Source organism: Semicossyphus pulcher, unplaced genomic scaffold, assembly GCF_022749685.1.
Source record: "Semicossyphus pulcher isolate SPU_LCO1_2020_fin unplaced genomic scaffold, fSemPul1.0.p SCAF_18, whole genome shotgun sequence".
Lineage (NCBI taxonomy): Eukaryota > Metazoa > Chordata > Actinopteri > Labriformes > Labridae > Semicossyphus > Semicossyphus pulcher.
Window position 1 is genome coordinate 18,546,407 of NW_027211691.1, and position 70,859 is coordinate 18,617,265.

Below are 70,859 nucleotides of genomic sequence, written 5' to 3' on the forward strand. Positions count from 1 at the left end.
CTGCCACCCAGAAGCCTCCTGCTCCTTTTTGTCATAAACAAACTGCCGAAAATAAAAAGGGAAAATGCCGATGGTGTGAGCTGTGAATTACCTTCTGTGCTGTGGGCGCTCGCGATGATTCAACCAGGCAGCTCTCCGGGTGGCAGAATAAAGGATTACAGGGAGAGAGATCGAGGCTGCCTTCGCCTCCAGCGTGGAGGAAAAGTACACTATGGTGCCCTGTCAGGCCCAAACTCAGGAACTACACGTCCTTAAAACTGAGCTAACACTGGAATTTAACTTCACATATTTGAATATATTTCAGTCAGACAACTCACGTTTGTAATAGTTTGAAATGTTTATTCCAGCAGCAGAACATAGCTTGTGTTGGGTGTCTAGGCTCCGACCTCAACGCTCCCCAAAATGCCATTTACATGCAGAAATTTGAGGAGTAATAAGATAATATCTTAAACCCTCTAGTCGGAGCCTGCAGGTGGATGCTGGGGCTGAAAGTAAGAGCGCAGTACTGGTGCAGGGCAGTGGTGACAATGACAGAGCAGAGGGAGAGACCGGAAATCTTGCAGCTTAAATAGATCGTGAAACCACCTAGAGCTTAATGCTCTAAAGGCAGTGGTGATGGTTGTAGATTGTAGGAGGAACGCAGCCACACCCGCGCCCATCACCACTAGTGACTCCACTGTTTCCAGAGTCTTTCCGCTCCCTTCATCAGCCAGGACCTCAAGTGGGAGCTGAACATCGGCTCCCTCATCAAAAGGGACAGCAGAGGATGTACTTCCTGCGGCAGCTGAAGAAGTTCAACCTGCCAAAGACAGTGATGTAGCACTTCTACACCGCCATCGTTGAGTCCATCCTCACCTGCTCCATCACCGTCTGGTTCCACTGCTGCCACTGCCAAAGACAGGGGCAGGCTGCAGCGTATCATCCGCTCTGCAGAGAGGGTGATTGGTTGCAATCTGCCATCTCTCCACGACCTGTACACCTCCAGGACCCTGAGGCGTGCAGGTGAGATTGCTGCCGACCCCTCTGGGCACAGTCTCCTTGAGACTCTCGCCTCTGGCATGAGGCCGCGAAAACTGCTAACACCTATGAACTATCAAACAGGCTGTTAAAAAAGTCAAACAAATAAAAAGATCTTTTGAACGTAGATATTTCATTTATGTGTTGTATTTTTTGGGGGGTAAATTATCAGCATAAAGGCATAAAATGAAGGCATGAAAGCTTTGAAATCTATAACACAGTTTTCCCTCCAAACCTTTTTTCTGTCACCCGTTTTACAGGTTATATTAAAGCTGGGGAAATAACACGTGCAGCTCCTGATTGCATAAGAGGCTGTTTCACATCCACTACATCTCTCCCCACTAACGAACAAACAAGATGGATCCTTGACTCATCCTAAAATATGACACCAACTGGCGTGAAGGAGGTGGAAGGAGAGGCGCCTCCTCTTTTTTTTTACCGCCTCTGAGCAGCAGTATATCAGCAAGCCATCGCAGCCTTAGTCCAATTATGTAAGAGGAACATGTTTAATTTCTCCCAACCTTCACTTTATTCCTTGGAGATGTCTAATTAGTAGCTGTATTTTCCACGTTGCTGTCCGCAGGAGACGAGGTACGCCTTGGAATTGAGTAATGGCCGTTAAAAAATTAAACCTTCCGCACACATTAAAGGCAGAACCTACCTGAGAGGCTGCTGAGAACCTAGAGATATTTAGTGTACACAGATGGATGTAAGCCTTTAGTTCATAACGACAGCAGGGGGAAACCAGAGGCGGTCCACTAAATGGTTTCAGTTTCCGAGGTGAAGAGAAAACCATAAAAAATGTAGCACTGAGACCAGTTTTCTTGTTCTGATGTTGTTGTTTACTTGCTTGGACACTGTTGCTGTCTGGAGGTGAATGAGGCGTGAATATGAAGCTCCTTCATCCTCGTCCCTCCATTACCTGCTCTCTGTGCTTCTCATTACAGCCTCTTCCCCTGGGAGTGCAGGGCCATTGTACTGGATTACATTATGCTAATGTCAGGTGTCCCTGTGTCTGTTTACCTCCGAGTGTGCACACAAGCAAATAGATCTACTTTATTTTATTTTTCAGGCCTTTATTGGACATTAAAGCTGTGAAGAGAAAGAAATCAGATTTGGTTGCTAAATAAAAAGCTTGACAAATACTTCCTTTTTATTCTATTCAGTGCCACACTGCTACATCAGCCTACACGGGTCTCACCTTTTCCCTCTAAGACGAAACTTTATTAGAGTTTGCCATAAATCCAGGCTGTGTGTTGGACTTACTACTTGTTGCATCACCTTTGTTTTAAATGTGTCATCCGGATGCTGGGTTTTAGCTAGCTAGTTAGCTAAAGTTAGCCCCGAAATTCACGCTCAAGAGTGTCAGAAAAAAAAAGATTTTTAATGTTAAATTGTTTTATTCTCTTTTCTTTGTATCAGTTTTGAAGAGGAGGAGCACTTTCGGATAAAACACTTTCAGGTATAAACCTCTAGAATGACACTGAAGGAGTCCTAACCCTAAAACAAACTGATCATCTAAGCTAGTGGCTAGCTTAGCTTGCAGCCCCCTTAGTCCCACTCTAGAGGAGTGAAGAAACACTGATCCTTTTACCTGGAACTGCTTTATACAGTGTTTTTATCAGTCTGTTTTGGACAAGAGATCTTTGGGATAAAAATATCCAGGTTAAAAACTCTAGAACGATGAACACTAAAGGAGTGCTAAGCTAAAAACAAGCTGCGCATCTAAGCTAGTGGCAGTTTAGCTCACAGCTCCTTAAGTCCCACTCTAGAGCAGTGAAGAAACACAGATTTTTTTTCCTTTAAGCTGCTTTACTCAGTGTTTTGTTTTGGAGAGGAGGAGATCTTTGGATAATAATTCCTCTGTAAAACCTCTGGAACGATGAACACTGAAGGAGTGCTAATCTAAAAACAAGCTGAGCACCTACAAAGAAGCTAGCTGCAGCTTAGCTCGCAGCCCCCTAAAGTCCCACTCTAGGGCAGTGAAGAAACTCTGTAACTTGAAGCTGCTTTGTTCAGTGTTTTGAATAGTCTGTTTCTCTTGGACAAGAAATCTTTGGGATAATAATCTCCAGGTTAAACCTCTAGAACGACGGACACTGAAGAGAGAGAGGTAACCCGAAGAGACGCTAAGCACAGAAGCTAGAAGCTAGCGTTATGTATGCTCTTGTATTTATTTTTAGTATATTGTACTTTTATTGTTTTAATGTTAAAGCTGCGAGTACAATTTAATTTCTAAAAATAAAGTATTCTAACTATCTATCTATCTAGAAAGAAGCTACAAAGAAGCTAGCTGTAGCTCTGCTCACGGCCCCTCCTGACTTACTGTCCTCTGATATGTTTGTCATTGTTTGGTTTACATGCTTGGTTCAAATGAAGGGAAATCTTAATGCTACAGCTTACAAAGATATTCCAGACCAAGGTTTTCCCACCTCTCTTGGCTTGTGAGCCCTTAAAATAAATCAATGTCTACTCATGACCGCTAAAAATTTACTTCTTTCTTCCCAATTTGTTTCATTACCCAGAGAGGGTAAATTGGCCAGAATATCACCAACACAAATATAAAAGAGAAGCAAAAACATACAACTTTAACTTATTTCAATGCTTTGATGCATCTTGTGAAAATCTTCCACAGCGTGTGAACTCTTGATTTAGACACCAGTGTGTTTTTAACGATGTGAGAACAGTATGTTGAACGCACGTTCCTTTTCTTTCTGTTTTCCTGGCTCTGCAGAGGGCCATGACCTTAACCCCATCCAACACCTTTGGGATGAACTGGAGCGTGACTGCTCTTCACACCTAACACCAGTGATCGACCTACTTGATGCCGTTACTGCTAAACAGGAGCTAATTCCTGCGAGCAGGTTCTGATATGTGGTGGATGGCTTCCCCAGGAGAGAGGAGAATCCGATTGCAGCAAGTGAATGACAATGGGTTTGGGTATGACTTGTTCAACAAGCACATAAGGGTGTAATGTTTGGATGTCCATGTATGTTATTAATTCACAGAGACATACACTATGCATGTAGAAATACAGTACCACATTCAGGGATCCAGTAGGACCGGGAGATTTATTTATCGTGCATGCAGTGAGAGAATACATAGTGTCGACATTTTTGATTGTAAAAAATAAAAGTTTAATGTCAGAATAATATTCATCATTGTGATTCCACCTCCGTGCTGCAAAGAATATTATAGATGAGGTTCACTGTCTTAAAAATTGATGGCTGCAACCAAAACCTTACACATCTCCAGGGGGAAATAAATAATGTAATTTCTGAAGTCCTCAATATATCAAGTAAAAAGTGACTCAAGTTAAATCATGACACCGCTCTGCTGAGCTGTATGCAATCAGAGAGATCCTCTGCTCCTGTCTGTGTCTTTCTCTTATTCCCTCCTGCAGGAAGATGACAAACCATATAGTCGCTCACGGCTGGTTGAAATCATGGCAAACCAATTTCCTTCAGTACAAAAGCTCTGCTCCCAGTTAAATTGGAAACCAGCTGCTATTCACTGACGGCGGCTGAAATTGAACGGAAAAGTTCCTATATGTGCATTAAAGTCGAAATGGGAAAAAAATGGCCAACCGCTGATCAATACACGATAATGATAAACTCATTTGTTATATCATTTCATGTAAGGCTCGACCGGACTTTTAATTTGAAAGGGTTAATTTAGAGAGCAGATGTGAAGTGCTGCATTGACAGTAACTCTTAAAGGTATAATAAGTAGGCCCCTCCTCCTGGGAAGTACGTCACCAGAAGCTCACTCTCACTCTCGTGCGAGAACACGCTAACACCGACAGCATCACGGTTACCTTTGCGCTAGCATGCTTACCGCCGGTTAGCTTGTCCTACCCGGTTTGAGGCGCCTACCTGTCCAACAGAAAGAAGGCCATCGCTCTTTCGCCGTGTTCGCCGGTCTGAATGGGGCCAAGTTGCTCATTTGAACCACTCCCACACTCACCTGTACGCTGTGATTGGTCGGTGATTGGTTCAGGGAACCACGACAGCGCCCCTCCTGAAAACGTCCTGTACAAAGTAAAACAACAGAATAGACGCAGAGGGAAGGGTCTCACAAGGGTCTGCTTATTATACCTTACTTATTATACCTGTAACTTTAACGTCTCTATATAGTGTCGTGTATAAAACACTTGAAATACTGAAAACAGGGGCGCTGTTTAGCTCAGTTGGTAGAGCAGGCGCCCCATGTACAGAGGCCACAGTCCTCGTCGCACTGATCGCAGGCTCGACTCCCGGTCTGCCAATCATTTGTGCATGTCATCCCCCACTCTCTACTCCCAACATTTCCTGTCTATCTTCAGCTGTCCTATAAATAAAGCCAAAAAGGCCAAAAAAAATAATCTTAAAAAAAAAAAAGAAATACTGAAAACAATGTGTTACTTAAAAGCTTGTAGATTTTAACCTGTACAGAGTTATCACCTGAATCTGCAGCAGCCCTCAGGTTAATGGCTTTCAACTCTTTTTTTCATACTGATATCAGGCCTGCATATTTATTCACGCAAATTCAACCAATCGCCCAAACTTTTTCTCGACCTTGCAATTTTGGCCAATTGCCGCGACTTCACCACTTTTGACAAATCATCCTATTTCCCTGTGCAAGTAATTTATGTCCCCAAACTCACGTCTTTGATAATCAAAATATTGATCCTCTGAGGTCTGCGATGTCTCTTTAATATGTTTGGAACGCTGCCTGCTAGAGATGTACTTTTTTTTGCCGTGAAGCAGACAGCTGATTTGTGATCGTCTCATTTTCATGAGCTACCCATTGAACTACAGAATCTTTAATGGGACTCTACACAGTGATTGCATAATAATAAATCCTCTTGTGATTTCTTTATCCACGTCTCTGTGCTGAAAACTATTAGCCGTCCACTCAGCCACTTCCTGATGCCCTGCGTTGAGTCTAATGCCCAATCAGAGGCTGTGTTCCTGACCTTCCACAAACCAGAGGGTGTTACTGGTGTTTGTGTCAGTGCTGATAATGTACTCACCCTGTCTCAACTGTTTTATACTGCTGCAGCACCTGAAGAGAACAGCAGTGTAAATGTATAAATCACGTGTATATTCTCCTTTGCACAGATAGCATTGTAACGTGCACATGCAGTTCAAAATGAGCATTTTATGTATTTTGACTTCAGCGTCATTCAGTTTTTACACATTTTATTTGGATTCCTAACATGGAAATTGACAATCGCCAAACTTAGTAAATAGATGCCTTTTTTAAAATGAGTTGCTCACAGAGGATGTGTAATGTGTTAAACAAAAAGGAATAACATAGCAACTTTTTAAGAAAGCTGTCGTGAGATCAAGCATTTCTGGCTGCAAAGATCACAAGAATGCTCCTGAGGGAGTGTGTCTGAACTCACTTTCACGGCTCATAGCCTCTTTTTTTGGGCTGAGGGTAGATGCAAAAAAAAAAAAAAAAACTATGTACACTAACAAATAATGTGGCAGTTATGGATGATAAGCTTAAGATCCAAATATTTCCCTCAAGGGTTTGTTTCAGCCAAAAAAAAAGCTCTATATTTCTTTAATGCGTAAAGATACAATCTCGAATATTTATAGTTCTTGTGCTCTTGAGCGCCGCTCATTGGCGATAATCGGTAATTGCAGGAGCACACGTCTAACGTTTAACCAGACGTCCATGGCTGGCTCGCTTTGTCATGGTTCTAGCTCTTGATTTTCCTTGCTGACAGTCGCTTTCCGTTTGCTTCATCTGAGCGTCAAATTTGTTTCTTTTTCTCTGGATTTTTTGTTGTTGTTGTTGTATCTGTAGTCATCGATCTTTTTTTTGTTTGTTCAGCCATAGTAGATTACTGTTTACTCGCAACACTTGCAGAGACCTGAAAAGCAGACGCTTAGCTCCGCCTACCCTCTTTGGCAGACCAACCACTGCTGACGCGTCACTAACTAGGCGCCGCTTGTGACTTTTTTTCTGCAAATGTCGCCACAGACACCAAGGCCATGAAAATACTATACACTGTAAATGCAAAGGCTTTCATCAGTGGGCCATAGGCTCAATCACCATTGTGTTACCTCATTCAGCGATAGACAGTGACTTAACAGACGTTTATTTAACTGAAAAAGTTCGAGATTTTTACTTTAAACTAGGATACCATTTATGAAACTCCAACTAACAAATGAATAATACATTTGCTCCATAAGAGCTAGATATGTAAATGAGCAGCTGTTTGCAATTAATATTTCAATGTTTTACATCATGTCTCTGCCCCCGAGAACAAACTGAAGTATAATTATAAGCCATTTGTCATTTAGTGGATTTTGTTAGCTTTGGACAGAACCAGGGTAGCTGTTTCCACCTGCTTCCCGTCTTTATGCTAAGCTAAAACAGTGTCTTCGATTACCAAGTACTCTGTTTGCAACTAATTCTGAATGTGGAAAGTTCAGTATTGACGCTGGGAATAATGAAATTCTCACCATGGCTGCAACTTTTTGTCCTTCTTTCTCCTCACTTGCTTAATGATCTGCTTCTGCTGAGTCAGGTTGCTAAAATCGGTTTGGAACAAAACTCTAAAGTGTCAAACAGTGGATGCGATTTACCGCGGGACTCGTCTCCTCAATTTCCAAACCTGGTGTTGTGCAGCAGAGCCCTGCGGCGACCTACGGGCCTGTTCCGTCTTTGCCCTCTCACTCAGATATGCAGCGAGTCCAACACGGCCGACCAAGTTATGGAGCAGTGTGAGAATGGCATTAAATCAGAGCGTTGAATAAAAAACGAGGAGTCGTTGCAGGAGAAGCCTCTGTGGCGCCGAGATAAACTGTGGCGGATGGGACGCGGGGTTAAATAAGGAGAAAAAGTGAGTGACAAACAATGATTCGTCGGCCTGAACCTGGTAAAAAATGCATTCACTGCAGCAGCAGGAATAATGGCTTGCAATGAATCGAGCTGCAGACTTGTAAAATGAGGAACATAATAACCAGAGTGAATGTAACTGCACATTTCTGCTCCGCTGTAAACGGCCCCTGCAGACAGCCGAGCTGATTTACTGGATGTGCTTTGGAAGGCTGGATCTTTCTCGCACGAGGATGCGCGCTCTGAAATTGCTATTGAATTGAATTGAAAAAAAAATGATGCATATACAGTGGCGCTTGATTTGCTGACAGTTTAAAGGTGGTTACACCCTTGTGGAAAGATTCACACGTGTGCTTATATGTTCCAGCTGTAGATCACACTTATCTCACGGGAGAGCGGGCTCGGGGGCAATTCCTCTTAAAGATTACTCCGGGTGCAAGAATTTATTATACGGCTCAGAGAGGGAGACTTACGTATATTGAATTTGTTTTATAGCTGTATCACACATACAAAGTGGAATAGGACACATATTCCTCCCGTGCTGCAGCACCGGTTAGCATATTTCCAATGTTAGCATATTTCTTCAGCTGCGGTGGATTATCTCATTCCACAAGATGTGCTGCGCATTGAAATTCAAGGCCATGAATAAGAAACTGTATTTGATTTGTTTAGTTTTCCTCGTCTGTGTGTCTGGAAGATAGTGCGTGTGACTGAACTACAGTGAGATTTATATAGTTTTAATACGTCCAGGGCAGAAAATTTAACAGGCTCATTCATGAAAGGAAAGCTGCTGTCAGTTACCTCAAGCTAACAGCAACTGAACTCCGCGTGGTGGACGGACCAAGCAGGGTGAAATGCTGGAGTCAGCTCTGGGAATTTAGTAGATTTAATGGTTTTTATAATGAGTGGGTTGTCTTGCAATTAAAGAAAATAAAGGACATATAATTTCTGTGTCAGAAGAAGATGCTTTATGGCTACGATCTCTGCATTACATAGTGGTATTACGTGCGTCACCTAGGTTGAAAGCACTGCGTCCAATCCGACCTCCTCCAAATGCAGACTTTGTAGCTCTTTACGTCACTTTGCTTCCGTCCACTTTCCAGGTAGCTCAGCCCGCAGGGACTTGGCCTCGGAGCCGGAAGGTGGCTGGTTCAGGTCCCTGTACGGACCGAGCATGGAAATTGGGGGCTGGTAGCTGGAGAGGTGCCAGTTCATTTCCTGGGCAACTGCTCGGGGCGCATGTCCATACGCTGCCCCCTCGCTCTCCATTAATGCATGTTCATAAAGTCCTGTTTGTGCATGTGTGTATTTCAGGCCTATGTGTGTGCGGCATGAAAAACAGCATCTCTGGGATTGTTAAGGTATGTCTTCTTCTTCTTGGAAAGTTGTTGACTTTCACTGAAAATAAATAAATAAATAGTGTCCATTTGAGTCGCACAAGTCTTTAGATGACCTTCTATGATGACTATTTCACAAACTGTGACGATCCTTGGCTGTAAAAACTCACAGAAACATCAAATGTTTCAAGGTTTTTGATGGAGTTAAAAGTGAGGAAAGTTGGAATGGCTGGTTTAACCTTTTACAATCTATTATGTATTTAAACATCTCTTTAAAATATATGTTTTTATATTTATTGTCTTGTTTTTTGTGCAAAATGAGTCTCGACAGTAAGACAATAACCGCTGAAATGTAGTGAAGCAGACGTTTAAAGAAGCATAAAATGACTTAATTTATCAGCCTTTCAACTCTTGTAAAGAAAGTTAATTTAACACTTGTCAGCCTTTTTTTCTCGACACCCTCTTCATCGACTTTTAGTCCTCTTCATCTCCCGTTTCCGGACTCCTTTGGAGTCCCAGCGAAGTTCAGACGTGTTTAAATGGATCGCTTCTGCCCTCTGGTGGACACAGGCGGTACTGTGCCTCCTGTGAGCGTCAGGTGGGGTGAAGCTGCAGATGCTGGGATTTGGTTTTCCAGATGTTTGATTGAATTATTAACAACCCTGGCGCCCAAAAAAAGTCTTTCCGTGTATCCATGCCTCCCAGTTTTAAAGCGATGTATTTCAAACTGAGAGCTTCACAGCCAGGAAACACACATGTAACTTGTAATAATATGTATGTATTTCTACATTTTTATGTAGCTTTATGAATGATCTGATTTTGGATCCAAGTGAGCTGGGGGAAAAAAGGAATATTTCTTTACAATTTACTTTATAATAAATCCTATCATCAGAATTATTATTGACAACACATCAGCAGGAGTTTATCCCCAAACGGTTACAGATCATTAATCAATATTATTAAAACTGTGCATATATGTCGGCTAGTCATCTGGCAGCCTCAGTGTGTCCTGAAGAAGCCCTCTCTGTAACAGACAGCGCACATTGTGTTCTGGTCGTTAACGCACGGGCGCAGAAAAATCTTTTTAACACTTGCAGGATGCGCATGCGCACCGGGGACGCCAACTGGTTTGTGTCAAGTCGAGGCAGACGGATGTGATCGAGCCCCAAATCACCTGTATTCTGGCATTCATGGTGACACAGTGAGTACATATTTATAATCGACTCTTGAACAGCTTTTAAATCAGCGTGTTTCCTCGCGTTTGTGCGGCTTTTAGAGAAAAAAAAGGCGGATGAAATTACAGGATGCATACAGGCTGCTGGAGCATCTTTTCATGGATGTTCCAGCAGGCAGAAACAGGAGGATTCATCTTCAGTCCGTGCAAAAATTCTGCACAAAAATGTCGATAAAGAAAAGAATGTGAATGTTGCCAGATGTGCTTCGTTTTGCCTTGAAGGAAAAAAACTGGAGATACCAGCTTTTCTGATCAAATAATTCAATCATGTTTCTATAAATGGCTGCATACTGCTTGCTTCAGGGTGATTGCTTGTCTTGAATCGACCATCGTGTGTGTGTTAGTGTGTATTGTGTGTATCCTCCCGAGGATGCGACTGATGGATGCGATCGCTGCGGTCCAGGAGTAACGCCTTGTCGCTATCATTACCGCTCATCCCTCACAGACAGAGAGCAGGAGGAGGAGGTGGAGAGGAAGGCGGTTGCTGCTCATCATAATTTTTGTCACATTGATCCTAAAAACTGCTTGAACATTCGCCATTGGCTGCTCGAGCTGTTTGCACGGCGACATATGCACGTAAACGCACCACACGCCTTGTTTCATGTAAAAAAAAAAAAAAGATTTTTAGTCGATTTTTAAGGTGGACAGAAGTTGACCCCACGCGACACGATCGTGAAGTGCTCGTGCATTCCACAGGACACGTTTTTCCTCTAGCTCAGACACTGCTGCTTAAAAATGGCAGATGTGATCCCTGATAGGATAAAACTGATCGTGTGTGATTGATTTATTGATCAGGGTTGATTCATCCCTCCATTCTTGGAAGCCAGATCTTTAATCTCTTGTGATTTCTTGGATTGTGTCTCTGTGTGTTTGAGATGCTCCAGCTTAATGCAGCAATGATCTCCCACTAAACTGCTCCCTCTCTGTCTCCCCTCACAGTCCATGGGCTCAGAGCGGGTGGAGATGCGCAAGAGACAGATGCAGGTTCACCAGGAAGCAGCTGCCAGTGTCCTCCAAGCGCGCCACAGAATGGGAAACACCCCCACCAACGCCTCAAACGCCTGCTGCTTCTGCTGGTGCTGCTGCTGTAGCTGCTCCTGGTAATGACACTCCTCAGCTTCCCTCTCAGCAGGCTGCGGACAGGAGACGTGTGGTCCAAGTCACGGGGGGGTGGGGGGTTAAGGGACTACTTACAGAGAGATAACTGGATATTAGTGGAAATGATGGTTTGGGTGATCATCATTTCCTGTCATGCATCCGTTACCAGCTAGATCTTTAATTGCTTTAAATGTTAGTTAGAAACCTCCTCAGAAAGAACAAATACTTCCTTTTCTGATTAGATCATGCAATTTGGTGACGCAGCAGAAAAGACACTGAAAGGAGTATACTCCACTGGCAATGGGAAAAGAGACAATCGGCATCTATAAGCTGGTCTTCCTGGGTCTGAAAAAACTGCGTCAACGCGCTTATTTCGGTGGGAAAGAGGTATTACTTAGCATCACCAATTCTACGCAAATTAGTCTAGAACAACGCTTAGTTAGTTTTCATTTTTCCAAGCGGTGTTACAACCAGAACAACAAAACCTACGAGCCATCAGTGAAATGTTTTTTAACATGTAATACGTTCCTCACCAGCAGCAGCTATTTTGGTTCACGCAAAGGCCTCAACTGCCTACAGTCATTTTATAAACCCCGCCCCATATTAAAGTTATAATCTTGAAGATCTCAGTTCAGTTCTCTTTGGCGGCACCTGTGGCGATAAACAGTAATTGCGGGAGCACACTTCCCAGATATCCAGACAGTGTCGCATGTGTGACGTCCACGGTTGGCTCCGGGTGTAGCTCTTGATTTTCCTCGCTGACGGTCGCGTTCTCTTTTCAGACTGTTTGCTTCATCTGAGCGTTGAGTTTGTTTCTTTTTCTTTGGATTTTCACTTATTGTTGAAGTTGTATCTGTAGTCATCGATCTTTGCTTTGTTTGTTCAGCCATAGTAGATTACTGTTTACTCGCAACACTTGCAGAGAGCAGAAAAGCAGCCGCTTAGCTCCGCCTACCCTCTCTGGCAGACCAACCACTGCTGGGTGATGGAAAACGCGTCACTAACTGGGCGCCGCTTGTGATTTTTTCCACGAAAGTCGCCACAGACACCCAGTCTGTTATACTGCAAATGCAAAGGCTTTCATCAGCGGGCCATAGGCTCAATCACCATTGTGTTACCTCCTCATTTACCTTCCTAAATGAGCAGTTGTGATTTGCCCGACCTGTATCAGGTCAGATGGAAATCTGTCTGAACCAGTAAAGTTCTTCATGCAAGAAGCTACTTAATTAAATTGTTTACATTGTCATTATTATCCATGTGTGATTTTCCTCAAGTATATTAAAGCTCTTTAACTCCACTGGTTTGTGAACGCAGTGCAGCAAAGTCTTTCGTTCACACTATAGAAAAAGCATTTGAAAATTAGAGGAAGTTTATTGGCAAAGATTTCCTCTACACAGATTTGTAACCGATCTGCACAGCTTTTTTTATTTGTAAGGCGACTGGAAAATCCTGCAATTTCGATGTACCACATGTTGAAAGACAGTGCAGCAATCTGCGGCATTTGAAAATATAAAGATATCTCTCTCGGCCTCGTTTGGTGGTAGCAGCTCAGTAGTGAACACAACTTACTTTCTGCCTCCATCCTCCCACACGTTCAACAACACCACAGCCCACGCTACAGCCCAGAAAAACAGAAACACAGTGGTCCTGTGACCCACGCTCAATCTCATTGGACGGCGGCCTCGGGGGCTTTTAATCTGTTTTGGAATCATCCGACGTTTACTCGCTCTTCCTCTGAGAACAGCCGACCTGTTGTGTGCAGAACACGGCCATGTTAATTCACTCCACCAGGGATGGGTAATACATTATGTCTCTACATCTATTATCATTCCTTCTATTTGTTGCACGGCTACGAAAGCCTCATTCCCAGATGGGACGGCTCACGTTGGACTCTCACCTGAACCAATTAATCTTCAGCCAGCTGCTACATGGGCTGTTTTAATTACGCGCGGGACATCCCCACAGGACGGAGCGGCCGGTTGACACAATTATCTATTTACGCAAACGTTCCCAGTAGATCGTCCCGAAGCTGCTGGAGGTGTTCTGTTATGTCAGTGTGGAACAAACAACCTGCAGTGTCTCTGATATGCTTTAATAGGCCAATTAGAGGACTGATTGTTCCTTGATAGGAAACATTATGTAAGAAGGGTCTCTTTTTCATAGTTTGGGCCTCAGTTAAAGGAATAGTTTGATATATTTTACCAGTTAAATATAACATGACGTTGACTTTTTAGCTTCAGAGGAGCTGTTTCACGTCTTTTATTGCCTTCACATAGAGCTAGGCTAGCTGTTTCCCTGTTTCCAGTCTTTGTGCTAAGCTACGCTAATCAATCTGTTAACTCTTTCACTATACAGACAGTTTTTTTCACTCTGTAAGTATACGTTTTATCCCTCTGTTTCACTGTCAGACGGCTGTCCACCGCTGAGTCTGGTTCTGCTCGAGGTTTCTGCCTCTTAAAAGGAAGTAGGGCTGCACGGTGGTGAAGTCTTGCTTGACTAAAGCATGTTGCATTACAGCTAGAAGGTTCCTGGTTCGAATCCCGGCTTGGACGTTTCTGTGTGGAGTTTGCATGTTCTCCCCGTGCATGCATGTGCTCCCTCTGGGTACTCCAGCTTCCTCCCACAGTCCAAAGACATGCTCGATAGGTTCATTGGTGACTCTAGAATTGCCCGTAGGCGTGACTGTGAGCATGACTGGTTGTCTGTCTCTCTCTATTACCCCTTAAACACCGAAATTAGTATGTTGGTGCAGGTTTTTCAGACCTGCAAAGACCCGCTTATATAGTAGTATACTCCTGTCAGTCTCTTTTCTGCTGCGTGACCGTCTGACATCACAAACGTGCCGGAAGTTAGTACACAGTGAAGATCTTGATTTGCAGTGAAGAAGAAGACAGTGAAGATTTTGCGCCGACGAATTTGGAACGATGTTCGAGCGTTGCTCGGACAGAGGCAGACGGAATTTGTAGCTGAGATGACAAGGAGTCACAGAAGTTACAGGAGGAGCATAACATCGCGCCGGAAAGGGGGCGGGGATTAGCGTGTTGACACGGGTTTTGTGTTTCCATCAATGCCGATCGGAGCCAAGGCGATAATTACCCGGGTCTACTGCCAATTGTAGCCTTTCCCATTAAGCAAAAAAGCCGTGTGTTAGCAGGTTTTTTGTCCAGTGGGAAAGCGGCTTATGTGTCAGCCCGGTCATTGACTGGTGATCAGTCCAGGGTGTGTACCCCGCCTCTCTCCCATTTACAGCTGGGATAGGCTCCAGCCCCCCGGCGACCCTGAACAGGATAAGCGGTATAGATGTTGTCATGGTGGATAATACTGGGTCTTTCTAAATGATATAACAAAGAGTACAGTCAAGCCTATGTGTAAAGCTTCTTTTTTCAATACTGTAGACAATGAAAGCCGTTCCTGTTTCGGCCTGATAATAACCCTTTAAGCAAAGTGATCCATATAAGCAAAGTTTTTGGGTTTGGATCAGAAGAACTTGACAGGCCTCTGCAGAACTCTGACCCCATTGAACATCTTTTTTTCATTAACTGGAAGAGCGTCTGTGAATCAGGCTTTATCATCAAACATTTTTATATTCAAACGGCAAATAAAACCTGGATGACGGGCTATTCATGGGCTGTCTTTTTCTTCCAGTTTGACTGTTCGGAGTGAAGATGAGACCGTGCAGAGATCAACTTTTGAGCGCAGAACAGAGGGAACTACAAACTGTGAAGAAAGGTAACTATCATCCAGAAACACGATAACATGAGCACCATTCGTCATATGATGTGCCGCGACTTAAAGAACAAAACACAGTAAACAGTGTATCCACTTATCTTTCATCTGTAAGCCTGAAGCCCACTCTGGAAGACGCCCGCTCCTGGCCGACGTCCTTTGAAAAGGTGATGAAGAGTGCGGCGGGTCGCGGCTGCTTCAGGCAGTTCCTGCGGACGGAGTTCAGCGAGGAGAACATGATGTTCTGGCTCGCCTGCGAGGATCTCAAGAAGGAGACCAACAAGACTGTGGTGGAGGAGAAGGTCCGACAGATATACGAGGACTTCATCTCGATCCTTTCCCCTAAAGAGGTGAGACCGCAAGGCAAGAAGCGTCCTGCAGAGGACTGTGTGATGTTAGTTTATTGATGGCTACAATAATTAAACTGCTATGAAAAAAGTTGAATCATCAACTAATTAAATTATTAAATTCTTTATGATTAAGTCCTAAAGAAATGCCAAACTTTTTCTTATTTTGGTACTCAAATACGGAAGCCCAAAGCGGACATGCATCCATACATTTTATTTAATTTCCGGTTGTTGTCTCGAGTTTTCAAATTATTTATCTCGTTATCTCGAGACAACAACGCCGGTTTTCCCTTGATGACGAGATCATTTCAGTTGTTTTGTCAAGATCTTGACTTATTTTTCTCGTTATCTCGAGACAACAAAGATGGTTACTCATTATAATTAATTATCTTATTATCTTGAGATAACAAAGTAAATTTCAGTTGTTTTCTCGAGATCTCTACTTATTTATCTCATTATCTATAGATAAAGTTTTTGTCATGATAACAAGATCATTTTCTGGAGATCTAGGCCATGTCCACACTTACACAGGTATTTTTCAATTGTAGCTTTTTCTCAGCGTTTCGGCCTTCCATCCACACAAACGCCGTTTTAGGCCACTGAAAATTGATCTTTTGTGAAACTCCTGCCAGAGTATTTGGCTTGTTACGTCAGGCTGTGCGCCGTTATCTCCTTTGTGAGGCGTCACAAAAGAGGCGACATTCCTTGCAAAATGACGGACGTGACATAAACAGTGATGCTGAACAGGACTTTTTACATAACACATATATGTACAGTTACTCGTCTACCACATTGAGGAACAAAGGCGTAGGGATAGATTTTTTTCAGACTTTTGACTGGCCACGATTCTTCTTCTTTGCATGACCGGGTTATATCGCCGCCTGTTGGTGTGGCATTCTCATGACAGCGTTTCTGTTGTGTTTTCGTTCGGACGGGGATATTTTGGAAACGAAGGAGGAAAAAACTTTTCGATAATACCCGTGTACGTGGAGACATGGCCATGGAAAACAAAACAACATGCTGGTCACTGTGGTGTTACAGACCACAATATGCCACGCTGCCATTGCCCACACTAATGACATGAATCTGTTCTGAAGCTCTGAGGACACGAGTTATGAACTGAGATGAACTCATTATCACGGGAAAACCAGCGTTGTTATCTCGAGATAACGAGATCTTGAAAACAACGAGAAATGACTCGCATTCACGGGAAAACGGAGTAAATAAAAAGTATGGATGCATGTCCGCTTCGGGCTTCCGTACTCAAATGAGAAACTGCTTTTCTTTGTTTTATTTGATTGTACCTTGAAAAGATTTTGGTTTTGGACTGTTGGTTTTATGAAATGCCTAAGTAAATTTTAGTAAGATAAATGGATGTAAAAAAAAACCCTACCTTTCAGGGCTTTAGGGTGGCTGTCTCTACGATCAATCTGTAGATTAGTGGGTCAAAAGTCCAAACACAGCTACTCAAGATGACATCTTCAAAATGATTAATTGTCTGAACAACAGACATTGGACTGTACACCAAGTCACATACATTTTAATGCCATGTTACGTTCAAACTGGTGCTTTTCAATTGAGCCCCACAACAGAATGAGATAATAGCAAAGATTAGTCCCCTAACTAGCTAGCTAAAAGTGACTCTATGAAAGTGACAGCTCTTTGGTTGAAATGTAAACGAATCTTGCACCAATTTTTCGAGGCCGTTTCAAGCCATAAGCACTTAAAATGTAAAAAAAAGTATGTATTAGCTAAATACGAGGTTGGAGGAATTTCTTTGGCCCTTAAATTCAAACATGTTTTCACCAGAGTAGCTGACTTTAATGTTCTGCCTTTCTACATTGAACCGCTTTTATCTCCTCATCTCCTCCAGGTCAGTTTGGATTCACGTGTCCGCGAGGTGATTAACCGCAACATGCTGGAGCCGACCTCGTGCACGTTCGACGACGCTCAGCAGCAGATCTACACGCTGATGCAGAGAGACTCTTACCCCCGCTACATAAACTCTACCGCATACACGGATCTGCTGAAGAGCCTGGAGGAGCCTCCCCCCGAGCCGTAGACCCTGCACTGCCACACACTTAGCTTTTCAAAATGGCGCATGCGTCCCACCCGAAGGAGTTCTCTGTGCGTTTCTCCTGTTGGAGCTATTTAAAGAAAGACAGACAGGAAAATGAACACTACGTAAAACCGGTCTTTATCCAGCTGTAACTGCTGTTTATTTACCCATGATTAGCTTACCAAAACACGTGGAGCAAACAAGAACAAATGCTACATCCAGCACCAGTTACATGTTGGAAAGCATATCTATATTTTTATATATTCCCAAGCGCTTGACATTGCACTTTTCTACCTTGTTTAATGAGGGAAAGCATGCATCTGTGAGCACTGCATTTGTATTTAGGTACATTGTGAGCCTTGATGCACATCCAGTTCTTGTAGAAACCGGTCGGATTTATTTAACAGTAACTTAAGAAGAAGGAAAGTGCCTTGGAATAAGATCTTCTACACTCGCACCTTTGGTCTAACGTGAATGGTGCGACAATGACTTCACATGTTGGTGCTTTCAGCTCTTCTCAAAGAAAACCTTTTTACAATGAGCTGATACCCGGGAATAGATCTTGTCTGTGTGTTTCAATACTGTGATATTAGTCATAATATATTTAATTTAAACTCAACAGGGAAGAAAAAGATACTGAAGACATGACCATGACCACTGATATATTTGTGTATTTAAAAAGGAGTTTGTGTGAAATAGCTATTTGAATTCTCACAGATCAAATAAAGCACAATCGTATGTTGTTTTTGCTCGTTTCATCCGACTTTAAAGACTACTCTTTTATATTTTCATGAATATCATTAGAAATGCTTTATATGTTTATTGCATATTAAGCTGCTTTAGAATTATGTCATTTTTGCACTTGTGCTAAATGTCTAAAAATGCTTTAAGTCAAGATTTCTACACATTGGAGCTGCATTAATATTTTTGCATTCAATATTCAACACATTCTTTCCGCTATAAGATGTCAGAAATACTGAAAAACACCATCACATGCTACAAAAGACACGGCTGACGCCTTTAAGTTGGTTGTTTTTGTGCGACAACAAATGCAAACCCGACAATACTTTTAAAAATGATTTAACACAGAGAAAAACTACTAAATTTAAAAAGTTAAAAGCAATTAAAGTTTGTAGTTTTTTTTGCTTGAAAAAAATTACAAATAATAATTGTATCGACCAGACTGTATAAAAAGATGGACGACATGACAGCTCCCTAAAAGTGAAGCCAAACCCTCTCTATCGCCCCCTGCTGACTAGCTGCAGTATAGGTCATTAAGCCCGCCTCCTCCATGTTAACAGATGGGACATGAGTCAAACTATAAAATCAAATTACACACCAAATAATTGTTTCTCAAACATGGTTTCTGTCATTATAGTTAGTTCTTATCATGCTGATTTACGTCCAAGTGTTCATTTTTCTGACAAGTTTAGTTTTAATTAGTTATTAGATGCTGTAAAAAGGTTGATTGACAGCTCTGTTGACAAATACAGCTCCTGCAGCCGATCTGTTCCTGATTAGCAGAGTGGAGGACGAACGGTGAGAGGAAACGAAAACAATCACTACAGTCATTGAAGTTTACATATCTGTGAAGGTCTGCTTCAGACTAGGGATAGACCGATTATCTGCGCCGATATTCGGCATTATGACGCATATCGGCATCGGCCTTTTTAAAATTTATTTATTTATTCATTTTTTTAATCCGACGGCCGATAAGAGATCAATTTAAAACTGGGTTATTTTGGCTCTGATGCATATGCTTAAAGGCATTTAAACAAAGTTAAGTGTTGGAGTTTGTATTATTCAAAATTTTGACGCCAATATTTTCACTTTTACTGTAAATGAATATCGGCTTCAAATATCGGTTATCGGCCTCCTTGACTACTAATAATCAGTATCGGTATCGGCCCTGAAAAAACCATATCGGTCTATCTCTACTTCAGACCAACACAAGAAGCTGTACTGCTGTTAAACACGCCGACATGCGGGATCTTTGCTGTTTGTTTTCCGGTTTCCCGCCGATCTCTACTGCGCATGTCTGGCTCTTTGTGACGCCACCATTGCAAGATGGCAGCACCCGCCACGGGGGCTATTTTGGCTTCAATTTCATACAATGAGAGCAGATGGAGACGCGTCGCCCATCTATATATACAGTCATTGTTATCGACTAATAAACCTGTCTTAGCGCTTATACAAACTACAATAATAAAAACATTTAACAACAGGCCATTTATTGTGAGATAGCAGGTATTAGAAACAAAGTATAGCCCTAATTATTCCAGTACATACGTCTCCTGCAGGAAATGGCTCGTCTCAACGGCAAACAGCTTTACAATCAAGCAACTACAGTTACTCTACTGTAACACTGAGGACTGTGAGTGGATCCAGGCCAGGATGCAGCATCGTCTCAGTCAGGCGTCTCCCCCGGCTAACACGTAGCCGCAGTCCTGCCCGGCTCTATCGTTAGCAGCGTGGTATTGTCAAGTAAGTCAGTGATTCCTCGAGTCCAGAGTCTTACAGGACTCTGAAGATGCTGTGCGGGGTGTGGAGCTCCTGAGTTCACTCGTCACTGATGGGAGGAAGCTGCTTCTCTATGAATCGTTTCACATCCACCATTTCCTGCACAGACACAAAATATGAGTAAATATATAATACAGAACACAACCCCGGTTTTAAGAGCCTAACGTGACCTTTATTTCCCCGCACTGACCTCTGGACAGGCGCTGTGAGGTAGACCCCGGTACGACTTAAAGGTGATGTTGCCCGGATTGATGAGGCTTTTCATCTTCTCTGCTGTCTGGCTGCCGAACATAAAGGGAACCAGGGGATCGGCATCCCCGTGGCACTGTAGGACATGCATGTCCTTGTTTGAACTGCTGGCAGAAGCCTGAGAATAGAGGAGATTAGGATTATTCTAATTATGTGATTATGACAGATTAAAGCCCCTTTCGAACATGTATTGCACTCTTAAACTTGTCCAGACATCACCCAGAGGGGCTGCAGGGGAGAACGCAAATGTGTGAGTAAGCAGACTTAAACCTGGTTTAGGAGTAGTTCATGATAAAATGGACAACGAGCATATAAAGATGTCTGGAACGACATAAACTCCAACCATCATGTCCAAGTGAAGAATCAGAACTTTGAGTTAAACAACTCTTAAAGCAGCTGCTTCAGTTTTACTGAATTACTTCTAAAAACTCTATAAAGCGCAGGTGTTAACGGGTGTACGTCTTGTTTTTTCTACCTGAGGGAAGGACTTGCGAAGAGGGAGCCAGCAGCTCAGAGCGACCACTCCAGCGAGCTTCTGCTGAGTTGTCAGAGCCGTGTAGAGAGACAGAGCTCCACCCTGGAAGAAACAAAACAAACACTTGTCACAATTATCAACCTCAGTCCTGTCATGGAATTATGGGGAGCTAATGCAGTTTGGCTCTGTGCCTTTGAAGGACGCTATCCTGTTCTCCAATGGGCCCTGGAAAACCTCCACCAGACTACGTAAAACGCGTCATCTGGCGGAGGCCAGGGAGCTCGCTAAACTACACTTCCTCAATCTAGGACGCCCGCCTCTGATGTCATGTCTCGTTCAAAATTGTCAGGTTTGAAATGTAGACTGCAGACCTGAAGATGTTTTAGACGATACACCAGTATATTCTCGGCGTGTTTCAGATTCTGTACCGCTCTGAGCCGTTGCCTCCAGCGTCTCTCGCTGGGCCGTTCCTTTCAGAGGGAGGGGCGCAAAGCATGCTGGGTGTTGTAGGAATGTAGAATGGGCGAAACCACAAGCTGTTTGTACAACTTTCTCCACAGCTATGGCGCCAATGTCAAATATTACTACTTCTATCGATTACAGAGAACACCAGCTTTGACTGACAGGGGCTTTTTATAGGGGCAGATTGCTCCTTTAAAGAATCTGCATCATAACTGGGAAGATGATTTAAACATCTAAAACATGATAATTTGTCCATTTGTAATTAAATACAAAAAACATTCTGACTGTTGCTGATATTCAAGAAATGCACAAAGCAATACTAACTGATTGGTCTGTACTCAAAGGAGTAGTTCAGGGTGTTTTGTGCGTGACTGACTATTACTTGGTCAGGCACACAATCTTCCTGGAGCTTTTGCCGGTTGCCTAGCAACTGTTTAGAGCCAAGAAATAGTCGTGCACATAGCCCAACACTACATGAGGACTTGTCGTTTTTTTGCTTCAATTTGGAAAGAGATATACGTAGCTTGTTAACGTGTTAACTAGTACGCTTTAGATGCTGGTTAGTGGATGCTATGGACAGATCAAGCCGGGGGCCCTTTAATCTTCGATTCTTACTCTCCACCACAGAAGCAAATAAGTGCATTTCTTGTATTTCCAATGTTATGCTTGAACGCTATTCTGCCACATCTTGTTCTTAGCCTTATTAAACTGTGTTTGACTCATGTGCTTAACTTTACATTATTTAAGAGACTTGTGCTGAATATAGTGGGAGTGGTTCCTCTTTTCTTCATCTGCCCGCAACACAATTCCTCCTGATGTTTGAGCTTACCATTAACTGAAGGCAAGTTTTGTAATACATTTTATTATTACAGTATCCTTATGAATAGAATACAATTTTTATTTGCTTTCACCACTCCAAAATAGCAGAATGAAATAATGACAATCTGTGTTGTGGAGCATTTAACTTGCTGTTAAAGTCCTGTTTTTCAAAAGTGTGCATATATATTAGAACACTCTGTCCTTTGATGCTTCTATATATGCGTGTGTGTATGTCTTTTAGGTTTGGTTATTAGAACACATTATGTACACAAGCAGTGAATCACTCTAAAAACAGTGTTATGTAACGCATCATCTGCGTGCATGCCACACTTACTTGTGAAAATCCACCAAGAATAATTCTGTGTGAAGGTATTCCATTCTTCACTTCTTGGTCTATCAAGGCTTTAACTGTGGAGAAATTAAAGTAAACACTTGTAACCAAATCTGACTCATGTGTAAACAAGCTTTCTTTGCAACAAAATTAAAAAGGCAGCACTTAAACATTCAAACACATTTACAGCAAATACAAAGACGTACTGTTCTCTGACGCTCTTTTAATGCCACTCTCATCTTCTTCTGCATCTGGGTTCAACCCGTAGATATCAAACCTGTACATGAGAACAAAAGTGAGGCTCATTGTGTATGTGGCGAGCACATTGTCTATAGGCTCTAATACTGAGACACTTACCAGGAAGGCATGGACATTCTCATGTTCAAGGAAACAGGCATAGTTGGACTGCAATCATTGGAGAAAAGCAGAATAAGAAATTTGACTGCAATACTACTGTAACTATGAATGCTGAAAGAGTATGTTAACTTATTCTCTTCTTATTAAATAACCTCTTGTCCTCTTGACTCTTTGTCAAGAACTATGACACGTCTATCAACAACCCTGTGTTCTCTGTTAACCTTGGAATCAGTTATTTCCAACACAGTCCGTGGGATTTTAATTTCTCTTTTGTTCTTCCTGGACCCTGGAGTCCCAGACTCCTACTGTTACAATATTTAAACACCTTTTAAGCACGTGTAGACACTCCCTATCTTACAGCTGTTGTGAATACTTACGCATGTGGGCAGATGTATTTCACATGTGGTATCCTGATGCCTGCAAAAGCTTCAGCCCAGCCATGACTGTTAGATAGGACACAATTAAACCAGTTTAATAACAACAGTATTATCTCTGTGAGATACAGACACTAATATTGTTATACCAAATAATTGTAAAGAGTGTCTTTGCCTACCCAGTATCCCCAAGGCCATGCAGAAATATCACCTGTAAAAACAACAACACATGATTACAGAGGCAGGTAGTTTTGGACACATACATCAAAATCTTGCAGCAGTTTTGTATAAAGATGTTTATGTCTTACTTCAACTATCTACCTATTAGTGTTCCCTGTTAAACTCACCGCTGCAGTAGCTTTTCGGGCGGCAGGCACAATGGCAGGTAGAGGCGCTGACATGTTATTGCCGCACATACAGCGCTGAGGCAGCTGATATGTAGGAACAAGTTAGCTACAGTAAGCTAATAACGATACCCTCAACTAGTTGAAAGACAAATGTCGACCGACGGCGGAGGTCAAGGTACCACCGTCTCGTACCACAACTGCCAGTCGTCAATTTGTCTGTGGAAGTTGAATTTTTCTGAAAAAAATAACACACCACCGGATCACACAGACCAAACTAGCACGTTATGCGTCCACTGACACCCTTCGTAGTCCCGCCTCCTCTGCTACGTGATTGGCTTTCATTAGAGGTCCTTTAGAAATACTAATCGTGGATAGGTTCGTTGAAATGTCAACGGGCGCTGCTTTAATAACCGTCAAATCCTCAACACTCACAGCGAAGCCCATTTAGGCAACTCAGGTATATACACAGAGAGATAATATAACAATGCTGGTCTGAAACTACAAAAATACATATTGTTTATGTAACATGTTGCAATGCGACATTTGACACGGATTATTTTTCGGGATAATGTTTTTTATTTGCTCTGTATGCCGATTAAACTTTAAATGATAAGTAATTGTCTTTCAGTTTGTTCAACCCTTTACGGTATCATCACAAATCCCTGAAATCCGACCTTAAATGCTTCACAGCTTAACAGATTGTGTAGTACATTTTGACTGTTATGCTTTTAATTTGATAAGTCCCCGAGCCTACACGAAGTACTTCCGCTGACCTCGGTCACGTGACTTACGTGTCCTTGATTTGGCTAACTTTGACATGTGAGAAAAAGAAACATGTCTTTCCCCAAAAAGCCTGGTGGTAAAGCGTTTGATGCTTTGCAGAATCTGCCGCGGATAACCTTAGCAAACTTACGACCTGAACCAGGCTCCACAAAGCCGGTAAGTTGTGTTGTTTTATCTTTAGTAGCTTGAGCAGCACACTCTAGCTAACTGAGCCAGTTAGCATTTTATGTTAACCAGTGGAGACAAATGCTAACATTCTGACAGTTGTTTTGATAAGACGATGCATTGCATGCTAACACAAAAACCATGTCGTTTCTTTAATTGTAGGACAGAAAGCGGGGCAGAGGACAGCATGGCGGTAACAGAAGCGGCAGAGGACATAAAGGAGAGCGACAGAGAGGCAACCGACCTCGGTTGGGATTTGAAGGGGGTCAGACTCCCTTTTATCTGGCTATCCCAAAATATGGCTACAATGAAGGACACAGGTAATAGCTTGCCATTCCACCTTTGCCATTAACTTGTAAGTCTGTTACGAGAAAAATGTAGTATTTGTTGATACAAGGTACACAAACAGAACATAGATTCCAAGTTGTCTTAAAAATGTCAGCAGCATAGACCTTTTTTTTATAATTTCTTCCTCTTATGCATGTCAGAAACTAACAGGTGCATTCATAACTACTTCTATATTTTTCCTGCTGTGCAAGTTGAATTGCTTGCAACATTTCAGTTAACTGCTCCTAAATGAATGAATGAACACCATAAATAGTAAATGTGTTATCAGTGTTGGTGATGAAGTTTATACATGCTGCATTAATGCTGCAGCTGTCGCACTGATGAGTATTTTTGTATCATAACCCGTTTGTTGTTGAGAAAAACACCAGATTCTAGGGATCACGTATGGTTTTAACTAACAACATTCATATGCTCTTCTGCAGCCGTCGTCCTCAGTACCAGCCTCTGTCACTGAAACGCCTGCAGTACCTGATTGATCTGGGACGAGTCGATCCCGCCCAGCCCATAGACCTGACACAGCTGGTGAATGCCAGAGGAGTGACGATCCAGCCTTTGAAGAGGGACTTTGGGGTCCAGCTGGTTGATGAGGTAATTGGGGCATGCACGGAGCTTATTGTTCTTGATGGACGTTTTCACACTTAGCATTGATCATGAAAGGGTTATAAAGTACAGTAGTTCTCTCATTCTCAAAGGTCAGAAAGCACTTAACACTCCTGCTACTGTTTGTGCCTATAAGTTGTGTGAATGAAGACTACTTTTTGTTGGCTTACTGTTTTTTTAATGTCTTTGTGTTGTTAATGTTTTATGTGAGAAGACCCCTGAAAAATGGATTCACATTTAATCAGCTCAAAAAACATCAACCACTACCATACTACTGTACCAAATTTAGCTACGGTGAATAAAGCATTAGAGGAAAATACAGCATGGCACAGTATGTGTAAACATGCAGTTATATCACTGGTATAGCTGCCCATTTGCCTCCTTATTACTAAAAAGGAGCTTGGTTAAAACTACAAGGAAAAATTATGGATCTAAGAGGAAAAATCAACTTATTTTTTTAGTGTTTTGCAGCTTATAAATGCATAAAATCAAACTTAGTTTATGTTTTAACAGCTGAACAAGGAAACCAGGTATTGTGGGTTCAGAACACGTCACTCTGAGGCTCTTTGATCATCTTGTGCCAGCAGGTGGCAGCACATAACAATGCTGTCATCCTGTCACAGACTTGGATGTTGTTTCTGACGCCTGTTTTTTCACCTTTTCATGTGTTTTCTGTGTTTCAGGGTGCTGACATTTTTGCCGCAAAAATCAACATCGAGGTTCAGAGAGCTTCTGAAGGAGCTATAGCTGCTATTGAGCGGAACGGAGGGGTCATCACTACAAGTTTCTATGATCCTATAAGTCTTGGTAAATCATGAATGATCAGTCTGCGCTCAAACACATTATTTCAATCATCTTGTGTATTTTATATTAATAAAATCTATATGTTTTCTTTGTTTTTTCCAGGGATTCTCATCAAGCCCGTGCCGTTCTTCATGCGCGGGCAGCCCATTCCAAAGCGAATGCTACCAGGGGAGGAAATGGTCCTGTATTACACAGGTGCTGAAAACCGGGGTTACTTGGCAGACCCGGAGAATGTCCAGCAGGCCCGGCTGGCCCTGGCACAGAAGTATGGATATATTCTGCCAGACATTTCAAAGGATGAACTGTATCACATGCTCGCCATGAGGAAGGATGTTCGACAGATCTTCTTTGGCCTCGCTCCAGGCTGGGTCGTTAACATGCCGGAGAAGAAGATTCTGAAACCAACTGACGAGAAACTTCTGAAATATTACAGCTCATATGTGTGAGGAGAAGTCTCATGAATGTTCATGTACATTATGGAGGAGAAAATCAGAGAAATACTGTGTTTGATGTTGAGTCATGTTAACATTTTATATTAAAAATGTGGGAAAATAGCATTTGTGAAGGAGTCATTAAACTTTATCATCAGAAGTTATGTGATGTCATCAGAAGGAATTAACCTTCGGTGCTAACATTTATTTCTGACCGGATTTTTACCTCGTTCATCAGTATTTCTTTTTGTTTTCGAGTGCGTGACGTCTGACAGCCTCGTGTCCGAGCACAAGCGGCCCGTGCAGCGCGATGGAAGGAACGTGAACTGTAACAGGTGAGGGGGAAATAAGGAAAATAAGATAACTCAAAGAATGAAAACAGGAAACAGATGCCTGGTGATGTGTGTTACTTGTGAAATGGCTTGCTTCGGCCCTAGAAGGGGAGTTTGAAATTAGTCATAGGCAGCTGTATCCTGGTGTGGACGTTCAAAAGACCCCTACCCCCCACCCCTCCTCCTCCTCCTGTTGGAGTACAATCACAGGCAAACACACAGCTTTGCTTTAAAGACATAGAAAAATACTTTTTCAACTAAAGATGTCACTCGTCTTCTAAAAGTTAGGACTTTCACTAAATTTAAATATTTCCCGCCTTGTTTTTTTAAGTTTAAAATAAAAGCCAGATTGTTGTCATGTCGAATCCCATTAAGATTTTGAGATATTCTAATCAACACTTAACTGCACTTTACACCCTCCCTGTACCAGAATATAACCTCGTCTGGATAATGGCTCCCTCGTATTTGAACTCTCCATTACGCTCGTGTTTATTTTCTGAAGTCAAAATTGCCCCCTCGCTATAAATAACTTTGGTATTTTACGCAGATATTGTCTTAAGGGACGCTGCCATAGAAATTCTGCTGGTATAAAAACACTTTATCAAAGGAAGCATATGTTTGTGTGTGTGCGCGAGACTGCGAGCATTGTGTTTCTATACAAAGTCCACTCTGCCGTGTTGCAGGGAGGTCTCCGTTATGCAACAATAAGAAGACAAAATCATGCACCAAACCCTGAGTTAAATTTGCCAAATCTGTTAAATGAGTTTAAAATAAAAAAGCAGCATTTTTAGGTGAAATTCCGACAGTATTTGTACATGTTAAAACCCCAAGAGACAAAGGTCACTCTTTGATGACTTCTCTGCTGGTTCCCTGAGTGCTTTCCTGAATCTCAAGTATCCAATAAACTACACAAGTAGTGGATACATACACAGCCGTCCCCTGCCAGGAAAACCAGCCCAAATCCTTACAGCATAATACTTTAAATAAATCACGCCACAGGAAAGAAACAGCACAATCATTGTTTATGGCAGAACTACAGTGCTTATCTTCAAAGCAGCAGATCCTTTTGAATTTGTATCAGGTCTCAGACGAGTATAAAAGGAGAGAAAGAGAGCGAGCTAACGGCGTGTCGCTCCGCTCTGATTGTGTGTCTGCAGAAAAGAGAATTAAAGAATCAAATCAAGTATTTTGTGCCCTAATTACAGTCAGGCTAAGAAGGCTAAAAAGATTTGTTAGTCTGTTTTGGTCAGGCAGGTTTCTGCTCCAAATAATCTAATGTCTGAGTCTAACCAGTTCACACTATTTAATTAAACATCCAAGCAGTGCTGCTGGAGCTGAGCCGGCCAGATTGTTTTGGTTATCTGCCGCCTTGAATGAGCCGTTTCAGACAGACACAGATATCATGGTGTCTCACAGGTCTCAGTCTAGTTCCAGTTAATAATGAGGGCTAATTACAGCAGGCCTCTCTCTCTCCTCTGTCTGCTGTCGACAGACGTGTGGATCAAACACACTTACACTCATGCTGAAGGGCACCTTTAAGACAGATATATGTCCAAAAACATGAGAATAATAAATGTCCCACCGTGACATCAAAAGCTCAGCCGTCTGGACAATAAAAGGAAGACTTCTTCAGGCGCTCAGATAAGACTCTTTATCAGAGGAATACAATAACTAATTTACAAAGAATGAGTGGAGCTTAGCTTCATTAGCCGGTCTCACTCAGAGAGTCCGCATGATAGACAAATGAAATACAATTAAAGGGAAAGAAGGAGGCAGACAATTTGATTCATGATTTATTTATGATTTATTTTCATTGTTAATCAGTGAAATTTATATTTTTAGGATTAATTTGTTAAAGAAAATTATTTTAAAAAATCTTAAGTTTCTTTAATTCTTGAGATGTATAAATACTAAAAGGTTGTAAAAACTACTTTGACTACCGAGAAACACATTTTATCTTATCCTCTTTTGCAAAACACACTAACGCTTCCTTTTTTTGTTTTATTTTATTATTTAATCACTGTTTTATTATCTTACTTCTCTCTTTCCTTTTCGCACAGTCAGTCTAAGTTAATTTTTTGAGGATGCCTCTTTGAGTCCAAAAAGCAGCCAAAGGGAACGTCTTAAATCATCTTTAAAACAAAATAGACTTACGGTGATGTAAAACAGAGAAAAGCAGTAAATTGTCACATTGCAAGAGTTTTGGAAAGGTGCTAAATGATTTAACACCTGTTAAATTGTTTTATCATCTAATCTTTCAGCCCTGAAATGATGGTAGATGGATTGTGCAGAAGTTTAAATCCCCCTAACCCTAACCCTGCACATTGCACCACCCGGGCCTGTAAGACTTGAGCCGTGTTTGAAGTCTGGCTGAGCCCGGCCTGTTATCTGCGCTCAGAGGTGGGGGCATCATTGTGTTCTGCTAATGAGGCTACATTAAGCCTGTCTACACCAGGGGGCATGTAATCCTCTCAGCTGGCCTGACGTAGGGCCGGGCAGGGCGCTGTTTGCATGGGGAGTGTGGAGGCTAGCACCCAGCTAGCACACCGGGGGGGCCTTGGTCTACTGTTGAATCTGCTCAAACAAAAAGGTGGAGGTGGAGGGGGGCACAGGCTGCTGCATAGAATGCTGTCTGAGTCCTGACAGAGCATATCTTGATGCGGGCCTGCTGTGCCCATACAATCCAACACAATGCAACACAGACCCTCGCTGCCAAGATCACCTGACACAACAGCTTTATATCCACCTTCACACCTTCCAGCTATGAAACAATGCAGCTCTTTATGGATGAAGCACTGTAGGGAAAGCCGGTGGGATGGAGCAGAAGGTTGGAATACAGAGCTTCATTATCGAAGGCCTTTTGCGTTACAATCCTGATAGTTTTTCTTCTGGGTCCTCTTTGAATAGACGTCTCCTGATCAGCACATACTGCTCCAAAAATATCCAGAGTATGAGAAGTGTTCAGCTGCTGTTTTGGCATCTTCACTGGAAGATACAGTCCTCAGATAAACAGTGTAGCATCCCTTCCATTTACAAGTTCCCAAAAACTCCAACCATCTTCATTCAGAGTTTTCCAGAATCTGCAAGAGCGTCTGTAATTCCTTCATGGTGATGTACTCGTTCATGTCCTCTACCTGTGCCAGTCTGCCCATCACTGACCCACAGTGAAGACGAAGAGGAGTGTCCCATATATGAGTTCTGTCCAATACAATGGCACATTGTGATCAGAAAGCCACAGAGAACAATCCCCATTCAGACAGTACAGTGCCCATTCTGCTTGTTTGGCTATGTGACAATGCAGTGATACCCTACTGTCAACTCAGAGATTAGGATTCATTAATAAAAAGGGATGAGCCAAAGGTCAAATGACAGTCTTTCTTTTAATAAAACACACAATGACGTCAAATAAATGCGCCCAAAACAGTTAAAGACGTGTTTAAAACTGCATTATTTATATTTTAAATCCAGATATTAGCCGGCACCCTCGCCCCTTTAACCGTTGTCTAATATTTAGCCGACTAAATTCACTCAGCTCAGCCGAAACTAACGTTATTGTATTCACGCTGCGTCGTTCAAGCTAATTGATTAAATCCATTAGTGCTTTTTCACAGCGCGTTGGCGCGTGCGTCCCGTTTAACAACGCGGATGTGGATTCAAGCTCTAATTCTGACAACCTGTGAAAAAATGAAAGAACCCCGGCCACTCACATACCTACTCCCAATACTAACAAACTATAAAAGGAGGAATATTGATGTTTGAAGTATATAAAAAATCTTCCTTCATTGTTATCTCCCCTCAAAGCCACATTCCGCTTTATCAGTTTCGACTGATAAGATGGTTTATTGTCAAAGGGAGATGAGGAGCACAGAGTAAAGAACGTGCCTTAATCAATTCTGTTATTGAATTTGCCAATGACACGGTATTGATCCGTCTTTTTGATTAACATATCAAGCTCCATTTGGCCTGATTTACTTTTTTAAGGGTCAAAGGAAAGTCCAAAATGCCCCTGACGACAATATGTTAAACTGTAGGCTGCATGAGTTTATATTTTCCCTTTCAAAATAAAAGCAAAAAAAGACCAAACTGCTTTCCTCGTTGTGTATTAACCCTCTCCTCCCCACACCATAATACACAGTATTTGCAAGTTAAAGAGGCCGCATTAAGCGACCTGTCTGCGGGACAAAGCCGTGCAGGTGCAGGTAATACTGGAGCTCGCTCAGTCCGTGTATTGCAGATGTAAGTTCGCCGCTGTCACAGTAATGGCATCTATTGTGTGTTTAATGTTGGTCGCCGGTGCCAAAGACTGATATTCATTGAAACCATACAGAGGAAGCGAGCACCTGTAATGGCGTCCTATTGTGTTAAAGCGGGATCACACGCCTGAAGAGTTTCATTAATGGTGAATACACAACATTAGCATCATTTTCATTTCGTTTCCCCTTTACGGCTAATAATATTCCTATTATATGATCGTTAACATGGAGGTATCTGTAAGAATATCATTGACCTTTTAATAGTTATTTTTATCACACTTTATTTGTGATCGTATCATTTTTTTCACCATAATAAAGCTGTTATATCCCATTAACAAGTGTTTTAATTATTATATTTATGCATTAAATGGCATTTAATTCTACATTTTCTAGACTTTTATCATGTCTTGACAATAAATAATTCCCTAAAAACTGTGTTTGTGTACTGAAGAGCGAACATTACCGTATTTTATTTTTTGAAATATGCCTGACTTTTTAATATATATTTTTTTTGCTGAATATTTTCAAAATAAAACAGCTTGTGGAAAGCTGACGGTAGAAACGTGTTTAATGGCTGTCTGGAAGTGAACAGCTGCAGCCATGCGGTGCAAGTTTCTGTGAGTCTGAATCTCTGCTGCAGTTTTGATTGATTTCAATACACTTTTTCCCCCTCGTTTGTTTAGCGCTAAAGCTTCATCCAGTGTTCCCTTTTGTGAAGTCAGTTCTCATTTTTTATAATTCAGTTCAGTAAAGTAAAAGAATAAAACAGCCCTTTTACGCCTTTAGAGGTCGTAAAGTTGAGCTCATCACGTGCCTTTGTTGACAACTATCAGGTTTTATTCGTGTCAGGCAAATATTTGCACGCGGTAATCGTGTAATAAACACGCCTTGATCATGTTTGTTTCAGTCGTGTAAAATGCACTTTGATAGAGACAGTGGATGGCCGATAAGAGCCGAGAGCCACAATGTAATTATCAACCAGCCTGCCTGCTGAAAACTTTGATGTTGTCCTATCAATACCCGACCTGCCTCTCAGGACCTATTGATTAGATTCCATCTCTCTGCAATGGGCAGGCAGTAATTTGATTTTCCTACTCTGTCTTTTTTTAAGAGAACAAGACTGAAACCTGTTCAGGACCGTCAACATTCATGCAGAAGTACACATGTCCAAAAACATTTGTCTGTCCTGTTAAATCAGGGTCAAATATGGTTTTAATTTGAAAAATCCAAGATAGAGAATTAAAAACGTCCATGCTTTAAATTTTTCCGAGTTAATATTAATTATAGTTAGACTTATTTTAGGCTAAAATGTGTCACTATAAACATGGAAAGTGGGTAAAGATGTAAGCACTGACTTCATTAACCTCTTAAATGATAAATCAGATTTATGGTGTTTATGTTTTAGCTCAGTCTGGAGATGAAAGACGCCTCTTACGTTAAATAACAACCCCAATGTAGATTATAACAGACTTATGACTCATCTCCCCATCTGAAGTTTCGTGAGGTCGTTGATTGGGGCTTCAGATGGGCCTATCGCCGAGCCGAGAAAACACCTGGAATTCACACCTTAAATCCACTCCTCCCGGCCTCCTATTGGCGGAGCGCGCACATATATCCCTCACCCTGCATCACTGGAGGATGTCAGCGGCCTGCAGCCGATCCAAAGCATCACCACAGCAACAAGCCTTGTCGCCATGCATTTCAGCCACGACCCAAACGCGTTCCAGCTTTGCGCAAACAGCGCCCTGTTCGACAGCGAGGACTCGGGCTCTGCGGACGGGGAGCAGATGACGGAGGTTCGCTCCCCGAGTTCAGGGCCCTCCAGCCCGCAGTCCGTCAACTCGGACTCCAGCTGCACGAGCCCCGAGGCCAAGTCCGCCTCAGCGCAGCAGAGAGTCAGGAGGCCTCTGAACGCCTTCATCATCTGGACTAAAGAGGAGAGGAGGCGGCTGGCTCATCTGAACCCAGACCTGGAGAACACGGATCTGAGCAAAATACTCGGTAAGACTTTGATTGACAGCCTGAAAACTTTTTGATATCACAAGATGTTGCTAAAGTTAAAGCTTTTATGAGAAGTGTATACTCCTTAAAAATGTTACAAATGTCTTATATTTCTTGTTCTTTGGGCTAGAAAATATATAAAGTTCAATAGAGTCTAATATGTTTAACAATTCTGCCATAAAATCTTTCAATAATAGTCCCCGAAAAGCTGTTTATGGTTAAAATTTAAGTTTTTATTAACTGACAGAGGTCAGTTCAGCTAAATCAAAGAATATGCAGATCTTTAACCCCGCTGTGTTCTTGCAGGAAAGACCTGGAAGGCCATGTCTCTGGCTGAGAAGCGTCCCTACATGCAGGAGGCCGAGCGCCTCAGGGTCCAGCACACCATCGACTACCCAAACTACAAGTACCGTCCCCGCAGGAGGAAGCAGCTGAAGAAGAGCTCCAAGCCTCCAGGTGCAGAGGCCACCTCCTCTCTGCCTTCACTCTGCAGCTCAGGCTACACGATGCCTTACAACCTCTCCTACCTGCTCCAGAACCAGCAGCAGCAGACCTACCCCAACACGCCTGCTTTCCATAACTCCACAGCTAACTTCAGCAGCTACACAAACACTCCAGTGTTTCCCGATTCAGCTGCAGACACTTTCCAAAACAAAACAGAAGTGTACCCACCTGTGTACCCTTCGGAACCTCAGATGTATTATGGCAGCCAGCACGGGTACATGCAGTACGGTTTCCCCAGCCCTGCAGGTCCTCATGTGGATCAGGGGGAGTCTAGGGTGTATGGGGGTCTGCTGTGCCCGGCCGGACCCTCCCTGGAGTTTTACCTGGAGCAGGTTCAGCTGGACATGCTGTACGACCTGGACCGCAGCGAGTTCGAACAGTACCTGGGCCCAAGCGCTCACAGGCCAGAGTCAGTGGATCCAAACAGCTACACACAGCAGAGCAGCCACAGAGAGGGGCGCTCGCTCTCATAAAACTACAACAGCTGTGTATTTATTTATATTATCTCAGTGTTTCTTAGTGACTGCTGAAAGTGTATATTGTGCATTTTGTTCTTGAAAAGTTGTGTTGTTAAAAGATTATTGTACTGTCTCCCAATGTTATTATAATGTATCAATAAATAATTAATCTGAGGTGCAATGTCCATGTCCTTATCAATATTTGAGAAATAGGTGAACTTTTTTTTTTTTTTTTGGAGGTCAAAAGGTCACTTTGATAAAGCAAGCACTTTCATGACACAGATTTTCTGAAGAAAGGTCAAATCGATGCAGAATATTCCAGAAGTGTACATACTTTGGTCCTTAACTTGTCAAGGCTGCAAGAAAATGGATCTTAAAGTTTAAAGATCTTAAAGAGTTTTTTGTTGGTTATGAAACAAACTGAAATTAATTGTGATGACTCTATATGACCTACAAAAGCAACCAGACCATCAGCAACAAGATTGATTATTTCTATATAGTTACTTTTAATGCCTAAAAACGCTGGGGGTAGGTGTCAGATGAAGCGATGAACTGCACGCTGCCTTTGTTTACATTTTCCAGGGCAAACATTTGAAGTGAGTGATACATGACTGTTAAAGAAAGCAGTATGAGATTTTTGTTAAATGTACAGGACAAAATCAGCAAAGATATAAGAGGTACAGGTTTGTCCACAGGGGGCGCCAAAATCCCAGGAGCTTTAAACTTCCCATAATGCAAACTGATGACAAATTTGTGTAATACTTTGCATGAACATGCATATATTCTCTCTCCAGTGGAAGCCAAAGTTGAGATCGTACATATCGTTATGTACAGTATAACTGCACTATGATGCAACCTGTTTGTTTCTGGTAAAAAAGTCAGACTTCTCGTTATTCAAAAATAAATGTCAAACACTACATTAATTCTGAGGCTGTCAAAATGATCCTTCTTTCTTTCATTTATGATCGTGTAATAAAACATTAATAGCTGTGAGCTCATATAGGTGTTTACTAGAGTGGGTTTGTCCACAACAACATAACACAAATAGCATCTTGCTGTCTAAATTGGTGGAATGCCCCTTTAAGATGACTGCATATGATTTCAAATATCAGTCACATTAAACAATGTCCGAGCTACACAACCCTCCCTCTGGCAGAAGCCAAACTGTTGACACTCTGTTTTATCTCTATCCCCGCGTCTCTCCAGGCTCAGAGGGGGGAAGCAGGGTGGGCGCCAGGGGCATAAACTTCCCAACTTCCTGTTTCATTTTAAAACATTTCACAAAGGCTCTAAAAATATGCCCCAAAATCGACATATCTCCAAACTTACTCCACTTTGGCTGCCAAATGTTTACCCATTTAGGAGAATGTTTACTTCCCTGCCCTGAATTTTCTGTGTCAGAGCCTCGAGGTCAAACTCTGTCCTGCACTGATAGAAGACGGAGGCGCTCCAGCAAACAGGTTTTTAATAATGAGACTCCATTGAGATGTCCATTTACAAAAGTAGACAGAAAATCTACAAAGGTTTGTCTCCTTTAAAGTGAAATAAAAGGCTTTTTTAAAATTATTTATACGTCTCTTAATGGATAAAATTACTTTACTTTAACTACATTTTACAAGTAACAGAAATGTACAAGTATGTAGGAATTTTTCCCCCACTAAGACTCTCTGAAAGTTTTTCGATTTTTGTTTCCTGCAAAGATAAATATATATACTGAAAAAATAAGTAATGGCTGCATAAAAGAAGCAGAAAGTTCTGATAAAATGCAGGTTAATCTTCTGTTTTGGGCCTTTTTTAATGCCTTTATTGGGAGATAAGACAGTGGATAGTGTTGGAAACAGCGGAAGAGAGAATGAGGGATGACATGTGGCAAAGGGCCGCCACATTGATTTTTCTGTTGAATAACCGCTTGGAACTGAGCCACCACTAAACCGCAGTGCATCATCCAGAAGTGGCACAACAAATACAGCACAACACATTTTTCAGGAAGATCTCACCACTTGGAAGCTGCTCTTCTAAGCGGCCGAGTTGTAAATGAGTCTGCAGAGGGAAACGTTCTGAGTCAGTGCTGGAAGTCGGATCTGGAGGTGCTGGAAGGAAATGGATGAGCACACGAGAGGAGGGAAGGATGACCTGAGAGCAGAGGAGCTGATTAGGAAAGTAGAGACCTGCTGTCGTCCGACTGCACCTGAATCAGCGGAAGAAATCTGACGTCAGTTCAATTCCCGGGACAGTGTTACAAAACACGCTGCGGTGAAGAATTATGAAATATTCTGCAATGCAAAATGCAAAATACACATAATAACATGGAAACATACCAAGTGTATGTTCTATTGGTCCCTGTTTTCCTCCTGTAATGACTCAAAGCTGCGAGCTGAACTTGTTTTTCTCAAAGTGCGGCCCCTCAGCAACAATTAATGAGCGGCCGCAGGAACTTCCTGAAGGAAAAACAACGGGATGATATCAGTTTCAGGTGAAAATATCATCAACAATAAACAGTGATGGAAAAGACAGCTGCACAAAATCATTCATGAAACTCAGGATTTGTAATTAGTAAATGTGGAAGAGGTAAAAATAGTATAAGGGCTTTATACTGTTCCTCCTTTAATAGTCTTTTATTTTGGATTCTTAGTGGCTAAACTGATGATGATGTCCTTCGTTATTTTACCTAATATACTTAGGTCACTTCCTCGTTATTTTTAGTGCAACTGTTCAGAGATAAAATGTGTTAACTTTATGTCATCTTCATGCAGTTATTTTTGCATTTATTCCAGGAATGTTTGCCCGTATTAGAAATCTGCTGGAAACTTCACCGCAGCATGTTTCAGCTTATCTCCGGTGAAGAATGTGAGGAATCTCAACATGCAACATTCCTCACCCGTTAAAATACTTTCCCTGTCAGAGATTCAATATGTAAATATTCCAACCCTGCGTGTCCAGTAGTGACGGGCCAAATAGCTGGAGTTTATATTAAACCTAAAAATACACCCGCAAGGCCTTACCTGCAACATTTTTCAGATTTTCTGAGCCATATTTAGGTTTTCTTGTCTCGCCTCCCTCATGAGGGTTATCAATAGCTTCCTGTCCAGAGTGCATTTTGGGTAACTCGGTGTCTGCAGTGTGCAGATAGTGCTCATCCAAGTATTTTCCTGCAGGAACGTCTGCTCTGTCTGGAGGAAACTCAAACAGGAAGAGTCCTGATGTGAGACACTCGACAGTTTCTTATCCTAAAGAAATAATAAAGGAGACGTTGTCTTTGTTTCTGGAAAACGTAGATCCACAAAACAAACCGTCAAGTGTTCCCATGAGCTCACACTTATGAGAGCAGGAATTTCTGGTAGAATGAAACATGTCTCTCTGATCACTTCATTACGTCAGTCTGCTAATCAAGCACTAATTGGGCCGACGAGATTACTGTAACGTCATCAGGTCAGGCCTGCAGAGGAGTTTAAGCAGCTTTCACCTGAACACCTCACAGATTTTCAGTTCGGGTCCAGAGAGCGTAGCTCAAATACAACAATAAAGTTATTTCAAAGTTTGATATACTTTTTCTTTGACTTCTACAGGCAAAGAGCGTATTGGCTTTATTTGATAACATTTTGAGATATTTCACTGTAAAATTTATTTTAGCGCACTATCACTTTAAGGTGTGGAGATTTGTTTGTGGTACTAACAGCGTAAAAAAAGATTTAAAAAAAAGGTTTTACAGCAGCGTTTTTTTGTGTGGATAATCTACATCCTTTTATCTTTTATTGGAGCTTCTTTTTTGAGAAGAAATACCGTTCGCTTTAAGATCAGTGGAACCAGGAAGTTGTTTCTGGACATACATACATTTTTTTTGGCCACTTATGGGGAAAAGAGTAAAGTATTTAAAGACATCACTCAGTAAAAATTCCTCCAGAGAGTCTAAAAGAAGAATTGATTCACGTAACAATGATCTCAAATAATAAAGAATAACCTAAAGTAACCTGCCAACATAAAACCTAGAATCATCTGCATGGCTGGATATTAATTTGAGTGAACTGTCCCTTTATAAATGTTCTTTGCAGTCAACAAGAAGGAGAGAAAGTGACAACGGTTATTATGACCTAAGCCAAGTTTCCAGCCAAGAAAGAGACAGTCGGACAGAGCCAGACAGGTGATGACTGTAGCATGCCCGACAGACACACTGAGGAGAATAGAGCGCCTGGGTGTGTCCCTGTGACCTGCTGGGCTGATACAATACTCTATCTCAGTCTCTTAGCAAAGACACTAACGCCTGTCAACAAACAGAGGATCATTAACACAAACAAAATCCTCAAACTGAGCGGAAGTGTGTGTTTGTGACTGGGCTGTTTTAATAGTTTTCCTTTACAGGTATTGTCTGTTTCGTGCGGTACATTTGTGGATGAAACATGGAGGTATTTTAAGCTAACGTACCTTCATCGTTATTAAATGTGGCGTGTTGTTCGGAGTCATTCCTACCAGAAGATTTTATGTGGAAATAACGTCACACCGCCTTCCTCTCTGTCTCCTGGCTCTTTGTGACTCAGCCAGCGAGTATGTCAATGAGTTTATCTGCAGTGTGCGTGTGAATGATATGAGAGTTAGCATAGCTGTCTTTGATTCTTAATGATTATTCCAGATACAGAGCTGAGACGCACCTATCAGAGCGAATTCAGGGCATCAAGGTACCTTTCCTTTTATGTTTCTATGACTGGTATTTGCCCACCATCCTATTTTCATTTAAGAGAACAGTAGCCAGAAATTAAACTCAGTTTAATGTCAGTTAACCTTTGACCCCGCTTAGCTATTCTAAGCTTTCTGTTCTTGTACCACACATATTAGCTTAAAACAGGCCGAAAAAACATTCACTAACAAAAAATCAATATGCCAAGTTAATATTTCAACCAATGTGTCCTTTAGACAGGAAATTGACTTCCTGTTTCTATCCAGCATCTGTTGATATTAGGGCCTGAAATGCACCTCGTCAACTCTAGCTAATAAGGCCGCAACACTAGCCCCATAAGTTGGACTAAAACACTGTTCTTGATACTCTTAAATGTTTTTAGCAGACGCATTATAAACCAGGCACACAAAAGCAGCTTCCTATTTCTGTCCAACAACTGTTAACGCATGTTAATATGAGTAACAGTTAGCTGACAGCTTGCTAAGCTCAACCCACTTAGCTAACGTTGCTTTGCCATTCAAGCTATCTGTTCTCGCATGAATATACATTATATATAGACAATAACACAGTAAAATATCTACAGACAAAAATAGACAAAATCATCTGCCTTTTTCTATCTAGCAACTGTTGATGTTAAAGGCTGAAATGCAAACAGTTGCTGATAGATCTGTCTAGCTGATTGTGCTAGCCATAGCCACATAAGCTAACAGACAAAGCGTTCCGACTGGCTTTGTATTATTTCCAGCACACACGTGTTAAAATGAGAAACCTATGAGAGGATTTTAGACAGTACTTGGTGGGTACATAAATACAACAAGCATGCTAAAAGACTGAAGGTAAAGCTAGGTCCCTAGCTAAAAGTTAGCATCAACTAGCTCATCAACATCATGTGAAATAACAGGAAAGACACAGAATTGTTCTTGTATTACAAAATAGAGCCTGCTAGTCTTAATATTAAGAGTATGTTAGGAAAAAGAGCAGCATGATATTTTGTTTCTATGGTTGTTGAATGTTAGCTTACATATCTGAATTAGCAAGAGGTTCACTTTATGCTTTGTTTTTCATTATTTAGAGTTACAAGAGAAATGTGTGTCAGGACGATGACTGACCAAAGCTTTTGTCAAATGTTACACAATCTTGTTTACCATTGGCAGGGTTATCCGGTATGTAAACATCCCCAAATCCAATAAAGAGCATGGCAGAGCTGCTTACGTTAGCATAAACTCTCATAGCGCCCAGCTCCAACACTACAGGGAAATACTACACAGTTAGTGTTCTTGTTGTGATCAGGGATTTTCTTTATCGTGACCTGTTAAACCAAAAAACATGACATGGAGCTTGGCTTTGGAAGTAACGCTTGGATACTATTCTGAACTGTAGCTAGTAAGCTAATTAGACAGACAATGCTAAAGAATGCAGCTTAGATCAGATTAACACAGTTTAATCCTTACACTTTTTACACTTGACACCCTTTAAATGGCAAACATTACTGGTATTACAGCCCAATACACAACAATGAAGTGTATTCTAGGATGTAATGCAGAATTATATCAAAATACGTTGCGTTATATGTGCATTTGTGTGTGTTCTTATTTTAAGAAGATTAGTTATTAAATTAGCCGTATGTAGCTGTTTCAAATTAACATGTAATGTTAGCATGTGTGTGTTTGTTTGTAACTATTTCCATACAGTGACATCACAAGCAGCACTGTGTGTAAGTTACAGTGGATCCATCCCCTCAGGGTCTACCTCTATACTTCCCCTCTGCCTTGTCAGTGGGCACCTGTTAGTTTGTGTTGACGTGGCGTCTTCAACACCTCTACCGTTTGACTTAGCAGGGTTAAAGCCTAACAGCTCAGCAGGCCTCTCAGCAGGTAGCGGACTATATGCAGCAAGCTGGTACTGTAGCACCTGAGGGGCAATGCACTGTGTGCTAAGCTGCGGCTGTTAAATCACTTTGGATATAATGCTCTGATATGGTTACAGTGAGAAAAACCTGACTATTCTTCACCGACAGAACCCCCACAAGGTCTAACGACATTCATCAGAGGGGTCATGACATTTTTTCTTTTCTCTTGAGAAGACCTCTTAAAACTATCAAAACAAGTCGTGCATTGGGTGTTTGCAGGTAGCAGGGATCTAGTCAGTAAATCAAGTCAAAGTTACATCATAAAACCAATTGAATGTGTTTAAATAAACGTCCAATTTCTCCAGCAAAACTGTTCTTTTCCACTACACAGGTTCATGTTAATGTCAGCTAAAAAGCTGATTCAGCCATAAGACAAAATAAATCTGAGTCCAGTAGATGAAAGGAAGGAAAAGCCAACATGTCAGAAAAGTGTTCTTGATTTCATGCTGCAGCGCTGGCAGGTAACTCAGCGTAAACACGATTTGGTTTGACTGGCAGGTTATTGTTACTGTGTGGGTGTTGAGGAAGGTTGGACCTTCTCTCAGGACGTAGCCTCACTTCCCTCGCTCAGAGGCTCTCAGGAGTAGAAGCAGCGTGCCTTTTAATTTTTGTGCTGTGTTTGTTAAGGCCACATTCCCTGAGCCTGGCCTGCAACTTGTGTTATTCTTCCTGTGCTGTTTGCCCCACTCGCAGCTGGAAGGACAGGAAAACCGATCTGGAAAACCGCTTCGTGTGTGTCATCGGTGATTACAGGACGGCAGCGCCCGCCTGCGCCTTATATTGGCAGCCTCATGCCCGGGCACAAAGCGGCAGGGACAGGCCTGACTAATGCTGTCCCATGGGGGTGATGCTGCACCCCCCCCTCTCTCAAGGCCTCATTTCTGCTTCCATGCAAGGAACTCTGGGAGTCCATGCGGCTCTGTCAGAGCACTTCCTGTGGAGAAACTGGAGAGGAAGCTCCACCAGGCAGCATGAGGAGGCCAGAAACCTTTACAACTTTCAATTTTTCTTTTATCTTCTCAGTTAGAACACACACACACACAAATGACAGACTCTTTTGCCAACAACAAGTGGTAGATGACGTGTTCAGGTGACAATATTACACTGTAAAAAATACTCCATTAAAAGCAGGAGACCTGCTTTTAAAATCTAACTGAAAGCAGGACAATGTAACTATCACTACTATGGCTACAAGTGGCAAAGTCGATGCTAAAACGCAACAGTAGCACAAGTAGAAAGATTTGAAGTAAGTGGCCTGAGTCTGAAATGTCCATTAGCCAACGTTAGCTTAAGTTTTCTAACGTAAAACCAAGTATGGCTGCAGGTAAAACCCCTGATTGTGTTCAATATGTCAAATAGTCATTTCAAAGAGAAAGACTGCATTGTTTCTCCTTTTAAAATCTACATAAAATTGGGGCGTTGGTTTAGCTCAGTGATTAAATCACGCGTCCCACATATAGAGGCTACAGTCCTCACTGCAGCAGACCCGGACTCGCCGTGTCATCCCCACTCCTCTTCCCCTGTCACCCACAATTCTGAACTTATTTTTCAACCACTCAAAGTTTTTAAATGAAAATGGTGCATTTGAACCTGAGATGGAACGAAACATTACACACGGTCTGTCAACATCACAAAACACAACAGTTTAATAGTTAACCAAAATGACAAGCAGGCTGCAGTGCGTAAGAAGAACATATTCCCTCTACAGTTCATTGAGTTCGCAGCCTTTTTTCAATGGCTAACTAAAAAAGTGGAACATAAATGCAGCTACTGTCGGGCTCATCAAGTTTCGAGAATGTAAATGTAACTTTAGCTGTGATTAACCAATCAGTGGATACATGGAGTGTGAATAAACTACACCACTACTGCATGCACATCATAGGAAACCTTCAAAATAAAAGCGCAGCATAGACTTTTTGCCACAACTGTCTTTTTTTTTTAGGCTTATCCGCGACCCACTGAAAACAGCTCCACGACCCACTTTTGGGTCCCGACCCACCAGTTGAGAACCATGGCTCTATGGGGAACGCAACACCTTATTTTGAAAAATCTGTTACTGCTACTGTTAAAACAGGTTGAAACAATGTCACCAAAATAAGAGATTACGTTTTTGATTCTGTAAAGAAAATTTGAGTCTTGAATCAATATTAGATACTAACTGCAAAGTTAATGATGGCAACATTTAAATCTTCAAGCCACTCCTGTTGTCAGAAAAATATAGTGGAGTAAAAAGGAACAATATTTCTTTGTGATATATAGTGATGAAGTGTCAAGCATCAGTACATTTTAATAACTTTCACTGTCCATTTATACGAAAGTGAATGTGCTCCATCTCTGCTATAAATAAGCATCAAGTATCAGACTCAGGTCGGCCTAATTTGTGGGATGAAACACAGTTAAATATTCTCACAGATCCCTTCTCATCGCTCCCTCTTCCCTCCGCTGCCACTTTCCCAGGCAGAGGACCTCCAAGAGCAATCTACGGGGATCAGGAATGACAAGGCAGTCCGGCCTCCCATTGTATGTGAGCGTTTACTCAGCATGGAAGAGCAAGGACAGTGAGGCTACAAGAATACAATAGGCTCATATTTATTTACTGCTTAGTGGCAGCCAGGGAGACCCCCCCACCCCCTCCCCTCCCCAATAGCTGATAGCAGCTTTACAGTAATAGACCTCTAATAAAGACCTCAGAGGGCAAGTAGAGGCTAGACTCGATGGCTCTGCTCTGGGTCACTCTTGAGAGATGACATAATTTCTCTTTTTCTAATTTTATAAATGACAAAAAACAAACAATTGGAAATGTGTCCTCTTGGTGTGACTCCAGATTAGTGGGTCATTGAATTCAAAACAGTTAAATTAAGTTAAAACATGAAAAAAGAGTCAAGAAAAGTAAGAAATTGAATGCTGATGAGTGTGTTTTCAAATCTGCCAAGCTATGTCTAATTTTTCTTTCTAAATGAATAAATACACATCATGTACATTATGCTTTAAAAAAAGGAGATGTTACAAGTCTAAAAGCTGTAAAAAAAATAGTGCAAGCCTCATCTTTTAGTCGCATAAAAGTGTTAATGTCTCAGTTGCATTTTATATACGTATTCAGAAAAATGGGCTGGTTAACTGCATAAACTTTTATTTATAAAGCACCAAATCATAACAAAAGTTATCTCAAGATGTTTTACAAAAAGAGCAGGTCTAGATTGTACTTTTTTTTTAGGAAGTACAGAGACCGGGCAACAGAGGCAGAAACCTCGAGCAGAAGCAGACTCATGTTGAACGGTCGTCTGCCTCGACTGCAGGGCCGAGAAAGTGGGATGGAGGGAGATGCAGAAGCCGAGAGATGGAGAGAGACAGACAAACAGAGCAGCAACCACTGACTTGTGGCTATAATGCCAGTAATAATAGTAAAAGTCAAGTATAGTAATAGTATAACTAATAATAATTTTAATAATTTATGTGGTACACGTGAAACTATTCCATATTGTCCCTGAAAGACTTCAGATTTTATGCATTAAATTACAAACCAAGAGAAAACAAATGTTCCTGTCCTAAAACTCTTTTGATTGATTGTAATATAAGTATAAGAATAAGTCCAATCTTTACTGCAATAGAGCCTCATGTGTTGGTGTTTTATTAGGAGCCATGGGAATGAGCACAAAGGTTTGTATGTAATGCCTCTAAAATCCAGCGGAGGGCTCCCTCTGTTACACTCACCGTCCAAATAGGACAGAGTTCAAAGCCATCTGCAGAACACAGTAAAGCAGATTCTACATTATTTGAACTTACAATTATTTTCTTTTAAAGTCTAACAGGCTGCATTCCCCTGAGCAGTATGAGCAAATATAAACTCTCTACTATTTGGGGTCAAAGGTCAGCTTGAATCCATCTGAGCAGTTGTTTTTAAACACACCCTGACGAAGGCTTGACCATCCTTCATATTTGTTCTTCACATGTTTTAATCTGACTGAAAAATGCCTTGAAATCGACCAAATCAGAGGCGACTAACTGACCTACATGGCGGAGCCCCGAGCCTCAGAAAATTAATTTCCAGAGAGGCATTATGAGAGCGTGATTTATTGGTCGCCTTGATGCCTGCTTGGTGTAATTGTGAGAGCTGGGCTGGAGTTGAGTGGCTTTGATGCCCCCGTCCGTCCCCTCCACCAATCCCTGAGTTTCAGAGATTAACTCAGACACTGGATTAAAATCTCAAAATAGAGAAATCCTTTTTAGATGAACAGATTGATTAAAAAGAGGGAAAGATGAGTGTGTGGTGGAACTGAGCTGCTGGTATTCTCACCTGGGAGTTCTCCGGTGGCGAACGTCCACCAGGAGCTCAGTCAGAACTCTGACCCTCACCAGCCATTTTAAGACAGCTCCCTTTTTTAAGTTAAAGGAAATGCCTCTTCTTTAATTCTTTATTATGATGATACTTAACAAATCTTATGGAAAACATTTATGGGGTCTTACATGTGCGTTTTATTTAGGTTAATATTTAAAGTCATAATCTTGAAGATTTTCATGTAAATAAATGTCTGTTAAGTCACGATCTATCACCGAATGAGGTAACACAATAGCGATTGAGCCTTTGGCCCACTGATGAAAGCCTTTGCATTTGCAGTATTACAGACTGGATGTCTGTGGCGACTTTCGCAGAAAAAATCGCCCAGTTAGTGACGCGTTTTCCATCAGCCAGCAGTGGTTGGTCTGCCAGAAAGGGTAGGCGGAGCTAAGTGGCTACAGACTACAGATACAACTTCAAAAATAAGTAAAAATCCAGAAAAAGAATCAAATTCAAGACTCAGATGAAGGCAAACAGTCTTAAAAGGAAAGCGACCGTCAGCCAGGAAAATCAACCGGAGCCAGCCGTGGACGTCACACATGCAACACTGTCTGCTTATCTGGGAACTGTACTCCTGCAATTACCGTTTATCGCCATAGGTGCCGCCAAAGAGAACAAAACTGAGATCTTAGAGATTACCACTTTAAGTATTAGCACCATAAATGTCTAATTTTTCAAAATGCACGAGTAACATTAGAATATATCCCTGTAATATCTGTGTGTTATATCAGGCTATAGCCAGAAGATGGTTAGTTAAAGGCTAAAAATAGCATTCCATCCAAAATACAGGCTAACAACTGTCACCTCCAACGCTGAATAATTAACACTTTATATCCTATGTGTTACAAAACTGACAATTAGTGTTTTAGGGGGGGGTTATTTGATGGACTATTTGTTGTCTGGATGCAGTGTCAGTGAAAGCCTTTTAAATCACTAAGTGATGTTTTACACTTCTTTTTCTGCGCAGATTAAACAAACTCAATATATGAATATACCATGTTTAGTGTATCCGAAAGAAACCAAAAAATGTGTATCAAACATTTTTTAAACCAAGAAAAACCATTTGAAAACCTGCTTCTTGCATCTAAATACTTTTAGGTTACTTTTTTTGTATTTGCATTTGGTAACTAAACAAACACATGGAAAGAGAGGGAGAGAGAGAGAGAGATGTGCAAGTGATAAGAGAAGACAGAAGCTCACAGCTCTCCTCTTTAGTCATAAAAAGAAAACTATATCCTCAATGAAACTGCAACAGACACAACCAAAGACACGAGACAAAATGCACATGTAAATCACCCAAACTTGCACAAGACTGCACACCTGCTTGTGCATCATTGATCATCAGACACCGTTTGATCTCCACTTCATTTAAAGTTTTCTCCTTGCTGTACCGCTTGCTCTGCTGCTAACAGACAAAAGCCTGCAGCTCGATATCGTCATCTTTGTGTTGCCTGTTTGATAGCGGGAAGCAGGTGTATGTTACTGTGGCCTTTCAGACCAAATTTAGTCATCCACTCACTTCCCCCTGCACCCCAGGTTCCTTCTGCGTTTCCCAGCAGAGCTCGGCCCTCCCTCCCCGCACTCAGCAGAGAGCATGCACCTAAAACACCACATGCAGATTCATGTATTTAGGATTAGTTGCTCATTTTCGAGTTTAATTTTCTTCTTTATGCTGCCCTGCTCTCTTCTCCTACATCTCTCTTAGCCCTCATCCCTCCGTCTCGACAGCTCCCCTCTCTCCTTCCAGACCTAAGCTCTCTTCCTTCCTGCCCTCTCACAGCTTCCTGCTCCGGCTCTTATCACTCCAGAAAACGTGACACGGTCTCAGCCCAGTCGAACCAACGCTAACCTCTGTAGTCCCCCTTTTCCTTGGCCGACGCTGCCCTTAAATGGTAGTATTACGACCCACGCTGGGGTGTAGGGGAGATCATGGAGGCCCTGTCACCCACCTGGGCCAAATCTGTTAATGGACTTATTTATTATAAACAATATGGCATCTACTTCACAGCCTACAGAGGAACAATAAAGCTGAAGTGGCCAGGCGTGTTTTTATTTATGTATTTATTTATCTGAGAGGAAGCCGGGGGCACATTGGGACATTATCAACTCATTCTCCTCCGAGGGGTTTTCCTCTGAGCGGAGGAAATCGCCTGCTTTGATTTACTCTGTAAATCTGTGTCTTACATTACAGCGGCAGGAGACTGACTGAGGACAAGGCTGTGAAGTTTTGTTTGTGGTAAAGACATGCAGAATCATGCTAGAGCTGATGTAACGTAGCAGGTTATTTCCATGATCTTAAAATATGGAGAATTCTTTAATCCTGATTTTGCAATCAGCGTACAGTAGATACAAATGATTGTGCTAGCTTAAAAAACGTTTTTATGCTAACATTTTATGTTGCTAAAATGGGGTTATAAGTAATCTTAGCGCTTTTAAGTCATCTTGTTTAGTTTTTTGGTACAGTCAAGCTAGCTGTGTCCCCTTGCTCACATTGTTTATGCTAAGCTAAGTTGTATGCTAAGCTAGGGCCCCAAGACTTAGCACATGACAATAGCATCAATCTAACCATGTAACTCTTAGCAAGAAAATAAAAAAGGTAACAATTTTCCGTTTTTAAAATCGTCCTCAGTTTGGTAAATTTCCACAATATGTCACCTCAGATGTAATAAGTGCCCAGCCTTGCTAACGGTAGCATCTTGAGTAACATTCAGTGCATGCCTTGTAGGCTATATTTATTGTTGTTCTACGACACCGCTGCCAGATACGAGTCTGCTGAGGCACGATAGAGCCCGTGTTATTCCAAGGCCACAAGGCCATCTGATAAAGCCCCATGCCTCACAGCCTGCAGTGATAACACATGTTTTGGATGGTATAAAGCCAAAAAAGCTGAACCTGCCGCTGCACAGAATGCAACAATTACTGCAAAGTTCAAAGTCTGCACCACGGTCGCAGATCAGAATATGTGGATGCCATTTTTCAGCTGCGCATAGCGTCCTCTTGGGTCTCCATTGTTTCCCACACTGCAGCATGTCAGCATAGGTAGTCGCAGGCTTTTGTCTGGATGCAGTTAGTGATGATATCAGGAGGGACTTTCCCCCCTAGTTTCCTGATATGAGCTTTTCCCATGTTATCATAGAAGAATTATCACAGGAGAGATGCTGATCAGCTGACATTGATTGCTGGGATATGATTGGAAGCAAAAAGACTATTAAGAAGCTTTAAATCTATTTTATACAAGTGTATCAGTCATTCCATTTATTTATTGTTGAAGGCCTACATATGCTTTTGGTTTTTGTGTCACGTCTTGAAGCGCTAGCTTAGCATAAACCTTAGCTTAGCACAAAGACTGTAAGCAAAGGGGACAAGCTAGCTTAACTCTGTGCACATGGAAAAGCTTTAATCTTGTTTGATTAACCAGTACAAAAGGCGTAGTGTAAAAACAATTTGTGGTTTTAAGCTAACCCGCTGCTAGCTGTGACGCTTCATCGTCTTCGTATAGACGTAAACCTTCTATCGATCTTCTCGTCTCGGTCTAGGACTCCTTTCAACCTTCATTCGGAAATTAGGAATTTATAAAGTTGACATTGCAAATGTGAGAGCTAATTATGGTCTATTTACGCTTCCAACGGACACAGAGCAACGTTAGCATTTATCTGGAGTTAAATGAAAGACCAATGTTGACCAATGTCTTTTTAGCTTAAGTTATGGTTCTCCAGAGCATAACTGTAAAACCAGAACTAGGCATTGATGTATAACATGTCAGTGACTGCTTTTACCTAAAGTATGACAGTATAGGTCTTTGTTGTAACAGGTAAATACACCCATATTTACATTTACAACTAGTGGTCATAGTGATTATGACAGAAGCAAACAAAGGTAGAAGTCGGGTCAAGTCATCGTTGACTTTGTTGAAATACGTAACATTACTTAGCTTCGTAAAATAACCTATGTACATAAAGTCACTTGCCTACGCTTGTATGTAACTTAACTCTAAATAACGTCACTTATATACCCTACAAACTTATTTTAAAGACATGCTTTTAAAAGTTGTCTTTACTTTACCAAATAAATGTGTGCTTTAACGTAACGAAACTGCTACCATTGTCTTATACAGACGTGTACATATGCGGGCGCACTGCCAGCCGTGTTTATAGACTTGTTGACATGCTTGTATCAAGCCAGGCTATATGTTTCCCACTGTTTCAAGTCTTTATGCTAAGCTAAGCTAATTTGGTGCTCACTGCAGCATCATATTTATCCTACAAACAAGAGTGGTGTCAATCTTATCAAATCTGCTCTAGAAAACTGCTATCTACTTGATAGCATATGAACTACATTGTATAACCTTCATGCTGAGGCTACAGGACAGGCTTCGGTGCAGGAGGTAGGCAGTGAGGAGATATCGATGATCCAGACCATTGTGTGTAAATGAACCGAGGAGATAATCTCAGGTGAACTCAGACACTGGGAGGTTTAGTCAAACACAGGAGCTCCTTAAAGATAGACAGATATGTGAGATAAAGTATTGATAAAATGCTGTAATGACATACATTTCACTGTGACATGACTGACTGTAGCAAAAACAGACAGAAAGTTTCCTCCTAATAATGTATTAATGTAACACGTTCACATCACTTTGCTCACTTTGTTCTCAGAAAGGAAGGGGAAGAAAAGGTGAAAGCTACATTTTCACACTTGAGGTAGATTTTTTTTTCACCCTTTCACCCTCCTTAAATTGACACCAATTCATCTCGCGATTAAGCTAAAATGATGGGACATTATTTTGACGGGAGCCTTGAGCGAGAAAGCGGGGAAGTTTCTCCCTGAAGAAACAATTAAACAGAAAATAGAATCTGATTAAAGGTGGGTCGGTTCTTCCTATCACCGCTGCTCGTTTCTACACAGCGTTGGTGTAAAGGGAACAACGTAGGGAGGAAGCACTCACACACACAGTGCATTTCCTCCATAAAACCACAGCTGCGTGAAAACAACATGCAGTGCATTCCTCGGCCATTTCTCTCACTTTAAGCACAATGAAGGATAGCAGGGTCTGCTGAGCACTTTAGTCACTAAAGTAGCAGCACCAAAGCTGATTAAACTCTAGTTTGTGTTTGTCAAACGTGTGCAGTGAACTGTACAATGATAGCACGATAACAGAGAAGTGTTACATCATTAATAGGTAATGTAGAGATCAGAGCTGATATAGGGAGACAGTTTTAAGGAGCTATTAACCGCATTCTATTAAAAGAGAAGTTGCTGCGTCTATGAGGAAGTTCCAGCCATGAGTTTTGGAGTATTTGTTCTGTAATCTCCAGTTATGACAATGCGTTATTTAACAGAGGAAAAAAACTATCAAAAGTCCAATTTTAACCGAGTCTTATGATTAAGTTTCAGTTTACATTTCAGCATCCAGAAGCGGCTCTCTTATCTTCTGTCTCTGCAGCTCCCCTTGCTTACCTCTATTGATCCAGATTCTTACCAGGTGCGATGCCTCTGATCACACACGCTGTTATTGATCCACTTTGGGTCACCCTGGGCTGATGTGGCGCCCTGTTAGCACCCTCGGGGTATCTGCGTTTTGTTCCCGCGGTGTTGCTTTAGCGCCTCAACAAGGCAAAGGCCACACATGAAAGGATCCAGCGTGTTTGACTGTCTGAGGAATCAATTCATACCTTGATTTTCATACACAAAGGCCTCTCTGTCTCCCCCCCTCATTTCGAGTCGGGAGAGTTTGATCAGTAATTAACTCATTAGCTTTCACCAAGAAGGTGTCAAACACTTATTTTAAGGTCTAGATATTCTGCAGGTCGCATTTTGATTGGTGTAAAAGTGCTTCAACCTGCATCATCCTGTCCCCGTGCAACAGATTAGATGAATTGAGGGACTTCTTTGGGCGGAGGGGTCAAAGGCAGGTCAAGTTTTGAGAGCAGTATTTATGTGGCTGGTGGCTGTCAGGAAAACAATAATGCAGCTTGAACATGATCTATCATTTGTTTTCTCACAAATACACAAGCAGCAATTCCTTATTTTGCCACACAACGCCTACAGTAAGTGCAGGAATTGAGTGGGCACTGAAAATGAGACAAATTACTCTGGTGTTTTTCCATTTGGCTAGCTAAAAGTGCTGTTAGCACATGAGTGAGCTAGCTATTGTTTTGGTGTGTAATTTCATCCCTTTGATGCTAAAACACATTTGGGTGTTTAAAGCATCCATTTGGCTCTTAATAAAGGAACTGAAGAAGTTATTTCTGGCTCAAACTCATGTGTCAAGGACGAAAAGAAAAGCGAGACCCAAAATAGACAAAGTCTTATCAGTTTGGGAATGGTCATAGCACCAGTAGGAACAATGCCGGGGCGAGATGGGAGCTGACGTTGACCCTAATAATGCGACCGGTCTGTCAAGGAACCTGGAGAACAGGAAGCCCACCGTACCTCTGTCTTCATGGATAAAGTCATAAAAATGATAAACACAGTTCTCAATTAGCCCCCGCCAGGACAATGTGCTGGTGGCCGGTGGGGAGGATTAGGGTAGGGTCAGTAAAAGTGAAGAGATGAAAGTAACCGCTCCCCCTGTGTGGCTGACCTCCATGTTCATTTCACTAAGGAAACCTGGGTTTTCCCTTTCCCCGCTCACTAATGGTGATTCATCAGTCAATCAAGACCTTCTATGAATAGATTCACGTTATTAGTCCCCGCGGTGTTACTATAAAGAAGTGGGAACACAGTCACAAATGAGTGAATTTCCCCCTGAGAGTAATGTTTGTGTACACTTGAGTTACAGGTTAACTCTGTTTTATTACTTACTAGAGGTTGACTATTGTTGTGGTTCTAATAATATTGTAAACACAAGGTTAATGGCTGACATCATATTATGTCTGCTGGGATTATTTTTAAAAATCCCCAGATTATCCTCATTTCTTTAGAATAGCCAATAAAAAATTACCTTTAAGTTTCATTGTAAAGATCCATCACAGTTTCGTGGTTTCACCTACTGTGCCATTATTTAATACACACACGTGTTTTTATGTTCTATGGTCCAATAAGGTGATCTTAATAATTAGGCATATCTGTTGGCTTGGTTAAAGCTATTGTTCAAAGTGATTTAATGGGATGGTGTATAATTACCAATAAACTTCAAGGTAATTGGTATGTAATGTCTGCGCATTTTAAGCTTTTCTCACATCATTTAACGCTGTTGCTTTTTAAGGAATTGGTATTGTAAGAAAAATAAACATATTGTAGTGATGGTGCAATTATTGTTTACACACCCCATGTTATTAAGTATGCCAGTCATGTGAATTAATTACAGTATAAATCCTCAACCACTATCTTAACGTCACCGTGCCACCGGAACAACGTAAGTTGCCATAGTATCTAATTCTGGCTAGTTGTACAGTCGTTGTTATGATCGCTCGCCTGCTCTGGTTTGGACTTGAAAAGTTTGTCTGCACTGGAGTTAAAGCGTTCCACAGACTGTATAAATGTCAATGTTGCCATCCTTAACAGTATACAAGGCAAACGTGTTATTCCGTGTAAAGCAGAATCCTTCTTCCTGCACGTAGACATCCTGCTAGCCCTGTTTAGCCGAAGCTAACAACATGGTTGTAAATCAGTCAGAGTTTAGCTAGCTCTCCGCACGAAAACTACTTGGTGGTTTAGGAAAAGGTCATGGTTTGGTTTTAATAGCTATGCTAATTGGGTTACGTATGAGTGTTTTTAACGTGATGTAACGCTAAACGTATAGTATGCCAGAAAAAAGTTGAATGACTCGGGCAAAGTGAGTCAGCAGTTAGCATAAAGACTGGAAACAAGAGCAAACAGCTAGCCTGGCTCAGAGGCAACAAAATGCACTTACTAGCATTTCTAAAGCTCAGTCGTCATCACGTCATGTCTCTCTTCTGTAATTTGTTCAAAAAACAAAGTGTAAGAAGTATTTGTTTGTAGGCGAGGCCAGGCTTGCTGCTCCCCAGTTTCCCATCGTTAAGCTAGGCCAGCTAACGGGCTGCGTTTTGTAGCTCCTTGTGTGTCGGACTTTTTCATTGATACCAATTTCTTCCCAGACTTAAGCAATTATTTGGTAAGTACAATTTTTATCATAGATAGAAATCATGACTAAAGATGTTCAGTTGATCTGAAAGATTTCCTAAATTGTGATTTTTTTTAAATATATAGGCTACTATCTTATTGTTGCAGAAAAATGTATGTATATTGTTTTCTCCCACTTGATACACTCACAAAGGCCTTGTCAACACATTTGATAGCACAGATTAAAAGCCTTACACAATATCCTTGACATTATAAATTTGTATGCTGTATCCTCTCAGTCGCCTGACTGAAACTACAGCACTATGGATGTTCTCAGGAAAGGGACTTTGATTATTTTACTTGTTGCTTCCGTTTTATTGTTGGCTGACCCCTGGCAGCGCGCAAACCCTGAGGTCACCACAAGTTGTGGTGAAATGTTTCCAAACATCCTCATGTTAGCATGACTAAAAGCATATTTAAGATTTGTCTTGGACGCTGGCTTCAGTTTAGTAAAACAGACGGGGAATGAGGGCGAGACGAGAAGATAAAGCGGATGTGCTCATCTCCAAACGGAGCAGCAGAGACAAACAAGAAATAGTTTTATCATCAGAGCATCTTTGTGAGGCGGGGGCAGGATGGTGCTACAGAGGGGTACGGGGTGAAGATTTCAAAATGTCCTTTTTGCTGGAATGAACAGGCCAATAAACACAGCAGGGCCGAGTAGATTCCCACCTGATTCCCAGCAGATCCCTGACAGATTAACGCCTCCAGAACAATGAGACGAGAGTGGAGACGGCTTCCTCTGTGTCCCCGCTTGTCTGGGGCAGACAACATCCCTGTGCTACCCTTTCTAGCAGGGTTGGGGTGTGTGCTCCCGGGCAAGGAAACTTTCCCAGCAATCCCCTGGGGGAGGGGGAAGACTATACCACCAATACAATACATAAAAACATCTGCGTTTAAACGTGAGCGAGAGCAATGTGTAAGGTTGCGTGATCAGTCTCTATCTTTTTTTTTGTATGTAATCTTTCAGAATTTCAAGTCCCCAATTTCTCTAACCAAAGAGCGACCCGAGGAAAAAACATGACCAAACACAGACTCTCACTTCTTCATGTGAGCATTATTAACCACGGTAACCTGTGTATGATCTCTCATATCTGCAATCTTTCTTACAGGGTGATTTTCAGGTTACTGAAGATCCTGTATGTCCTAAATAAGCGTTTGCAGAGCACATTTGATTGACAGTCCATAGCATAAGAGAAACTCATTTAAACCTCCTGAGTGACATGATTAGTGTTGAAATTTGAAATGTTCCAGCTTCAGGGAAAAGGTGTGAATTCTATTTAAAGAATCAATCTCAGACAAGACGTTTCTCTCCTCATTTCTTTGCAGCACACCTGTTAAATTTCCCTGCTTAACCTCCTTATTCTCTCCTCCTGACGAGCCCCCTCCCCCCGTCCTGAAACACCTCCTGCTCTGCGTTGCAGGTGTTGGGAGGATGTCATAGTCTAATCAGACAATCCAAACAATCACTATCTCACCACTGATAATGACAGATGTGTACACACTTCAAGTGGGTCAAAAACTGTAAGGCTTCAAATTCATTATATGAAATTAACGACAGGATTTCCCCATGTGGGTCTGTACATGGATTATTGATAGCAATGAACACAGCCAACAGCCTTTGCATTTTCATTCAATCTCACCGCTTGTTCCATGTCTTTTTCCATTCCACTGAAGCTGCCCAGCCTCATGTCCACTACCTGCCAAGTGTCAAAAGGCCGACAGACACAGTTAGCAACTAGCTTGTAAACATTGTTAGCATTTAGCTTCTAACAAGACTAGTTCAAAACCTAGTATGTGGCAGACCGCGTCAGGTCAATGTGCGCTTTTGTGGGCAATGTGTTACAAGGACTGTCCTTATGAGGCCGATGACAACGTGTTTGAAAGCAGGTGCGCGCTGTGGACGTAGGTGAGGGCAGCGGACGAGCAGCGGAGGAGCAGCCCCGCCTACTCCCCAAACAAAGTATCCAGAGCCATATAGACAGAGAGTCGCGTCAGTGGAGGTCCAATATGCTCCATGATCCGCCATTGCAATGTCGCAACTCTCTCTCTCTAGGGCTCTGAAAGTACCGTCACTCACTCACTCACTCACTCAGTCACAGACCTGTGTGTAGGGCTGACCCCGGCGGCCCACAACATTTTTATCGTCATTCAGTCTCGCTGCTCTCCTTCCCATTGTTTCTGGTCAAATGCAGTTAAAAAGCCTACTGTAAACTACCTGGAGCATGAAACAGCAGACAGGCTCAGTTAGCAACAAGCTAGTGAACGTCGTGGAGTATTAAGCGAAACAGTAGAGTGGGTGGAGACCCAAAACAGAGATAAATATTAGAATTTCAATTACCAATAGGACAGAGACACAAATCAAAATGAATGATACATTTGCTCAGAGTCTGCTGCATCAGGCAACTGTGTGCTAACATGTTAGCCATATCAGCTTGATAAGGTGGGGGTGTTTTCAGCTATTTACGCAGGCCCTAAGTTGGCCAAGAAACAGGGAAATTAGGTAATTTAACAATACATATAGTACGTTTTTATTAGCATGTAGCATCTTTCAGAACTAGCAAAGCATTCAGTGTGGTTAATGGCTGATAAATTTATTGTTAGGTCGATAAAACTGCACAAATTTTGCCTTTTGTTCTGGGAAATTTTGATTAAAACATTTACAAATTGCTTGTATCTAAAGTCCACAGCCTCAAGAACAGATTTTATGATGCACAAGCAAATGTGAAATGCAAAATTAAGTATTTCTTGATCCCCTCCACCATTATGAGCTTAACATTCAGGAAGAAGTGTAAGATTTTTAGCATCAGGCAGAATACCCAAACATTTGCTGCTAATTGGTCTAGTATTGTTTAAACTGAAAACACTTTGCCCTTCTGTGTCAGGCCTGAGCAGCTCGAGCTGCTCGGGGGATCAGCGCAGAGTGCTAACACATATATACCTTCCGTCCCTGTGATTTAAACTAACACCACAGCCTCGCAGCGCGGCACAAAGGAGCCAGCAAACACATTGTGCAATTCCCAAGAAAGCCACCCACAGACATTTATACAGCAAAGACTGGCGACCAGCAGCTCCACCGCGTTTCAGAACTCGCTTGGAAGGCGGACAGTTTGTGCTGCTACGCCAAGGACAGGAAGTGCTTGCAGAGGGACAGGAAGTGCTCACCGCTGCAGTAGCCGAGGCTGGAACTGAGATAATGCCATTGTGTAAGCAAGCCAAGTGACCTCTCCCTGAGCGCGGAGTCCAGAGGCTGGCGTCGAGAGCCCTGGCCCCCACCCAGCCCCAGACTCCCCAGGCACGGGGTGGAGGGACAGGGGGGAGGAGTGGAGGGAGGAGGAGGAGGGGGGGGGGTATGAGGCATGTCACCTCCCCTCCCCTCCTCTGGGTTGACTCTGAACCTCACCTTGTAGAGGAAATGTGGCTACGACTCCAGACTTTATGACTTCTCCCATCAAACGCCAGGATCTTTCACTCCCACACAGCGAGAGAGAGCGATGAGGACAGGGCACATTCAAACCCACGCCCATGTTAACACACAAAACACACACACACACACTCTCTCATAGGATCGGAGAGGGGAAAACCTTATCGGGTCATCAGCGGTAAAATAGACGATGACAGTATTATTGTCTAGATCCTGTCCCTCCATCCAAATCACCCTCCCACCGACCCCCGTAGGGTCACCCGGCGTGCTCTAGAGTCCCCGTTGGTGTCTGCACGGGGGCACCAAAAGGTTGCATAAGCATCTCTCATATTTCTGTCAGCCCCTTTTGACGTGTCAGAAGCACCGTAACCCACAAACCAGAGATGGGAACGCTGCGAGAAACGACGGAGCTGACAGGTTGAGGTCTGCCGGCTCTGATAAGAACAACTGCAGCCGCTGGGTGATGTTTGGATTTCTGGGGCACAAACACGGGGGGCTTCGTTCTCCGCTGCGTAAACACACCAAAGTCTGGATATTTGAGGTGCAACAGGTTGCTTTAACCCTCCTCCCCCCCCGTTCTCTACCGGCACAGCTGCTCCATAAACAAGGAAACACATTCTCACACAATTCTGTAGCTTCCACGTGTGTGTATGAAACAGACTGAAATGAATTCTGATGACTCTATACGACCTACAAAAGCAAACCAGAAGATCAGCGACAAGATTGAGGATTTCTTTGAAGTTATTTTTAATACCTGAAACCGCTGGCGGGGGGGTAGGTGTCAGATAAAGCGGTTAACTGCACGCTACCTTTGTTTATATTTTCCAGGGCTAAACTTTAAAGTGGGCGATACATTTGCCTGTTAAAGAAAGCAGCAGGAGATTTTTTGTTAAACACCACTTAAGCATGTACAGGACAAAATTAGCGAAGAGATACGAGGTGCGGCTTTGTCCACAGGGGGCGCCAAAATCAACACAAAGGGAAAGATCCTCACAGGAGCTTTAATAAACTCGGACAAGGACTATAAAGCACACAATGAACCGAATGAGCATCTAATGAGGTACAAATAATACAATATTTTGGGTGAAATTCGCCTTTAAAGCTTTGCCGGAGCTGCTGAAAGAGGTACAATAGCTGGGAATTAGATCTCGAGTGCATAAAAATAATACATTCTCCTCAATGTGCCGTTTTATTTTTAGTCAGCACAGACTTGGCACTGTTCCCACTATGTCCCTGTATTATGTCACTCCAGTAAAATTAAGCTAAGACAAACACACGGGCTGTTTTTCAGACATATTCTGTTCTCTTTATGAATGTGATACCGAGAGAGTGTTGTAAATTGTTTGGGTGATTAATCCCAGACAGACGTCTAGTCAGGTAAACAGAGAAACTGTTGAGACACCGGTATCACAACAGTTTTTTCCTTGCGTCAGAGGCCTCCTCCGTTTACAGGTACGTGATGGCTGTTTATTTAAGCTTTCTCCTGTCTTATTGATTCCACTTTTAAGGAACTGAAGAGTTCGCTTAACGCCTTTTATCGAGCAGCTTCTTATTAGGCTGAAATCAAAGACAGTCTCCATCGAGACGATCGTGCGTAAAAGTTGCAAATGAGGGAGCCATTAGCTCCACGCGTAAACCTGATATTCAAGATTTTAACACGGTTAACCCCCCAATACACAGACTGATGATGAGGTCTGAGAATTAGCGACAGTCTAATGGAAGGGTGAGAATTAAAGTGGACGGCGCGGCTGTCAAAATAAACGTTATTGTGGATTAAAGAGTTAATCAGTTTTTTGCTCTAAAAGTGCAGATTTTACGCACCTTTTGAGCAAAACTACCATTTTTAAACACTCAGCATTTATTGAACGGCTTTAATTTTGCTACAAGAATTAAATCAGCTCTAAGTTGTGCACATGAGTTTATATTTTTGTCTTTGTATGTGAACTCTCACTGCGTCTGTCCTCAGAGGGTCTCGGCTCCTCACACAAGGCTCGGAGGCGGGGAAAACTTTTTTACACCTTTGTAGTAGTGGGCACTTCCCCCACATGGTGATTGGCTGCCTGTGAGTTTATAGCTCACGAGCTTTCACATCCACAGCTGAGTAGTCGGTACTGTTCAGTCCACGCGCCTCCTGGATACAGGCAATGGATGTGACTTCTTGCTCTCAATTTCAGATTAAAAGCCAGAAACCCCGTTGAGTTTCTTCTTCGTCTATCTGCAGGCTGTTCTCGGTAGTGTGCTGACTGCTGACGCATCTGCGAGCTGTCTCTCCAAACCTCCCAGCTGGACAGAGATGAGTAGTCCCGATGCGGGTTACGCCAGCGACGATCAGACCCAGGCAAGGTGTGCGATGTCAGTCATGATGCCTGGAATGGGACACTGCCAGTGGGCCGACCCCCTCAGTCCTCTCGGGGAGACCAAAGTGAAAAACGAGCCGTGCGCCTCCTCCAGCTCCGGCGCCCAGAACCGCGGGAAGAGCGAGCCGCGGATCCGCCGACCCATGAACGCGTTTATGGTGTGGGCGAAGGATGAGCGCAAGAGGCTGGCGCAGCAGAACCCGGACCTGCACAACGCGGAGCTCAGCAAAATGCTGGGTAAGTCATTACAAACTTAAAGCTCATACTGCATCCATATTTAAAGGGTTTCTAATCGAGATATTGCCTCATTATTATTTTTCTTATTGTTCCTTTATTTTAGGTGCTTGTTATTTTATTTGCATGCTTTTATTTTGTTAAAAAACATAATTCTCAATCAGTTTTTAGGCAGAAGGTGTTGTTACTATGTTATAAAAAGTTCCTGTGTCCCCGCGTAGCTGTACATGTAACCTCAAAAAACCTGTCCCGTCCCCCTAAAATGGCAACAAGCTATTTTAGTGCACATGTCCAGGCTGCGTTCAGGATCTGCTGACGTATCATTGATGTTCATTCTCCTCTTGACCTGCAGGGAAATCATGGAAAGCCCTTCCTGTCACAGAGAAGCAGCCCTTTGTGGAGGAGGCCGAGCGGCTGCGGGTTCAGCACATGCAGGATCACCCCAACTACAAGTACCGGCCCCGGCGGAGGAAGCAGGTGAAGAGGATTAAGCGGCTGGACTCTGGTTTTCTGGTCCACGGCGTGTCCGACCACCAGGCCCCGGCCATGGAGAACCTGGGCCTGGGCTACCACGAGCACGGCTTCCAGCTTCCTCCGCAGCCGCTCGGCCACTACAGAGACGCTCAGGCTCTCGGGGGGCCCTCGTATGAGAGCTACAGCCTCCCCACGCCTGACACCTCCCCTCTGGATGCGGTGGAGTCGGACTCCATGTTCTTCCCTCCGCACTCGCAGGAGGACTGCCACATGATGCCCGCGTACGCCTACCACTCCCAGGCTGCAGAGTACCAGCCCCAGGACCCCATCTCCAACCACAACTCCATCCTGCACAGACACCCCACCTCCGCCGCTGAGCCCCCTTCCTACATGGGACACCCCAACCCTCTGGCCATGTACTACACCCAGCACTGCAGCCCCGGGCACCCTAAGAGGCATCCCGGCGGGGCAGGACAGCTCTCCCCTCCTCCTGACTCCCACCAACACCCTGCAGACAGCGTGGAGCACATGCACCACTCCGAGCTGCTGGCCGAGGTGGACCGCAGCGAGTTCGAGCAGTACTTGAGCTCCTCCTCGGTGCGTGCGGACATGACGGGGCTGCCGTACGGGCCCCACGAGGCCAGCATGCAGGGACCCGAGAGCCTCATATCATCGGTGCTGTCAGACGCCAGCACAGCTGTGTATTACTGCAGCTACAACAACTCCTAACCTCCTGTTCGGCCTGCTGCAAGGGCACAGGATCTGACCTCAAATGTCTGTAGCTAAATATGAGCAAAGTTTATTTTTGTAATATTTTCACTGTTAGAACAGAAGGCATGAGATTTAAAAATGAAGACTGTTGTACTGTATGTGTCTCGGACAAGCCATAGAATATTTGAACACTGGTTTTTCCTTCCTCTCTTGCAGGGAAATGACTTCATTTTGTGATAATAAATATTGTAACGTCACTATTTTAAAGTTTGTACATACTGAAGGTGTTTTTTTATATACTTTTTGCACTTTTGAGAAATAAATTGTTGCAAATACTCCTCTTGTCTTCTATTTATTACTTTAAATTCTTGTTACGCTCCACAATCTTATTTAAGGGTACTTTTACTCTCTTACGCTCTATCCCCTTCCTGATTGGTCAGTGAGTTTATAATTTAAATAAAGGGAAATACTTTAAGAACAAATTCACCTTTCACATGTTTTCCATGCAGCGTAACATCACACCATGCCATCTATCTCCGTTCCCACTTCCACTTGCAGCTGAATGGGCTCCTGGCAGCACCCGTCGCTCACCTGGAAGCGGGGCGGCGACCCGGCTTCCTGCTCCGGGCAGGGCGAAGGTAATCTCAGCATCTGCGTTACACATGGCGCCTTGTTTTCGCAGCATGGGAGCGCAGTTTATGCTCCGGACATCCTGCCTGTAAATGATTTAGCCTCTTCTGATTAATGTCGGGGGCCATTAAAAAATCTCTGTGGTCTGTTAGACAATGGTGACACTTTATTTTGTGCGGCTGAATACGAGGTATATTTCGATATCCATCCTCCTGCTATGCAATAATAACACAGCAGTGACATCAGGCTTTATTTCTGTGCGTACGCTAAAATACCCTGTGATATATTTATCCGCTCACGCCGGCCTGTTGCTTCATCATGCTTCATATTTACCAGGTAGAAATCAAAGATCACACTAAACCGTGAGGATGATTTGTGGTATTTTTAGCCGAGAGGAGTCACGTTTTATAAATAGAGATGTACCCGATTTCTAAAGGAAGAGGTTCTTCTCGGAGGGGTCAATCACCCTGACCCCTCGCTCCATTTTTAGCACCTCAGAGGAAACATGTTCCAGAGGTTTACATGTTCTTGTTCTTTGTTCATGACGATTGTTTTTTAGCTCTAATGTAAGAGACGTAGCCGGCGAGGAAAATATTATTGCTTCTTTCCACAGTTGTGAGGTCGGGGCCAAGAAAATCTACGTCCAAGCAGCTGCAAACTTCTGACTTCCTCGCACATTCCTGTGTCCAAACCTGTCAGATACGTTGCTGTTACGTCTTCTTACTTCCCCTCACACCTAAAGCCCGACTTCTTCCCCCCCTCGGGCCGTGCAGAGAGAATCCACTGTAATTGGTGTGAATGTGTTTAAATTCAGTCTGCAGCTGAGTGGCAGCTTTATCCTCCCTGTTGTTGCAGCTAATGGGTGCATAACAACAGGCTCAGGCCTCGACCCCCCCCCCCTTACCCCCAGGCTGCAGCAGGATGGGTGTGGGTCACCTGCGCAGACTTAGGGAGAGGCAGCAGACCCCCCATGTGAGCCGTGATATTATCTACAGGGGATAATTGATCGGGGCTAATTGACGAGGAAGAGTTTCAGAGTTTATCTTAATGACAGGAAGGAGAATAAAAATATGTTGTTTGTTGGCTTTTACTGTTTAATATTAAGATTTATTTTTGAAGTACATTTATTTTATGTTGTATTTGGTGACATACACAGAAATGATGCGGCCTGGCTGGAGTTAAGGCGATTTTCATGACATAATGAGACAAAAGGAAGTATAAAAGATAAGAATTTCAAAGTAAAATATATTTTAAAAAGTTTACATGTGAGAACTTAAGTGAAATTATGCATTTATTTCAGATTTTCTACCTTTTTAAGTGCAACTGTGTAAGAAAATATAAAATTTTCAAGCTCCAGATGTAAAAAAATTACACAAAAAGTGAAACTAAATATTATAAAAATTTACAGTTTATTATGTAATTAATTAGAAAAATGTACATTACATAAATAAATTATGTATTTTTCTCTCTCTGTACTTTCTGTACTTTAATACAGATTTTAATATAACATACAGCACAATACTGCTTTGTTACATAAAGAGATATGTGTGGTCTTAGTATTAGAAAGAACACTTGCAAATATACGCTGCATATATCCCACAATGCAACTCTTTTTTACGAGACTCCACCAAGGTAAAAACAATTGCTATTAATAATAATAATTCTGTGCGTCCTGCTTGAACTGACTTACTTTCATGCAGCTCTGAGACGTTTCCATGTAAAAGGAAGACGCTCAGTCAGACAGAGCGACCACAGCTCAAAGCTCAGGAAATCAGGCCTTTCATGGTGTTCCCATCGCTGCTGTGTAGTGTTTGTGTTTGTGTGTGTGTGTGTGTGTGTGTGTGTCCCGGGGCCTCGCTGGCAGCAGTCTGCAGAGCCACTCAGAGATTACAGCAGGATGGCCGGCTACATTAACACAGCAGCACTTAATCATGGCACTGCCCTAATCTCATCTCAGGTAGCTGCTGCCTTCCACAAACACGCAGACAAACGCAGCTGCATTTGACGCTCAGAGCTGCTGCAGTTTGATTAATTCAGCCTCCAATGAGGCGTCAGCGTCTGGTTTACTGGAGCGACTCAGACGCAAACAGTTTATTAGGCATTATAATGCGGTGTTAGCTGTGGTTGAATGTGCTGTACATCCTGAATAAACACAGATAATATACCTGCTCTGTGAGCTGAAACCAGGTGCAAGCAATTATCCCTAATTGATTTCTCTTTTCCTTGACGCCATTCAGAGACAATAAAACACATTAAATATTAAATTAAATTAAATTATTAATTTTATTTATTATTATTATTATTATTTTTAAATTATTTAATTAAACATTAAATTATCTGTTGCTGCATTTTTCAAAAAGCAGAGAAAAAACACAAACAGGGATTTTTTTTCACATTAAGGGAACCTCGAATTTGTTCTCATTTATGGTTTATGACAAATTTAAGGATAATTAAATGATGTATGCAAATGATAATCTCAAAGATTTTCATTTAAATAAATGTCGTATCGTTGAATGAGGTAACACAATGGTGACTGAGCCTACGGCCCACTGATGAAAGCCTTAGCATTTGCAGTATTACAGACTGTTGCCATACTATGCTAGCAGTACGTACTGATTTGGACAAATTGTAGTATGCAAACAAAAGCAAAATCTCCAGTATGCATCGGACCAGTCTACCTCGCCTACTGTATCCCACAATGCAAAGCGCTGGAACGTCACAGCGGCAGTTGAAATGACGGACAGCAGCAGCACTCCAGCAGAAGGGGGCGCTATAGCTAAAGAAGCGGCGGTTATCGTTTACGTCCGTCTGGTGTAGCATACTGCAAAATGAATTTGAAAAGCTCCTCCATACTACATACTACCGCCGAACACAGTATGTAGCATGTAGCATGTAGTATATAGTACCGCATTTCGAACACAGCCTGGGTGTCTGCTGCGACTTTTGCGGTAAAAATCGCAAGCGGCGCCCAGTTAGTGACGCGTTTCCCATCACCTAGCAGTGGTTAGTCTGGCAGAGAGGGTAGGTGGAGCTAAGCGGCTGCTTTTCCGCTCTCTGCAAGTGTTGCAAGTAAACAGTTATCTACTATGGCTGAACAAACAAAGAAAAGATGGATGACTACAGATACAACTTCAACAAGAAGTGAAAATCCAAAGAAAAAGAAACAAACTGGACGCTCAGATGAAGGAAAACAGTCTAAAAAGGAAAGCGACCGTCAGCGAGGAAAATCAAGAGTTACAACCGGAGCCAACCGTGCTACTCTGTTTCTGGGAAGTGTGCACCTGCAATTACTGTTTATCTCCATTAGATGCCGCCAAAGAGAACGAATCTTCGACATTATAACTTTAACAATTAATAAAGCAAAGTAACTTAAAAAAGATGCCTTCTAAAAGAGAGCTGTGACCAACTCGTCTTATGTATCAGCTCCTCATGTGGGAGGATATAATGCTTTTCCGGCATTTGTCTTGTTGTAAACGTGTAAAATTGAAAATATATATAATACATAGGCTAATGTTATTTTATGTATTGTGAGTGATTGGGCCGGGCCTGGTGAAACAAGGAAGACGGCATCTCATTGGAACATAAATGGTAATTATTTGACTTTTTAATGTTTCATAGACTAATTGTTGGTTCAACATCAGTGTAAGTAATGTTTATTGCAGCTGTAACCCCGAGTAACAAGACCTGTCAGCAGAACATGTAAGATATGTAGTAGTTATTAATGTATTATTCGTCTTATATGACTGTGACAACAAAACACACGTGCACGTTAAGCAACCTCAAAATCTGCATCTGTGTTTGCAAAGTGTCGCGTTTCATCATCATGCCTCGCAGTAATGCAAACACACATAAATATAAAAGGCTATGTGAAGCTTCCCCTGTCCTGTTCCAGAGACAGGCCCAGCGAGGCAGCGAGGGCCCAAACTGATTAAGTCATTGATAGCAGATTGCAAAATGCAGCATGTGGGACAGCTGCAGGAGAGGGTGTGGCCCCCCCAGTCTAAAGCAGGGCTGGTTGCTCGTAATCCCAGGCATATGCTGTCCCTCTCAGGCCCGCTTTTATGATCTCTGCCTGTCACACCAGCGTCCAGTTGTGCTCCCACTATATATAGTGGATCCAGTCAATCTTCACGCGACGCCGTGACTCAATAGTTTATTTTTCCTCCTGATTCCTGCTCTGCTTTTGTCTCACTTTCAGATATAAATAGTCGAGAAATTGAACAGGTACCCCCACTTCTTTTTGTGCCGAGACGTCGGCTGCGGCGTTAAAATTCACATTGATTATTCACAAATGGTTTTTGAAGTATTTTTATGCGGCGCTGCAGCGGTGCAGAAACATAAGGTGCAAATGATTTAACAGCTTTAGATCAGACCTTGAAAAATGTATTCACAGACACTCTTACCTTCATAATGCTCAGCCTACATTTACACCAAACACTGTGTTGCAAATGAATAACTTTGTTCTGTAAGAAAAAAGGTTCTCCTCCCAAACACAGCTGAAATTTTATAATCGTTAGACCTCAGAAAAAATCATCGTAGCTATAAAACAAGCTATTAAACGAAGATTTCATCATCATGATCTAAAACACATAGCAAATAAAGAGTTATTTCTTCTGAGTAACTAACAAACTGATCAAATTTACTGGAACGCGACATGCTTATAGCAGAGATTTGGTGTGATTTGTAACAGACATCAACAGAGTGTCGATGTATTAAGTAATAATTATGAAATACAAGGAAAGCTGAATTAAGTTTTGACTTCAAGATTTCTTTGTTTAATGTTGCAGCAATAAAAACCATGATGATAAATGGGAATGGTTTTTCTTACTTCAACAGAAAAACGACTTAAAGGACGTCACAGTGAGCAACAGTGTTAAATTACATGCAGATATTGTAAACAGTAGCAACACAATTGCGTTGGCCACCGTGAGACAAAGAGAATCTAACCTGATTATAAAATGTCTCTCTGGTTCCAGAGAACATTTTTCAAGCGGGCCGGCACATTTGTTTCACAGTCAGGAATTGAGTCAGGGAGCTGAATCAACTCCAGGCCTCTCCTGATCAGCCCAGCACTCTCCGTTCTTTTGTTTGAATCCCCTCGTGGCATCCAGGACAATTTTTAGCTCGTGTCCAGGCGGGTAGTGAGTATAAGATGACTACATCAGCAGTCAGTTTCCTCTCCACTCTGTTTTTCTTTGGAAGGCTAAAAGGTGTCGGTAGAGTACGGCCACACTTTGCTCTCTTTAAGTCCTGTGCCCTTTCCTTATAGGATTCCCTGTTGGCTCCGGACCTCCCTAGATAGGAAACATGTAAGGACAGTGAGCAATGATGTTGAGTAACAAGGAACACTGTGCATGAGTAACTTAACCATCAGTTAGTCATTAAGGATGTCCAAGGAAAGTAGAAAAGAAAAAAGTAACAGCTGTTTTTCTAACTGAAGAAAAATCAAAGACTTAGCACACGTCCTATAAATTCTGTATTATTTTAATGGCTGGTTAAACTCAGTGCATGTGTGGAAAGATCGTCTCATAACTCACCTAATGCGAATAAAAAAACCAACAACAATCTAAATATATCTAGCCGTTACTTCTCCATAATTGAGATTACATGAAAACTAGCTAGCAACCTAGCAAGCAATGAAGTAGTGACAGTTAGCTTACCTAAAAGAAGAAAAATGCTTAAAATAAAAATTCTTAAAAGTTATGGATGGACAGCATTGTTATTTAAAGTAGTTGCTAATTGATATAGCAATTAGCTAGCTAGCTAAAAGTAATGGTTGACATTGTTAACAAAAGAACAGTTAACAATTAAATTAAAGGATTAGTGGTTGAAATGGTTAGCTAAAAGTAACAACAGTTAAAATAGTTAGCTAACAGATAAATGGCGCATAGCTTAAAGTAAATCATATAAAACTCGTTGAAAGAGCTAGCTTAAAAAATTAATCAGTAAAAACGGTTGAAATAGCTAGCTAAACGTAATGGTTGATATTGTCAACAAAAAAATAACAGTTAACTAAAAGTAACCAAACAAAACAGTCAAAATTGAGGGGGGTAAAATAGCCTAAATTAAAGGATACGTGCTTGAAATAGATAAAAGTAACTCTATAAATAGTTAGCTAAGAGATAAATGGTGCATACTTTGAAGTAGATCGGGTAAGAACATTTGAAAGAGCTAGCTTAAAAAACTAATCAGTAATCAGGTTAATGTAGCTAGCTAAATAATGGTTGACATTGGTAACTTAATAAATCAGATAGAACTGTTTATTCTGTAATTTCTCATGGAACACGGTGGATAAAGGGGTTAAATAGCTTAATTTTAAAGGATAGGTGGTTGAAATAGCTCAAAGTCATGGAAATGGTTGAGAAAGTAACATAACAGTAATGGGCAAATGTTAGAACGGGAAGCTAATTGAAAGTGAAATAGCCAGGACATTTTCAGAATAATGGAAACAGCAGTGGATTTAGTTTGATGGTGAAATAGTTCAAATAACTAATAAACTGTTTGTTTGCTAAAATCATCAAGTAATGGATAGTATTAAAAATTGTTTGCTAACATACGTATTTGAATTAGATAGCTAAGATATGGTAAACTAACGGATAAACAGTTAAATTAAGTAAAGAATGGCAAAAAATTGTTAAATTAAATACGGTGTATAATCATGGTCCATCTGACGAACAAGGTTGGGAGCCATTGATTTTTAAATGGAAGAATTAATTGAATTAATTTAATGACGATAAAAATACCCTGAGGCTCAGTTCACAAGATAAATGCGGACCATTGTCTGTTGTCTGATCTTTGAATCTTCCACAGAGCACCTGTCCCCACTTCCTCGTTCCGATGACTCCTGTTTGCTCCATCCATGAAAGATTGGCTGGGAACATCCTCTATTCCAGAGGAAACCATGCTCTGTGAAATTCACACCACTCGCACCATTTTGGGAATCGCCGGTAGGACTTCCTAAAGAATAAAAATACATAAAAATATCGTCTAAATAAAGGACGGAGAGGGCAGAGTGTCATGACCCGGGTCAACCACCCTTTGTTGTCTCGTTGTGTTTGTGTGTGTGTGTGTGTGTGTTTGTGTGAGTGCAGCTGACACAGGTTTTTGTCTGTTATCATCCAAATTCAGCAAAAACTATATTTGTTCTGTGTGCGTTTAGAATTTCACTTTTGAGTAAACTTGTTTGCTGTTTTAATCTGAATTGAGCCCTTTTTAAATGTTAAATTGTTGTACCCATGTTTTTAGCAAGGGATTGTGGGAAATTTGTAACACTTATACAGCTATATATATATAATATAAAAACTGAAAGTGCCATCTTAATTTTTATGACAACTTCCAAACTCACTCATTTCTGATTTAATAAAAGCATAGTCACCTTAAAAGTGTTTTAAAATGTGTAGGAAAACAGAGATGCAGCCTCATATTTTTCACTAAATGTTTAAATCGAGTGAACCTACATCCAGAACAATGTCTAGACACTGTTTGGTATTTTTCTTTTTCAATAACACAATCCGTCTGAGAGCTGTCTCTCACACAGGAAGTGTATTTGTGCTCGTGTTATTGGATTATGAACTTCAAACAAATATCAAACACGTTTCCACTGAAACAGCAAACAGTCAACTTCCAGTTCCCCAAAAGCTGACAGCGTGTTCCTCCGTCTACGGGTCCGGCCTCCGCTCTGTGTGTCTGGTACATCGGGGGCCGATAACAATCTGTAACACGGTCATACTCACAACAAATGTTCATGTGTTACATTTATAAGAGTGACATTCTGATTTAATGGTTTCCTTATTTGAACGTTGCTGGAGTAGTGAAGTTTTCCAGATGCTTTGAAGTCGTTTGCTGCACTGCCGGTTGCGGCCACCAGGGGTCAGCTGTGGACAGGACTACAGGAAGCTCACAGTGAAGCAGGTGTGGGCCTGTAAAGAAAGAATACTGTATATTAAATGAGTGGTGTTGTAGCCGTTAGAGGCAGATTATTTTCCCCCTCTAATTAGATTAATATGTAAACTTTAAGTTATTTAAATCATAAAAACACAGTTAATCTAAAGACAATATATTACTAGCCGAATTATTTAGATGTTAAATTGCAGGGTAAATTTCTGACATGCTGGTAGTGATATAAAAAAAAATGCTTAAGTCTGATTTCTCAAATAACAAGTTTGATTAGATTTGCTTAGGGGTTGCTTTCTTGCATTTTTACCATGTATTACACAACCAGTGATTATGCAATATTATGACCTTTTGGTGTACTTCATTCGTGACCTGTCATGGGAATCATAAATGGACCTTAAGCCGGCTTTTCTGCCCTGTTTAAATCTTGCTTGACCTTCAAAATAAAGTTGTAGCTGTAGTTAAATGTAAATACAAAAGTTTAGTGGTTGTTACTCAAAGGACGATCTGTATAACTCTCCTGTAAAACCACAAAATCTTTGGTGAACTTCTGAAATCTAGAGTGGGAAAGGGTTGGCTTTGGGATGTAAACTCCAAAATGAAGACATTATTAATGCAACATTGTGGCGGACTTGAGTAAAAATCCACCTCTCACATTGTTTACTTTGTTGTTGCAGCGTGAGGTTACTGCGGAGCACTCGGGGAATTTTTAAGAAAGAGAGTAATGGTGAGAGCACGTGAGCCTGCTGTGAGTCACCTAAGGATCCAGGTGAGCTGATGTGGCCCAACTAATCCCTGACACAGGTCCTGCTGTGGTGACACACAGTGATGGCGTCCCAACACTCTACTGTTAGTATAACCATGACTTGTGGGTTATACAGAAAAGGGGCATTGGAAAATGTTTGTAGAAAAAGATTCACATTATTTTATTGTTCCGCAGTCTTTACAGTGTGCTGCTCTCCATGCTCACATGAAAACATACTATGTGCAATTTTTTAAAATGTAAAATCTTGCCAAATGACTTATTATCATGTCCTGCTGTTTCTTCCTGCAGACGTCCCCTCCAGAGCTGCTACTTTATTCATGTAACATGTGAAATATTTACGTGTGTGTGTGTGTGTGTGTATCTGAGCGGGTGTGTACACATACTCGGGCTGCTTCTGATTATTGTCTCATGACACATTTACGGCTTGATCTACGGTGAGGACGGTAGGCAATAGTGTGTGGTGTTGAAGTTTGCTTTGACCTGGCTTTAACATTTAAAAATACATCAAAGTCTTTATTTAGTCACCGAAATGTTAAGTTAAATACGAGGAATATTGTGTAATTTCCATTTTACCTCTGTTTTTTCTTATTGTTGTAAAACTTATATAAAAGTTGTGGCTATAAAATGATTGGATAAATTGCTGTACAGTGTATTGTTATTTTATTTTATCTATACGGATGATCTGAAAATGTTCCTGAATCTCTCAAACCAAACATTTTTGATGATTTTTATTCTTAAATATTTACATTAGCTCAAATATTTCACATGCATATCATTGTGTCCTTAGATTAATTAATTCTTGTATTAAAAAAAAAAAGCAATTTACAGGATTTATTCTGAAGGGGCTTCGGGCAGAGGTCAGAGCGTCCTTCAGCTCTGACGTAAGATCGGGCTGCTTGCTGAGCGTCTCTGAGAAACACAGAACCCCTACCAGCTCTGTGTTGACTGCTCTAAAGCTGATCTCTTGATCTCTCCTTCACCTTTCTGCGGCCTTACACTCAACTGGAATAAATACAGATCAATACGGGAGCCAGCCAAACCCCCTTACTCCAACCCTGTATACTGTGCATAGTGTTGTTTCTATGCTTCTTGAAATACAAGCT

The 70,859-nt window shown here is 41.9% G+C and overlaps 5 protein-coding genes across 5 annotated transcripts; 4 read left to right on the plus strand and 1 right to left on the minus strand.

Annotated features, from left to right (window-relative positions):
* Positions 1-10,283: 10,283 nt before the first annotated feature.
* On the plus strand, positions 10,284-18,398 carry LOC138595795 (regulator of G-protein signaling 20-like). Its single transcript, XM_069667225.1, has 5 exons — positions 10,284-10,392; positions 11,365-11,525; positions 15,169-15,252; positions 15,365-15,599; positions 17,470-18,398. The coding sequence occupies exons 2-5, from the start codon at positions 11,368-11,370 to the stop codon at positions 17,656-17,658; spliced, it is 666 nt and encodes a 221-aa protein (XP_069523326.1). The 5' UTR covers positions 10,284-10,392; positions 11,365-11,367; the 3' UTR covers positions 17,659-18,398.
* A 272-nt stretch (positions 18,399-18,670) lies between these two features.
* LOC138595794 (acyl-protein thioesterase 1-like) lies at positions 18,671-23,875 on the minus strand. The gene is made up of 9 exons (XM_069667224.1): positions 23,590-23,875; positions 23,422-23,453; positions 23,246-23,311; positions 22,869-22,916; positions 22,718-22,788; positions 22,515-22,588; positions 20,900-21,001; positions 20,366-20,542; positions 18,671-20,274 (listed from the first exon to the last, which is right to left on the minus strand). Exons 1-9 carry the CDS (start codon positions 23,656-23,658, stop codon positions 20,215-20,217), a joined length of 699 nt encoding a protein of 232 aa, XP_069523325.1. The 5' UTR covers positions 23,659-23,875; the 3' UTR covers positions 18,671-20,214.
* Positions 23,876-24,370: 495 nt separating this feature from the next.
* On the plus strand, positions 24,371-26,850 carry mrpl15 (mitochondrial ribosomal protein L15). Its single transcript, XM_069667632.1, has 5 exons — positions 24,371-24,528; positions 24,700-24,857; positions 25,308-25,473; positions 26,169-26,292; positions 26,392-26,850. The coding sequence occupies exons 1-5, from the start codon at positions 24,424-24,426 to the stop codon at positions 26,733-26,735; spliced, it is 897 nt and encodes a 298-aa protein (XP_069523733.1). The 5' UTR covers positions 24,371-24,423; the 3' UTR covers positions 26,736-26,850.
* Positions 26,851-32,943: 6,093 nt separating this feature from the next.
* On the plus strand, positions 32,944-34,283 carry sox32 (SRY-box transcription factor 32). Its single transcript, XM_069667748.1, has 2 exons — positions 32,944-33,306; positions 33,613-34,283. Exons 1-2 carry the CDS (start codon positions 33,000-33,002, stop codon positions 34,281-34,283), a joined length of 978 nt encoding a protein of 325 aa, XP_069523849.1. The 5' UTR covers positions 32,944-32,999.
* A 24,527-nt stretch (positions 34,284-58,810) lies between these two features.
* sox17 (SRY-box transcription factor 17) lies at positions 58,811-60,750 on the plus strand. The gene is made up of 2 exons (XM_069667330.1): positions 58,811-59,285; positions 59,635-60,750. The coding sequence occupies exons 1-2, from the start codon at positions 58,985-58,987 to the stop codon at positions 60,483-60,485; spliced, it is 1,152 nt and encodes a 383-aa protein (XP_069523431.1). The 5' UTR covers positions 58,811-58,984; the 3' UTR covers positions 60,486-60,750.
* The last annotated feature ends 10,109 nt before the right edge of the window (positions 60,751-70,859 follow it).

What these genes read in the sequence shown, in the direction of transcription:
- LOC138595794 (XM_069667224.1), bottom strand. Translation starts at nt 23,658, where the DNA reads ATGTGCGGCAATAACATGTCAGCGCCTCTACCTGCCATTGTGCCTGCC. An exon ending in CCCGAAAAGCTACTGCAGCG is followed by an intron (nt 23,454 to 23,589) that starts GTGAGTTTAACA and finishes TTGTTTTTACAG; the next exon opens with GTGATATTTCTGCATGGCCT. An exon ending in AAATACATCTGCCCACATGC is followed by an intron (nt 22,917 to 23,245) that starts GTAAGTATTCAC and finishes CAATGATTGCAG; the next exon opens with TCCAACTATGCCTGTTTCCT.
- sox32 (XM_069667748.1), top strand. Translation starts at nt 33,000, where the DNA reads ATGCATTTCAGCCACGACCCAAACGCGTTCCAGCTTTGCGCAAACAGC. An exon ending in GGATCTGAGCAAAATACTCG is followed by an intron (nt 33,307 to 33,612) that starts GTAAGACTTTGA and finishes GTGTTCTTGCAG; the next exon opens with GAAAGACCTGGAAGGCCATG.
- sox17 (XM_069667330.1), top strand. Translation starts at nt 58,985, where the DNA reads ATGAGTAGTCCCGATGCGGGTTACGCCAGCGACGATCAGACCCAGGCA. An exon ending in GGAGCTCAGCAAAATGCTGG is followed by an intron (nt 59,286 to 59,634) that starts GTAAGTCATTAC and finishes CTTGACCTGCAG; the next exon opens with GGAAATCATGGAAAGCCCTT.
- LOC138595795 (XM_069667225.1), top strand. Translation starts at nt 11,368, where the DNA reads ATGGGCTCAGAGCGGGTGGAGATGCGCAAGAGACAGATGCAGGTTCAC. An exon ending in ACTACAAACTGTGAAGAAAG is followed by an intron (nt 15,253 to 15,364) that starts GTAACTATCATC and finishes TTCATCTGTAAG; the next exon opens with CCTGAAGCCCACTCTGGAAG. An exon ending in CGATCCTTTCCCCTAAAGAG is followed by an intron (nt 15,600 to 17,469) that starts GTGAGACCGCAA and finishes CATCTCCTCCAG; the next exon opens with GTCAGTTTGGATTCACGTGT.
- mrpl15 (XM_069667632.1), top strand. Translation starts at nt 24,424, where the DNA reads ATGTCTTTCCCCAAAAAGCCTGGTGGTAAAGCGTTTGATGCTTTGCAG. An exon ending in GGCTACAATGAAGGACACAG is followed by an intron (nt 24,858 to 25,307) that starts GTAATAGCTTGC and finishes GCTCTTCTGCAG; the next exon opens with CCGTCGTCCTCAGTACCAGC. An exon ending in CTATGATCCTATAAGTCTTG is followed by an intron (nt 26,293 to 26,391) that starts GTAAATCATGAA and finishes TGTTTTTTCCAG; the next exon opens with GGATTCTCATCAAGCCCGTG.